Consider the following 72,089-nt stretch of genomic DNA (forward strand, 5'->3'; position numbering starts at 1 on the left):
CACGATACAGTATATCACGATACAGTATATCACGATACATGAGTCACGATACAGTATATCACGATACATGAGTCACGATACAGTATATCACGATACATGAGTCACGATACAGTATATCACGATACAGTATATCACGATATATTGCAATAGTTTGTATTTGTATGTTTGTCACATTATATTGATGATTGACTACTTGATAAAGGCAGCAGACTAATTAAATTTCCTATTTATTTTCGATCCATTCCAATTCATCAGAATTGCACAGTGCGATTGAACAGAGAGCTCACGGAAATGTATTAAGTGCATATTGTTGCTTGGAAAAACAATCACAGTCGGCCATGAAAAATCAAGCTCAGTGCATCAGTGTCTTTATCGATGGAAGTGTTGAGTTGTGTTAAATGGGAGTCAAAGTGCATCACACACCGGATGCACCACAACACGGCGCGCACATGACAGTTGGAAGTATCACACACCAGATGCGCACATTCGCATGTTATTTAAAATTAGACTATTCTGATGGCGCTCTGTGGTGTGGCAGAAATACGAACTGAGTCGTGGCTGGAAACCGCTCCAATTGGTCCACCGTTGTTATGAAAAAAGGACTGGGTGTGTTTATATCACCCCAATATGACAGTCTATACACTATTCCTACACATATGTCTGTCCAAATAGCTTGAAAAGTAGATTTTTTACCATAGGTGCCCTTTAAAAGACAAATTTAAAAACGTTTAGCATTTAACACCTTTTACATGACATATCCACATAAAGTGTTTGTTTACTAGTCTAGTTATTGATTTGTATTTCTCTTTCTTATGAACCTTTTGTTAGATTTAGCTGTGTTTGGCTTATCTGTTCACTGGTAGGGTTGGGTATCATTTGGGTTTTCATTTCGACAACGGTGCCAAATCGATACTTTTAAAAAACGATACCGGTGCCGAAACGGTGCCTGAACCGATACTTTTGAGCCACAAAATTATAGTGGATGACTCTAGAAACATCTTTTATTTGCAAAATGTTTTGAAAAATTATTTTAATGGAACAATATAATAATAGAGGTTTGAACCTATACTGGTCTCACGGTTCGGTTACGATTATCATGCCATCGATTCGGTTCAATTCGATATTTCAGTGCATTGACGATGCTTTCCATACACAGTGTTGTATTTTGGGTTGTGGCTATAACAAGCTGTCTATATAAACACATACACACATGGACACACAGCACCTCACTGTCTCTCATTCACACACATACACAAACATAGACAGCACCAAACAAACGCACACTCACACACACACCACGCGCGTTTGCATGCTCGCTCACTCGCTCGGAAGCGATATTGTGAGACCGCCCACTCCTGTTAAAATTACACCAGAGTTACCGACCGCTCCCGCGCTTTTATTCGGAAATTTATTCCCGCGCCGCATGAAATCTGGTTGGGTTCCGCGACAATGCACACATACAGCCGCGGGAATGCATACAGCCGAGAGGAAAGGAGAGGGGAGGAAAAGTCACGCCAGCAGGTGAAATGGGCCACAGTTAGAGAGAGAAATGGAGTACTTTCATTCCCTCAATTGCAGTGAAATAGGGGCTTCTGCTGTAAGTTCCAGTGAAAGACTTTCCAGAAAACACACAGTGAAATTTTTAAGTAGTTAGCGCCTGTAGTGTTGTAAATACCCGCGCTCGCCGCCCTCGCGACAGAGCACATATGAGATAAATGACGTCAGTACAAAATAACCGGTTATGATTATTACTGAACCGAGACTGAATTGTCCGCGTCTGCATCGCAGTGCACCGAAGAAACAATACATTTTTGACTCCCCTAATAATTAAATAATTAATTAAAGTTTAAAGTAAACATCAATTTATATTTTATATATTTAATTATTTATATATATATATATATTTCCTTTGATCATTTGTGGGTTAGCATGAATTTAAGATTTGCATTATGAAATTACATTAGCTCACTACTAACCTCTGGACAGGCTGTCAGCAAAATACTGTACTCCTTTTTTCTAGGGTTGTGGCTTATGACTGTGTTTACATGGTTATCAGTAATCTAATGATTTGCCTTAATCTGAACAAGACAATAATATGATTAAAGTGTATACATGAGTTGCTTTTTGAATGTTTCTTTCATGATCCCGTCTTACGTGTTGTAGTCAGCGCCACTTGTATTTTTGGGGGGCACATTTTAACATGCATCACAAAATACAAAAAAAAATTATTCAAAGTCATTTTTTTCATGCATCACTCTGCAGTCTTCATAAACAAGATAATTAAATAGCTTAAACTCAAAATAATCTTCCTTCATTTCATTTATTTGACAAGTCATTTTGTACTGGTGTAGGAGAACACATTTCTAACATTCAAGTACATCAGGGCACATTGTTGCACCGGTAAACTTTAACAGAGAGGCCTACAGTTGAAGTCAATTTATTTTGCCTTCCCATAAATGTTTCTGAAAATTTTCTCAGTGTTTCCTAAAATAATAATTATTGTGGAGTCATAATAAGTCATATTTCTTATTGTTTATTTCTTAAATAAAAGCAGCTTTTAATAAAAAAAATTAAGATCAGTATTAATAGCCTCCTTTAGAAATATTTACTGTATACGTTTTGATTTACACAACACATCAGTTACAAAATAATTTGACAAATTATTTCAACTTTCGTAGTTATCTGATTAAGTCTTTAAATTACACTTTAATCTGAATAAAAGACTATAAAATACTTAAAGGGTTAGACAACGTGTACCTATGTGTGCCTTTGGTGCACCCCTTGATGCTTCTTAGGTCCTTGTCGCAGCACCAGTTGTACCGAAATTAGGTACCGAAATTCATATGCTGATTCGGTCCGGTACAAATCGGTTACAAAAGTACCGGTGCTATAATGGCACCGGGTTTCGGTACCCAACCCTATTCACTGGTGGCTCGCCAATGTTTAGGATTACTCTGTTACATAAAATAAGTAAACTTACCAAAGTCATTATGGGGAGAAGACTTTATTAAAGACAGTGAATAGTACAGTTCCTCAGCAGCAATGTTAACCCATCGGTCTTCAAGTAACTTAACCCAAAGTGCTGTCTGTGAAACACTACTTCATAACAAAGGATATGACCCCCTCCAACCATGCTTGAGTTCCTGTAGGCCAAACAGATACTTGTTTGCTTATGAAACTATTTATACAATCTATCATTTTCATAAGGAGGTAGTCGTTTAAATAATCCTCTTACTCCTCATTCCCATTATTCTGACTTGTATTGCATTGACAAGGAGTTTTCTCAAGGTAAGACTCTTTAGTTGTGCTTGTAATATGCTGTATTTTCAAATGTCACCAGTGTTACTAGTTGAAACCTAAAGTGACGATGAGGTCTTGAAATCTATGCAAACAGTTTTAAAAAAGAATTTTGCTAATGAATTTCACTACATGATCCCTGTATATACCCTGAAAACGGCATTGTCCACTGAAAAGGAGGAACAGACAGTGAACCTTCATCCACCAGTGGACTCATTGGACCAACTGGATGGACCCTTATAAAATATATTATTATTATTATTATGTCATTTAAAAGGCAGTCTTTTTTCATTTTTATTTCAGGCCTGATGGAGGACACACACCGTCATGAGAAAATGAGTGAAAAAACTGACTCACTGAAGAGAAAAGACAAAGAATGTGTCACCTGCCCTCAGTGTGGAAAGAGTCTGGCACACAAACAGAGTCTCCAGCGTCACATGAGGGTCCACACTGGAGAGAAACCATTCACATGTTCTCGGTGTGGGAAGAGTTTCAGTCAATTATCAAACCTTAATATTCACATGAGGGTCCACACCGGAGAGAAACCATTCACATGTTCTCAGTGTGGGAAGAGTTTCGGAGTATCAACAAACCTTACTAATCACATGATGATCCACACTGGAGAGAAAACACACAAATGTGATCAGTGTGGAAAAACATTTTTGAGGGCTTCAGAGCTGAAGAGCCACCTTAGAGTTCATACAAAGGAGAAACTTTATTCATGCTCTGTGTGTGGGAAGGGTTTCACACGTCAAGAAAATGTAAGAAACCATCAGAAGATCCACACCGGTGTGGGAGAGTACAGGTGCTTTGAGTGTGAGAAGACCTTTATTACGGCTGAAAATTTGAAAAGACATGAGAGAATTCACACTGGAGAGAAACCTTACATTTGTTCACTGTGCAATAAGAGATTCAGTCGGTTTGCAGAAATGAAAATACATGCGAGGGTTCACACTGGGGAGAAACCGTACAAGTGTTCACACTGTGACAAGAGATTCAGTTATTTAGGAGATCTGAGAAGACATGAGAGGATTCACACTGGAGAGAAACCTTACAGGTGTTCACACTGCGACAGGAGATTCAGTGATTTAGGAAATCTGAGAAGACATGAGAAGATTCACTCTGGAGAGAAACCTTAAAGGGGTGGTCTACAGTGTTTTATAAAGGTTTGATTGTGTTTAAGGGGTGCAAAACAATGTGTGTTCGTGATTAATCTGTAAAAAATCATGTTATTTGTTCACATATCTTACCTTATACAGCTACTGAACTATCATGAAAATGACTACTATATTTCCTGGTTCCGTCTATAAGGCTCGCCCTCAACGAGCTCTGATTAGTCAGCTAACCTAAGTGAAGTTTATTTATAAACTAATTTCGAGAGTAACACGTGCTTATGATTGATCACTGCTGATCCCGCATAACCAGAGTTTCTTATTTTAGTTATCTTCGCCTAGAAGAATCTCCCTTTCCACTCCTACACCTCCACCTTTCCCTTTCTATGGTGGCCCAGTGGTTAGCACCAAGGGTGTCGCTAGACCTAATTTCGCCAGTGCCCCAGTCAATGCTCTGATATATGATTTACTTCATATGCAAAGTGTACTCATTAAGAGTGGTAACCCCGTAATAAAGACGTTATTCTCTATGTGCACCGAACTACCGCTGGTAAAAGCGATGTAGTTGAATCAAAAAGCAAACTGACGCATCTCTGCATGTGCGCAGAAAACTAAACCCAGGTGCGGGTGCCTCACACACCGCTCCTGCTGGACCCTGCTTGATGCGTTGCTCTTCTCCCGGTGCGAGTCCCGGTTGTTAACATGCACGACGAATAAAATACTTGCTGCTCACGCGCCACTCATGTGTTGTGAAATTGACGACCTTTAATGCGGAGGTGACGGCATGCAGTGAGTTTTGCAAATCTAATTCACCACTATAGTCGAGCTCTTATCCAGCAGCATATCTCTATATAGCAATTTATAATCTGTCATCAGCTATAAATAAAGGGGGGTGGGGGTTCTCGAGACCTACCTGAGCTCAAACTCCCCTCTCGCTCTGCAAACAGGGAGAGAGCCCCAGGCTTGAGGATCTTATGAGCTCAGGGCTCTCTCCTGGAACAGCATACCAAACAAGCTTTATAATCAAACATCAGCTAAGTGTGAACTCTTGAATGTGTTGTGATCGGCAGATCAGCTCCACGTCACCAGGAAACATCATGCCTGTCTTGCATGCTGTCAGGGCTGGCGCGTTCATAGAGGTGACGTAGGCAGCTGCCTAGGGCGGCAGAATGGTGAGGGTGGCATCCACCCCTTGGTCCTCACTATCGTCCGCGACACCCGTCACTTCTGTTTTTACTTTCAAATTGAGGGCAGCGTGATGCGTGTTGTTTGCCTACAGTGTCAGTTCAGCTTGCTCCAGCCCTGCATGCTGTCTGTCAGTCTGTAAATAATGTCAGAGAAGCCGTATCAGATCCACATACAGGTTTATTACAAGAGAATGGTCAGGCAAGCAACGGTCAACACAGGGGTAAACGGATGTATACAAGCAAATCCAGGGTCGTGGTTGTAACATATGGGTCGCAGCTGAAGAAAGGATGATCGGCTTTAAAAGACCATATTTCTCACTAGCTCGAAGTTTATGTCCTCCGGCTCCAGATAGTCTGGAGACGAAGGTCGCGGCGCATGACACCTTGATACCCCGAGATGCTTATTGGACACTGGGGACCCATTGTTGCTGCTTAATCTATATTGCAGATGGGGAGAAGGGAGAAACTTGAGTTCCTTTTGTGTGTGGGGTTCCCCCCCAACCCCCAACCCACACACACCTTTCTCGACCAGACTAGTCAATAAATCACGCTATAACCACGTGGATTGTTTTTGTTTGCCTCACAGAAAAAAATTCATTAAATGATTGATCTTGCTACAAGCTGATTGAGTTACTAATAATTTCTAAACTATTATAATGATAACACAATAATAATAATACAATAATCTACTTCACAAGAAGTAGTTATAATTCCCTTTCTAAATAAATAGGTAATTACAGAGTCTGCTCAGATGAGCGGGTGAGGTCATTGGTATATTTGAGAAGACAGGGGGGGGGGGGGGTTACAAGTTATATTTGAGAAGGGGGGGGGGGTTTACAAGTTAATTCAGAATATTAATAGTTATTAATAACTTATTATTATTGATAGTTAATATTCATAAACTGAGCTAATTTTGCTACATGGTCATATAACAGGCGGAGGGTCAAAAGGCAGGAAGCAGACAGGAATAAACAATAAAACAAGGCAAGGGTCTAAGACTGCAAGGAAAACGCATCGTTGGGGATGGATGACGTGAAACTGATGTTTCGACACCCAAAAGCACAAGTGTTTTAAAACACTGCACTGAAGCATGATCCAAAAACACCCAGGTCACGTTTTTAAGGTGATTTGAAACACCAGGTCAAGTGTATAAAGTGATTCAAAGCTTTGGTCATTGCAGACTGAAGGGTTGTCCTTTGTCACCAATTCTGTTCCTAATTTTTATGGACAGTGCAGTCTTGGGCTGGAGGGGGTCCAGTTCGGGGACCACAGGATCTCTGTTATTCGCAGATGATGTTGTTCTGTTGGCTTCGTCGAACATGGACCTTCAGCATGCACTGGGCCAGTTTTCAGTTGTGTTTGACTGACGGGGTCTGGAAAATCCTCTATATCATGTAGCCTAGTGGCCTATTGTGTGCTCAAAGTAACTACTGCAGAGTTTTGTACAAATACTCTGAAATTATGATTTGATGTATTTTAATAATGTTACTTTATGTTTTATAACCAAAATCAAGACATATTTATTCTCAAAGTGTTCATTCGGATGTCAGACCAATGTTAAAACAAATCACGTTACAAGAGCAGAGCATTTACAAACTTATATTCATAACTGTATCACCCTGGGGTCCAACCCATTATTTCTCTATGCTAGTCAGGAACTCTCACCACTCCACTAAATCACTTGTATTAAACCCCACGCTGTAGAGTTGAGGTTTCATCAATTTGCTGAACTGTTTCTTTGCTGAAGCTGTTCCAGAGCAATACACAAAATGACCACTAGGTATCACTGTAGTTTCAAAACTCTTCGCCACATTAGCTTCGGCTGTTTCAGTGTTTCATGAAGCCTCGCTTTATCTACCATTACACGTTGTAATGTCACAACAACCGTACATAACAGATAATAACAATAATAACAGATCAGGGGCCTGTTTCAGTAAGGAGGTTCAACCAACACGGAGTTTAAACTTTGAGTTTATTTACCGAGAGATTAGAGTTTTGGGTTTCAGAATAGCTGATCTGAGTTAGGTCAATCAACTTTGAGTAGACCAACTCAAACTTAAGCTCGCGCACTGCTATAAACAGGCATTATCAATGGAGTGCAGATATTATGAGTGACTTTGGCAACATCTTAAAAAAGAGATCAGCATTTCTTTCTCCTGCTGTATTTGATGTGCTCATGCAAAGTTATAGCAAATATGACCATATAGTTAAAAAAGCAACACCACTGCATCAGGGAAACAGACAGTTAGCGTGGGAAAACAGCTGCTCAAGTTAATGCTCAATTTTACATTTAAAGTATTTAAATAATGAAGTATAATATAAAAGTAGTTTTTAGAACGAGTAATAATCCCATTAATCTAACAGCACATGTCCCTGTCGAAGGACAGTGAATTTAAGCTAATTATTCATTAAAAAAGGACAAGCCATTCTCGTACGTGACTTTGTTCTTTGTGTGACTAAAATGTAAGCAGTAGCTGTTTCCATCCAAATATATTAATTAAATTTATGTGCAAAACTAGAATAATGCATAAAAGATGTACAAATAAAGCAGATTATTTGATTAAACTTCCTGATTAAACGAGCCCCAAATATCAACAGTAAAAACAGAATTTACTGCGGTAGAAGCGATGTTATCTTTTCTTTACTTAATAAATGTACTTGCACCTCAGAAGACAATGCTGACACACAATGAACGCATGGGGGCATTTGAAGCCATGAGACGCGGAGAACAGACGCTCTTGACAAGCTTCAGGCGCTCTGGAGGTCATTAATAGCACGTCTGTTTTTAAATAACCACTGTAATTATTACATATTTGGTGCTTCATTAAGTTGATCAAATCTACAATTATAGCCTGTATTGAGTTTAGAAGACACACTGGAGTCTGGAAGAGCAGATTTATCTTACTGTATGTCATTTTGCTGGATACAGAAAAGCTGGAAAAACACAAATATAATAAATCTATATTGGTGTATTGGAAAAAAGTGATTAGTTTATTTTATTATTTAATAAGTGAGTTCAATTAGCATAATTATACAAATGAAGTCAACTCAACAGTTCCAGATTACAATGGGTTTACTCACATTATCTTTGTGAAGTCAACTTGTTGCTTTTAAGTAACGAATCACTTTTTACAGTGTGGTGAATCATTTAAACTAATTAAAATGTTAAATTCAGGGAACTTAAAATATTAATTAAAGGTTTTTGCTGCCTAATGAGTAAGTTAAACACACCTGTTTAAGTTTTGATGCCAAAACTTGATTTTTTAATTAATGTCAATTATATTAACTTAATTTCTTCAGTAATGACAACAGCTGGGTTTAGCCTACAGTGTGGAGAGGGCCGGATACAAAACACATGGAGTGCGGAGCAGTAGAAATTCTTGCTGTTTCACTCCGCTCACTATTTACTATAGTATTATTTCATGTGTGGTGTCTGCTGTAAATTACATTGTTTTGTTTGTCCTATGATGAGTTAAGTTAAAACAAGAAGTTGTATTTAAAGTATTTTGTTGGTCATTTATTTATTTATTTATGTATTTATTGTCTGCTTAACATTGATTCTGAAATAATTAATTTGACTGAACCTGATTTCCTCCTGGTGCCCTGTTACCGCTGTGAGTCGCTGTTGCTGTGATTGTCCTCTAGATGGCAGTAGCACACAGCACACTGATAGCGGAGGCGCTGGAGTAAAAGCTCAGAACAAGCAACATTAAACTCGTGTTGAAGATGAGAAGAAACAAAGAGGCTACACTTCAGCTTTTATAAACTCTAGAGAGATTATTTAGCGAACACGACACAACTCCTGCCTTTATTCATTATATCCTGGCTCTTGACTGTCAATTCCTCTGTGAAAGCGATCAGGAATAGCGGACTTTTAACGTGTTCATATGTAAACAGGTAACGTTGTGTTTCTCTCCTTATTTATTAGTTCAGATTCCTACTTTCTCAATATTCAAGTGTTTTTCTCTCGGCTGTGTTCCTCTTCAGTGTCGGTTCCCGCGCTGTTTTCAGCTTTGTTTTTGCTTGGTTTTGGCCACTAACCTCTTTATTAAAGCTCTCGATGTAAAAGCTTCTCGCGGTAAAAGCACAGGTTATGATTCCTGTTTACTTTCACACATTCTTATACTTCAGGATTTGTCTGATCTTTATTAGCGGCAAATCAAATGCTGTGTTCACTAATTTCACCCTCATGGACAAATACTGGAGTCATTTATAGTAAATAGTGTAGTATAAATACAAAACACCCAACACTGGACTACATTTTCAACAACTATATTACAACACACCACAGTTTACTGTAGTAAAAACTCATGTTTACTACAGTATGCAGAGCATTTGATCATTTCACCATAGTTACTGCTACAACATTCAGTAACACAGTTGTACAATACACTTTATTATAATATGGTTCAAAACACTTTAGTATTATTTACTTTAAATTACTGTAGTATTTGTCATGTGGGTAGCCATAAAATTGTGTAAAAAAAAAGTGTAGAATTTTGGGTAACACATTAAAGTAATTGACATTAATATTGTCAAGATAAAGGTTGATTAATGCCTTTACTAACATGAACAAAAAATTAGTAATACATTAATTACGGTATTCATCCATCTTTGTTAACATTATTTAAGTTAAACAACGTTAGTTCATGTTAAATCTCTGTTCATTAACTCATGTTAAGATGCACAACTTTGGATTTTATTAAGGCATTAGTAAATGTTGAACTATGATTAATTTACAGAATTATTCAGACTTAATATTAGTAAATACATGAACTAATGGACTAAAGTTATTGTAAACTATTACTGAACTATGAAATATTAGCTTTGTGTAAAAACAATAATAGGCTGTAAAATTGATGAGCTAAAATAATTATTTATTAATGTACTGTAAAATGTATTTGCATATTAACAAGCTGTAATTCACTAAATATATAGACAGCAGCTCGTTGTGTTTTATTTTATCATCTTTTTGGGCAAGAATCAAGGTTTGATCAGTGTTTTATGCATTTTAAAGTCTTTAATTTCATTTCATTGTCCAAAATGAATATACTGTGTAGACGTTGTTTTCTAAAGTTTGCCTTAATTTAATCTGTGAATATTGGGGTGCAGTGTAGTTTATGAAATCAGTAAAATCTTGCTGGATGGATCATAATGAAAGCGCAGTTGTTGCCTCAGCCTGTGATAGAGCAGACAGAAATAGTCGGTCACATACTCATTTCATTTCATTTATTATTTGTTCATTTTTTCCTATTTTTAAAAATTCTAAATTATTCTAAAATATGTAATCGACCAATTTGCTGGGTAAAACAATCACAGTCGGCCATGAAAAATCAAGATCAGTACATCAGTGTCTTTATCAATGGATGTGTTGAGCAGGGCTGTGTATTGGCAAGAGCCTCATGATATGATACATGAGTCACGATACAGTATATCACGATACATGAGTCACGATACAGTATATCACTATACATAAGTCACGATACAGTATATCACGATACAGTATATCACGATACATGAGTCACGATACAGTATATCACGATACATGAGTCACGATACAGTATATCACGATACAATATATCACGATACATGAGTCACGATACAGTATATCACGATACATGAGTCACGATACAGTATATCACAATACATGAGTCACGATACAGTATATCACGATACATGAGTCACGATACAGTATATCACGATATATTGCAATAGTTTGTATTTGTATGTTTGTCACATTATATTGATGATTGACTACTTGATAAAGTCAGCAGACTAATTAAATTTCCAGTTTATTTTCGATTGATCATCGAAATTCATCATTGGATTGACATTCCAATTCATCAGAACTGCACAGTGCGATTGAACAGAGAGCTCACGGAAATGTATTAAGTGCATATTGTTATAAACACTTAACTAAATGAATTTGCCGCTAAAGTCATATATAAATGTAATAAACAGTTTATAAAACTAAAATAGTAAGTGGCAAAAAATGAAAGTGCATCAAGTAAACATTAAACTGGAACACAATGCTCTAATATGCGGTAAACTATTAGAAACTTCTGTACGGATTATTTATAGTTTTAACCCAAAGAATGAGCAGTCTGTCAGATGAAGAAGAGCCGGAGTCAGAGATTCAAATAAAGTTTACTGAAGATAGTTTAGTTTCATCAGCAGAAGCCAGCTTCAACACTCGCAATGAGTTCCTAGGCCGCTCACAATACAACAATGCAGCAATTATACTCTTGATACAAGTCCAGAAAAGGTGAGATCCAGGTAAACAGTTCTCATTAGTTAAAGGAAAAATAGACAATTCTAAATGTGTGCATCAATGAAGGATTGTATCTAAATCCAGATATGGATGGCGGCATGGTTCTTGGGGTCAGGCCGACCCTAAACTATTAAGAGCTGATCTCCGACCTGTAAAAAGCTGAACCATTTATGTATACACAGACGCAAGAGACAATCTGGTATGAAAACTCAAGGTTGTTTCTTATCAAACTAGTTCAAAACTGGTTTAATCAACATTCGGCTACAATATTCTCACTACACACACAGTCTATCTAGCATTAAAAAAAGAATCACTTTAAAAAGAATTAACAATTAAATTAGATAAATTACTGTAGACAGTATCATAGCAATAGAAACAGTTGTTCCCCATCCTCAAGATCAGTAATTCCACTCTAGAGAGGGAGAGAGGTCTCCATGACCTATGAGCTGGTTTGTGTGTCTCCTGGAAACAAAATTTAAATAGACAAAGAGAGGAACAAGGATGCTGAATCATCTTAAATAAAGCAGTGTGGTACTTATTCATTAGTTAAAATCATTTCAAAGTTGAATACTCATTTAAATACTCAAATACTCATATTTAATAAAAATAATGAGAAACAGGATGATGAGAATAGGATAAACGTTGATTCATGCTGAGACTGATTGGAAGGCAGAAATCCGAATCGTTCACTTCAGTGTCTAAAATATTTTAATAACTAATGAATGATTACATTAAGTATCTAATGTGAGTAAATCAGTGTTTCCCCTAGGTTTACAATGTTGGGAGGGGAGCTGAGGTGGGATTGGGGGTGTGGCACGGCTGTTCAGACTGACACCGTCACAAGGAGTCATGGTGTTAATTTGTTTCTTTTAATGACAGCAGTAAACAACTTAACAATCATTTGAACTGTACAACCGTACAAGCTAAAAATGAAAATGTATTTTTATACATTTCTTTTATCCACAAAGTGAGCAGCTTTTGTCACTGCAGTGTATCTTAATGGGCTTCTGGAAGAACTTTTCAAGTACACTTCTAGTACACTGATATTAGTATACTTACTAATTAAAGTAAACTTTTATACTTGACCTTTACTATAGTATACTTCTTTTTCTTTTCTTTGTATTTACTGAATTACCACGGTCAGTCTTGTACAGCTAGAGGAAGTATTGCTGCTCTGACAGCCAAGTTAGGTCAAAGCTAGGGATGCTCCGATCAGGATTTTTGCAGCCGATACAGAGTACTGATACTTTGTCATGGTGATCGGCTGATACCGAGTACTGATTCTAATGCTTCACGCTTTATAATGGATTAACCACATTTTCCCTACAAGTATAAACCTTAAGAAAAGATCTTGCCTTACCTAAGAGAATAAATTAAGGATGCTGCATATAATACCTTAAACAGAAGCAGCTTTACAGAAAATAATTGATCCATTAATTTTACTCTGGCTTAGTCCCTTGTTTATCAGGGGTTCCAGCCTGATCTCACGAGAAAACGTAAGTATTTTACGTTTTGTCAGTTTAGTGGCTAATTCGTATGAATTCGTACGAGTTCATTCGTACGAAATTGTACGATTTTAAAAAGGAGGCGTGGCACCTAACCCCACCCCTAAACCCAACCGTCATTGGGGGATGAGCAAATCGTACTAAATCTTACGAATTAGATCGTACGAGTTCATACGAATTAGCCACTAAATCAAAAAGTTACGAATTGCCGTGAGATTGTGTTGGGGGTTCCCACAGCGGAATGAACTACCACAGAAAATATGACACAGATATAAAAATTTGTTATGAAAAATTACAATGCAATTTGGAAACACTGCAAATGATGAAAGAAGAGTTCAACATGACTCAATCAAGGACAAGTTTGGAGCGTATATTTCATGCATAAGAAGGTAAAATCTATAAATGTAATACTTCTTTACTAAAAGGAAATATAGTAAATAAACTACTGTTTTTTACTATTGTGAACTTGCAATATTGTCAACACAGAACTTTCCGTTGTTATATGTGAAAAGGCCTAAATACATGCAGGACCATTCAAGTATTTTGCTGGCTTCAGACTAATGACTGCAGATCACTCAGAGATGGAGGGATTTGCACAAGCGATATCTTTCCTGCTCTATTAATTTAACCGAAGAAATGTAATGCTATTACAGTGCCTCTCGCGATCTGTTCATTCACTCTCGTCGCCATGATTTCCAAGTATTTTAACTTATTTTGGGGGATCACGGGGCTGGTATAAATTTGCGGGAGACTCGCAGAGCTTCCTGGAGAGGTCACACGGTTGGATGAGACGCTAGATAGGGGTGACTGCGTCACATCAGCTCAAAACAGTGGAGATACAATAGCTGCACTTGCAACAAAGAGAGCATCACTGTAAACAAGTCGTACTGCATCTGTATATCTTTTAGCTGCTGTCACTGTGACGCGAACACATTGATCGCCCCCACACATCATTTACCTGTGTTGTAGCTGCTGTAGGCTATGCATAATATACGGGAGCGCACGTGCGTCTTTGGTCCTGTCAGATGTGGCGCGCACTCTCATTCCCATACAGCTGAGAGTGGCTGTGTTAACTCCACCATGCGCGATTTAGAGAGTAGAAATATGTAATTACGCCACCATGTAGAGACAGAAATCACATGCCGTTGTATAAATAAGAAATTACATACGGCTAATTAGTTGGTTTAAATACAATTAACTTGACTTCAAGGGGGGCAGGGAAAGCCGTTACGAAGGCGGGGCGCCCCGCTAATATTATGGTAGGGGAAACACTGTAAATGTACCATTCCTGAGTGACTGTAGAATCATCTGAACTTAACAACAACAAGCAGGATACAATAGCTGGCTTACTTTAGATTTTTGCTCTGGAACAGAATTTGATCGACATGTTTTGGGCTAAGTGCACTCCTCTGTGCTGTGATCATGTCCTCTGTGGAAGAGAAAACTCTCTCTGAGGAGACACTCATGCCTGGGATACATGGGTATCATTTTGCAAGGTGTGACAAGAGTGAATACTCGCTCTGGTGCTGCTTCCTCCTGTCTAATGGATTGGCTTCAGTAAGTGACATGGGGGCTGCTTCCTTGTATTTTTTAATCTCCTCCTCTCCCAGTGCATGTGTTGTTTTTCTCAGTGAGGGTCTTACTGCACCATGTTTGTCCAAGTAGATCAGCTGGATGGGATGTTCTCTTGCACACTTCTTGTTCTTGCTTGATCCATCAAAATAATAATCACATTAGCCTACAGTTTAATCAATTATGGCCTTTGTTTCTTTTTTATATGTAGACTGAGAATGCTACTGAAAGACTATGAAGGGGGTGTGTGCATTTTACTGCAGGGGTGCATTTCTCGGCACAACACTGGGACTGCTGTCTGATCATGAAGCAGATCAATGTTGGTCTTGCTGTCGAGGTGTCAGTGCAGAAATTAACAAAATAATGTAAAAAAAACTATCTTATGGTAATTTCAGTCAATTTTCCTAACAGATAAACGGCTCTCTGTGATATTTCAGCATGCTTTCACTTTCATATTAGACACGAAACGCACATTTACCGGTAGAAATGACATCCTGCCCTACTCATCATTCTCTCTTCATATAGCCGTATATATGGCTATTACACAACCATAATACACTGATAAAGCCTGGTTCGTTTTGTTTTCTCACTACAATTGATCCGCTCTATCTAGCCGAGACTACCTCATTCAGGCGATCTCGGGCTGATTGTTTTGGCGTAGATCCGAGCTCGATTGCAGGATTCACATATTCCAGATGAACCGCGCTTACTGGGCAAACGAGACAGGTTTCGAAACAAACGTCAGGTGTGAAAAGCACCCTGTATTTGCACGCAATTGACAAAGAGTCGCAGCCAAATTACACTTTAGTGACAAGGTAGCACTGGTCCGATCGGGCCAGTATCCTTCCTGTATACTGTCCCGAGTGTCTCGGACGCATATAGCATATAGCAGATTTAATTTCTTTTATCATGGTGGACTCACTGGGGCTCTCTCGTAGATCATGGACCATCTGGGCATGGAGTGGTTCCACTAGTGATAGGGTTGCGGTGCTCTCCTCTGATATGACAAGCGTAGCTACCTTCATAGGTTTCAGAGTGCTGACAATTTCTTCTGCAGATGTTATGTTTGAATCACTGAATGTGCACAAGTCCTTATCAGTCTTTCTCAGGCTGCACAAATAGCTGGCTGCTGCTCCAGAAACCGCTGCAGCATGTCAAAAGTACTGTTCCACCTCGTAACCACGTCAGTCATAAGTTTGTGTTCGGGCAGTGGTAGTAGCTTTTGTTTTTGCTGCAGTACGTGGCTGGCTGTAGTGCTGCGTCTAAAAAAACTGGCTATGCATCTCACTCATCCAAGTAAGCGTGTGAATGATGGGAGCTTCAGTGCATGCTCAGAAGCTACATTGATGGCATTGCAGGGTCACTCTTTCTGCCGAGGCAAGCCATGTTGTCACATGTATCTTTACCTCTTCATAAATTGTGGGCACTGCTACGTCTGTTATGTGTCTGCAAGTGGGGATCAGGTTGTGCGGCTCCATAGTATTCACCTTATGCCTGACTATACGGCCACAGATCTTTACAAATAAAGTGCACAACTGATTCTGTTATCTTCTTTGCACGAGTTGAGTTGTTGAAGATGTCATTTAGTGTAGTTTGCCTTGAATTAAGAAGTTTCGGGTAAGGTCGCAGTGCTGCTAATTCATCTGCGTGGTGTCTTGTTAGGTGATAACGCAAGTTCGTAGTAAAATCCTTGCTTGTAAAATACGCTTTAGAATGCCTAGTTTAAGCAAATTTGATGAACGCGATCATGCCTGTTGATCTGAAGTATCACTCTCGCTCACCAAAAACCAGGCTGAATGCGCTGTACTGCCTGCATTGCGTGCGTTCGTTCCCTAAGCGACAATAACAATCGCGCGACATCGCCTGTCCGTATCCCACAAAGTTGTTTAAAATTAAATGTTTATAGATGGTGTGACACAACGCCTATGTGTCTTTAATGCACCCCTTTGATGCTTCTTACGTCCTTGTCGCGGCACCAATGGCACCGAAATTAGGCACCAAAATTCATATTCTCATTTGATCCGGTACATACCGGTTACAAAGGTGCCGGTGCTATAATGGCACCAGGTTTCAGTATCCAACCCTAGACATGACCCAATTGTAAACGTTTTCTATGAGGCTCGCACACTGTGGCACCGCCGCAATTCAGTGTCTTGCGTTGCTTAGTAACGTATTCAAACAATGTGAAGATCGCTTGACGTGAAGTAAAAAACCAATAGAGATGTGCTGTTGTTGATAGCGCCTGCTTATACCTGCAGTACGAGGACTTTATTATAATTTATGAGCATCAAAAGTTGTGGATCTGTTCGTCAAAATATTTGACTGTGTGTCACTGCATCTCAAACGACTAAAACTATATAACTAAAGCAATCTCCACTGTGCTGAGCGAGAGCACTTCTGTTGGAGCTCGTTGGCCTGATTCAGTGTGTAGTATTGGCGTTGGACTGGCGGCTCTGATTGTAATTTTCCTACATTTCTCAAATATTTGCAAGCAGTTTTGTTTGTGCTAGTTGTTTGGCATCGGCTTGGTATATCCTGGACCTAAACTTAAGTCTTTTAAAAGTCAAAGATTTTGATAAAAGACCCACATAAAGTGTTTGTTTACTAGTCTAGTTATTGATTTGTATTTCTCTTTCTTATTAATCTTTTGTTAGATTTGGCTGTGTTTGGCTTATCCGTTTATTGGTGACTCACCAGTGTTTTAGATTACTCTGTTACATAAAGTAAGTAAGTTCTTATGGGGAGAAGACTTTATTAAAGACCGTGTATAGTACTGTTCCTCAGCAGCAATGTTAACCCATCGGTCTTCAAGCAACTTAACCCAAAGTGCTGTCTGTGAAACACTTCTTTATAACAAAGGATATGACCCCCTCCAACCACGCTTGAGTTCCTGTAGGCCAAATAGATACTTGTTTGCTTATGAAACAAGTTACACAATCTATCACTTTGCAACACCTCCTCTACTTGGATTGGTATGACTCTGAGGGGGGTTCTACACAAATTTGGCTGACTGAATAAACACTCTTGAAACTAATTATAGCAATTGAAACTCTCTTTTTATTTTACCCCAATGTGTTGTTTTGGCATCGAGCCAAAAACATCAATCACAACAAAAAAAATTGTCTTTCTGAATAAAGTCAGTGACCACTTATCGTTACGAGCACTTGAGAGCGATGCAATTTCTTTTCGTTGTCCAGTCACTTGTTAGGAAACGACCGTTGATGCATATAGGAAAGACGTTAAGTTGCCCTCTGTTAAGTGAGATGATGTTGCTCCCCGAAAAGTTGGATAAGCTTAGTATTGCTTAAACTCCAAGTGAAAACAGCAAGCAAACAGAAGCATCAGGATGCCAAAATACAAACAGTCCTTTCTAAAACAAACAAACAAAATCGACATGTGTGGAGAAGTGAGACTTCTCCCCTCTGTCTCTGACGGCCGCATCGGCACACACCACTTACCTTCATTCCTTCCTCCTCCATCAGCGGTTATATTGATGAGTGCACGCATCATATCACAGGCATACAATCACCCCTCCACATTTCATCTCTCCCCTTTAGTCTCACACGAAGTATACACTTAGGCGCGCACACACACATTGTCTTCGTGTTTTTGTTTGTTTGTCTAGGGGGGTTCGGACTTCAGTGCGAGGCTGGCCAATTATTGCGAGGCTGGATTATTGTGGTGCTCAGGCCTCTTGCCTCATAGTGGGCCCACACTCGGTTCACAACATCGCAGTTGGTGTCAGAAGCGGTGGCCACCCGGAAGAGAATGAGGAGGAGGAGGCTGGGTCTACGATCAGTGGTGAAGGACGCAGCTTGGCTTAGACTGTCATCTGGTGGACAAGAGGCAGCTACGGAGTGTCCCAGCACCAGTGAGTCTTCTACTCAGTCCAGTGAGGGCATGGCGAGTAACAAGAGAGGAGCAGTTTATTTGTGAGCTGTGGGGACTCCGTAAGTCAATACGGCCGGCAGAGCTGAACGCGCCATCGCCCAGTAGAGTATCCACAGTGGAGAGATCACCCCCACCTACCCTACCTACCACCACCCAAATTTTTTACACCTACCTTTACACCCAAATTGTGCTATTTGTCTACCAAGCAGGGCTATGGAGGTTTAAATGACATTGAAAATATGTTTTCTGTAGTAACGCGTGCCCAAAAAAAAGCTGGTTTGCAGCCACTGCTAGACTTTAATGATAGTCTGCTGCAGGGTGCAACCAAGGGCGAAAGGAAAACGCATCAGCAGAAAAGACTGTTAAAAAGGCTAGGGTCTCCAGGTCAGAAACCTAATATGAATGGTTTAGAGGCAGAAAACTGAAAGATTCCTGATAACATTTCTAAACTACAGAAAAATTATGATTCTTTAAGAAAACTGTTTGTGAGAGCTGAAAAAACTGATAACATCAATTTGAATGATGAACAATTTGTTGTCATTGACGATGTTTTATATGTGCAAGTAGGAGATGTAATACGTTTGGTTGTACCCATGTCTGTTCATCCCCTTGTGTTACATCTTGCACACACACTTCCATGGGCAGGACATTTGGCATTCTAGAAAACATACACCCTTATCAGTACACGTTTCTATTAGCCAACCATGTACACTGACGTCTAGACACATTGCAACACATGCAACATCTGTCAGACATCCAGTGCGATTCGTCATAGAGACAAAGCACCATTACATCCACTTCCCATTATTTCAACCCCTTTCCACCGTATTGCCATGGATTTTGTGGAACCACTGGAGAGAATTAGTGCTGGACATTGCTACATTCTTGTCATTTGTGTTTACGCCACTCGTTACCTGGAGGCATTCCCACTTCGCACAGTCACCACCACTAAAATTGTTCAAGCTCTCACTGCATTGTTTTCCAGAGTAGGAATCCCGGACGAGATCATTACTGATACAACACCATACCATCCTCAGACAGACGGGCTGGTGAAGTGTTTCAACGTGACATTGAAGAACATGTTGAGGAAGTTTGTATCAGATACAGGACGAGACTGGGACAAATGGTTGCCATTTTTGTTGTTTACATACAAGGAGGTACCACAAGCATCAACAGGTTTCTCACCGTTCAAATTGATGTATGGCTGGCCAGTCCAGCGACCACTGGATATTCTGAAGAAGGCGTGGACTAGACCTTCTGGAGCAGTGGAGGACGGCAGCAGCATCAGCTTCATCCTAAAGATGAGAGACAAGCTGGAAACCTACAGGGAGTAGGCTGTGGAAAACCTTAAAGAGGCTCAAGCAAAGCAGAAGACATAGTATGACCAAAGAAGTCGTCTTTGCCAGTTCCAGCCAGGACAAAAGGTATTGCTGCTTTTACCCACGTCCACCAACAAACTTCTGCCGAAATGGCAGGGGCCATATGAAGTGACAAAGAAGATGGGGCCAGTCACTTATGAGATTCTCCATCCAGAGAAGAAGAAAAGTTGACAGGTTTACCACATCAACCTGCTGAAGGAGTGGAAAGAGGCAAAGGAAGGAGAGAAAGTATTGATGGTGAAAGAGGTGAAGGAGGATGAAGACGATCATGCTGAGGAGATTGTTACACCGAGACAAGCTGCTGAGCTAAAGCTGGATCACCTGGAGGACAAGAAACATGAGTTAAAGGAGGTACTCAATGCTTACCCATCTTTGTTCCAGGAGAGGCCAGGAAGAACGAAGGTAACCCAGCACACCATCCACCTGACAGATACAACACCATCAAGACAACGACCATATCATGCTCCTGAAAAACTGTTAAAGCCACTGAAGGAGGAACTAGAAACCACGAAGCAACTTGGAGTAATTGAACCATCGTCATCGGAGTGGAGCAGTCCCATAGTCATCGTCCCTAAAAAGGATGGATCTTTAAAGATCTGTGTTGACTTCAGAAAACTAAATGCTCAATCCAGGTTCGATGCTTACCCCATGCCGAGGATCGATGACTTGCTGGAGAGAATAGGGCAGACCCGCTACATAACCACACTAGATCTGTGCAAAGGTTACTGGCAGGTGCCCCTCCATCCTTCATCGAAACCCCTCACTGCCTTTAAAACCCCTCTTAGCCTATATCAGTTTACGGTACTTCCGTTTGGGTTACATGGGGCACTTGCAACATTCCAGCGCTTCATGGACCGAGTTCTCCAGGGCTGTGAAAGTTTTGCTCTGCTTACCTAGACGACATGGTGATATTCAGTCACACCTGGGTGGAACATCTGAAGCACGTAAAACAGGCCCTAGAGAAAATTCAAGGAGCGGGTCTGTCCTTAAATGTGACTAAGTGCAAGTGGGGACAGAAGGAAACCAACTATGTGGGGTACAGACTGGGCAATGGTGGACTCAGACCACAGGTGGACAAGGTAGAAGAGATTCGGAGAAGCCAAAAACCTAGGACCAAAAAGGAGGTACGTTCCTTCCTAGGATTGATGGATGGTACCGATGTTTTATCCCCGACTGCGCAACGACAGCAGCATCTCTAACAGACTTGCTCGCTAAACGGATGAAGAATCCAGTCGTTTGGACTGATGCCTGTGAACAGGCATGGACTACGTTGAAGGAGAGGCTATGTACACATCCTGTGTTAAAGAGCCCTGATTTCTCTCAGAGATTTATGGTGCGAGTGGATGCATCGGATAGAGGGATTGGAGCGGTACTAGCCCAAGGACCAGCTGGACAAGAGCAACCTGTGGTATTTCTGAGTAGGAAGCTGTTGCCCAGGGAGACGCAATACTCTACCATAGAGAAGGGGTGTCTTGCAATTAAATTGTCCTTGGAATCCCTCTGCTACTACCTCCTGGGGCGGGAGTTTGACTTGGAAACAGACCATCGAGCACTTACCTGGATAAACTCCATGAAAGATACTAACGCCAGAGTGACCCGGTGGTACCTGACATTACAACCTTTCCAGTTCAAGATAAGTCTTTGCCCTGGGAGGAAAAATTTGTTAGCCGACTTCTTGTCCAGGTTTCCGGACAGTACGCAGCTTGGAGAGGGGGAGGATAATGTGGAGAAGTGAGACTTCTCCCCTCCATCTCTGACGGCCGCACCGGCACACACACACACATACATACACGCCCACACCACTTACCTTCATTCCTTCCTCCTCCGTCAGCGGTTATATTGATGAGTGCACGCATCATATCACAGGCATACAATCACACCTCCACAGTTAATCTCTCCCCTTCAGTCTCACACGAAGCATACACTTACGCGCGCACACACACACAGTCTTCGTGTTTTTGTTTGTTTGTCTAGAGGGGGGTTCGGACTTCAGTGCTAGGCTGGCACGCACTTATTACATCAGAAGCCGCGCCATGGTGGTTCGCGCGCTGAACATCTGACCGTATAATTTGTGTTGTCTGTGGGTACATCCAGCATTGTTTATCCTGTTAATATGCGGAGTCTGGCGTATGAAGGTGGACACCAGACTCTAGCGCGGGGTCAGTTTACTTGGCGAGCGAGCGTGCTGTGGCAGAGCTGTGAGCAATTTTCTGAGTGAGTGGATACTTGTATACCGTGGTTACGTTTGACTTTTTTTTTTTCTTTGGTTTGTTTTTGTGTTATATATTCGTCTTTATATTTGATTTGTTGATTTGATATATATTTTGCACTGGACATTTATCCTCCATATTATTGTAAATAAATACCACCTTTTTTTACACTTCCGGGTCAGGCCATTGTGTTTGGATTTTTGCCATTGGGTTTTTTTTTGGGGGGGGGTTATTGTGGTGATCAGGCCTCCCACGCCTCATAGTGGGCCCACACTGGGTTCACAACATCGCAACATGCGTAACTGCCTAAAACAACAGATCAAATAAAGTCACATATACTTACAATTGAGCAATAACTGCAACAGTTCTCAACATTGGACAAAATGCGAAGGCCGGCAGCGAAAGTGATACATGCGGTGTACACTCTACTAAACACTCATTCTTACTCTATGGTAAGTGGCTCTTTATAAGGGTGCAAATAAACCTAGCTTCCCCCGGAGGTTGAAAGCAATATTACAACATGTCAACATACTGATTTTAACATGCCAAACAATACACAATGCAAAACAATAAACAAATCAGAAAATAATAATAGTAACATTATTTAACTGTTACAACCTTCATAGGAGGTAGTCGTTTAAATCTATTACTCCTCGTTCCCATTATTCTGACTTATATTGCATTCACAAGGAGTTTTCAAAAGCTAAGACTCTTTAGTTGTGCTTGTAATATTACAATCAGTATTTAGTAAATATACAGTACGTTCAAATGTCACCAATGTTACTAGTTGAAACCTAAAGTGACGATGAGTTATTGAAATCTATGGAAACAGTGTTAAAAAAGGTCTTAAAAGGTAATGAATTTCGCTACATGATCCCTGTATATACCCTGAAAACGGCATTGTCCACTGAAAAGGCAGAACACGCAGTGAACCTTCATCCACCAGTGGACTGGATGGACCCTTATAAAATATATTATTATTATTATGTCAGCGTGTTGTTATGTCATTTAAAAGGCAGTCTTTTTTTATTTCAGGCCTGATGGAGGACACACACCGTCATGAGAAAATGAGTGAAAAAACTGACTCACTGAAGAGAAAAGACAAAAAATGTGTCACCTGCCCTCAGTGTGGAATAAGTCTGACAAAGAAACACAGTCTCCAGCGTCACATGAGGGTCCACACTGGAGAAAAACCATTCATATGCACTCAGTGTGGGAAGAGTCTGGCACACAAACACAGTCTCAGGAAACACATGAGGATCCACACTGGAGAGAAACCATTCATATGTACTCAGTGCGGGAAGAGTTTCAGAGACTCATCAAACTTTAATAAACACATGTTGATCCACACTGGAGAGAAAACACACAAATGTGATCAGTGCTGCAAAACATTTTTGAGGGTTTCAGATCTAAAGAGCCATCTTAGAGTTCATACAAAGGAGAAGCTTTATCCATGCTCTGTGTGTGGGAAGAGTTTCAAACATCAACGTAGTTTAAGAAATCATCAGAAGATCCACACCGGTGTGGGAGAGTACAGGTGCTTTGAGTGTGAGAAGACCTTTTGTACAGCTGGAAGTTTGAAAATGCATGAGAGAATTCACACTGGAGAGAAACCTTACATTTGTTCACTGTGCAATAAGAGATTCAGTCAGTTTGAACATATGAAAATACATGCGAGGATTCACACAGGAGAGAAACCTTACAAGTGTTCACACTGTGATAAGAGATTTAGTGGTTCAGGACATCTGATACAACATGTGAGGGTTCACACTGGAGAGAAACCTTACAGTTGTTCACTGTGCAATAAGAGATTCAGTCAGTTTGCACAAATGAAAATACATGCGAGGGTTCACACTGGAGAGAAACCGTACAAGTGTTCACACTGTGATAAGAGATTTAGTGATTCAGGAAATCTGAGACAACATGAAAGGGTTCACACAGGAGAGAAACCTTACATGTGTTCACACTGCGACAGGAGATTCAGTGATTTAGGAAATCTGAGACAACATGAGAGGATTCACACTGGAGAGAAACCTTACAAGTGTTCCCACTGCGACAGGAGATTCAGACAGTTAGGAGGCCTGAAAATACATGAGAGGATTCACACCAGAGAGAAACTGTACGTTCACACCGAAAGCGGCGAGACCGTCAAAGTAGCTGGAAGTCAATGAGAGCCGGCGGCGATAAGCGGCAAGGAGCAGCGCGGCACGTCTTGGCCGGTGTGGGCGTCAAGGAGAGTTGAAATCAAGTCAACTTTATGGTAATAAGCTATGATGCGGTTCGGCGGCAACCAATCAGAATGTAGAAGTCCACCACTTGAGAAGAGTTCAGAGAACAAAGTCACTGTGAACTTTGGTTCGGACCACAGTTATTCCCAAGGGTTTGATTATTGCGGTTGTCAGATTTCCAATTATTTGCAATGTTTTCTTACAGGAACATGCATTAAAAAAAGTTACTGGGAAATTACTGATGTGCATTAATGTTATATAGATTTTTTTTTTCTTTGAAAAAGCAGGAATCTCATGTGACAATACAAAACAGTATTGCTGCTTCAGGATATTTCAGACATATGGACACATATTGGAAAAGTGGAGCAAAGCCAGACCACATGCAACTTGATCTTCCGTAGTTAAATGTATTTGATAATAAGAGCTGAAGGCAGACAGCATTGTCACCAGGGTGGCCAGAGCGACCTTTGACGCTCTCACCACTTTCGGAAACCTTAAAGGGGTGGTCCACAGTGTTTTATAAAGGTTTGATTGTTTATGAGGTGCAAAACAATGTGTGTTCGTGATTCATTTGTAAAAAATCATGTTATTTGTTCACATATCTTACCTTCATTTTATACAGCTACTGAACTAACATGAAAACGACTATCATATTTCCTGGTTCTGTCTATAAGGCCCGCCCTCAACGAGCTCTGATTAGTCAGCTAACCTAAGTGAAGTTTATCTAAATCAGCATTATAGTCGAGCTCTTAACCAGCTATATATCTCTATATAGCAATTTATAATCTGTCATCAGCTCTAAATGAGGGGGTTGGGGTGGCGTTGGGGTTCTCGAGAACCACCTGAGCTCAAACTACCCTCTTGCCCTGCAAACGGGAGGGACCCTGTGCTCGAGGATCTTATGAGCTCAGGCCTCTCTCCTCAGATAGCATGCCAAACAAGCTTTATAATCAATCATCAGCTAAGTGTGAACTCTTGAATATGTTGTGATTGGCAGATCAGCTCTACGTCACCAGGAAACATCATGCCTCTCTCTTGCATGCTCTCTGTAAATAATGTCAGTGAAGCCGTATCAGTTTGAGCCTGAGTCAGACACAGAAACGAAGCCCACTCAGTACAATGTATTTACTATTGTATGCCATTTTATATAATGTGGTTTAACCTTGTCAGTGACAGTAGTAAACAAATTAAACAAGAAACATTCAAATACTTTGTGTTACAAATATTCCTTTATTTCATTTCCAGGTCATTGCAGATCCACATACAGGTTTATTACAAGAGAATGGTCAGGCAAGCAACGGTCAACACAGGGGAAACGGATGTATACAGGCAAATCCAGGGTCGTGGTCATACAACAGGCGGAGGGTAAAAAGGCAGGCAGCAGACAGGAATAAACAATAAAACAAGGCAAGGGTCTAATACGGCAAGGAAAACATTAGGGATGGATGATGTGAAACTGGTGTTTCGACACACTGTCGAGATCCCAAAGCACAAGTGTTTTGAAACACTGCACTGAAGCATGATCCGAAACAGTCAGGTCACAAGATTAAGGTGATTTGAAACAACAGGTCAAGTGAATAAAGCGTCGATCATTTCAGAAGTGTTTCGAGACTTCCCTCATCTGTGTAGGGACGGTTTACTGTTTAACCCAAAGAATGAGCAGTCTGTCAGATGAAGAAGAGCCGGAGTCAGAGATTCAAATAAAGTTTACTGAAGATAGTTTGCAGTTTCATCAGCAGAAACCAGCTTCAACACTCGCAATGAGTTCCTAGGCCGCTCTGCTTACAATCAATAATCAATAACAATTATACTCTCACATAAGGTCAATACTGCGTCATACATATTGGTGTTCTAACCTGATTGGTTAAAACACAGATAGACGAGGAAAATTTCCACATGGGGTGCATGCGTACAATTCTGAACAATATCTTAAGCATATAAACGTCAGACATCCATTAGACTGTTTAGAGCTGACTCCAGACCTGTGAAACGGATCCACAATCAAATAGAGCGCACACACTTAAAGTATAATCTGTGTCTAATCTGTGTACTCTTAGCCATCTTTATAAAACCCGGTATAATCTACATTCAGCAGTTATAATTTCCTTACTACACGAAGTTTATCTTGAATAAAATTGTAGAATCACTTTAAAAGAATTAACCGTAAAATAGCAAAATCACTTTTAAATAGTATTAACTCGTAGAAATAACAATAGAGACAGATGCTTCCGGTCCTCAGCCCTCAGTTCCACTCAAGGTCTCCGTGACCTCTGACCTAGTTTGGGGGCTCCAGAAAGAGTTAAATAGAGACAGGCAAGCGCACTGAACATTCTTACATAGAGCATTGTGTTACTTATTCATTAGTTAAAATCCTTTCAAAGTTGAATACTCATTCAAATAATCAAATAATTATATTTAATAAAAAAAAATAATGAGAAACAGGATGATGAGAAAAGGATAAACGTTGATTCATGATGAGACGGATTGGAAGGCAGAAATCCGAATCCTTCATCTGCATTTGACTGACAATCTCATGTAGCCTAGTGGGCTATTGTGTGCACAAAGTAGTTTGAATCCTGACATGTACAAATACTCTGAAATTATGATTTGATGTATTTTAATAATGTTACTTTATGTTTTATGACCAAAATCAAGACATATTTATTCACAAAGTGTTCATTCGGATGTCAGACCAATGTTAAAACAAATCACGTTACAAGAGCAGAGCATTTACAAACTAATATTCATAACTGCATCACCGTTGATTCAAACCTATTACCTCTGAATGCTAGTCAGGAACTCTCACCGCTCCACTAAATCACTTGAAACCTCAACTCTACAGCGTGGCGTTTAAAGGGTCATGAAACCCCCTTGTTTCAGCAGGGTTTTTTCACACCTCTACTTTGGAAAAGGTCAGGAAAGTGGGCGTGTCCAACTCTGTTGAGGGGGGAGTGTCGGAGGAGCAAAAGAAGGATGGCCTGTAAAAATTTGCATAAAAATGGCAGTGTCGGTTTGGGCACGCGCTGATTTTCACAGAGGCAAAACAAACACACACGGGAGAAAGACAGTGACCGTGTTTACATGGACATCAGTAATTGAATTATTTGCCAAATTATTAAATGGTGGACTTGAACTACAGTTTGGCTCTTTTATTCAGGAATTTCATTCATGCCCCTCGTGACAAACGAGATATTTGATTTGAGGAATTGCTGTAAGAGTGTATTTTTCATGCAAAAAAACTCTGCATTTCCTGGAAACTTAGATGCACTCGGCAGGTAGCGTCAGAAAGCCGTGTGTGTTATTCATGTCACAAAATGCGGTGAAAATCCTACACGACGGAAATAGTTTGATTGTGGTGCTAACATGTTTACACTTGGTGTAATAGTTAGTTCGATACGAACGCCATCTGAATAAACAAAGACCACTGGTCGTTCACTTACCAAATCTGTAGAGACTGGACAATCAACAGCAACTAGAGCCGCGTCTTTATTAAGAGGAGACGAGCAGCAAATCCGGATCTCACCATTTCCAGATGAGAAAAGCTCTTGGGTAAAAAAATGTTCCTTGCGCATAGTTTCTCGACTCATGTTGTCGAGCGTCGCGTGCACTGTAATCCACACGTGAGTCCAGCCGCGCTCTCATAGAGAGAAAATAAAAACAAAACCTTCACTGCAGCAAATTATAAACACAACACTGCACACTTGTTTTAGCAACACAACGTGTCGTCTCTCTGCCGTCTGAACACTGTAACAGGTAAAAACAGTCTTCGAAGCTATCATGCATATTAATAAAGTTGCACCGCATACACAATAGAGCGCGCTGATTGGTTTGAACCAAGTCTTACTCATGAATGAATACAGCACACTCAGAGACGTCATAAGGTACTCCCAGGTACAGACGTCCAGTCTACACTCTGGAACACACGCTAAGATCTCATGGCCGTGACGCAGCTTCAAAAATTAGTTTCAAACCGGAAGAACGAATTTACTCGAAATAACGCAAAAACAACCAATTTTTTTTTTTCAAATTTTTTAAGTGAAATATCTGTGTCATAATAGTGTTTTAGCAGTGTGGGACACATATACGACTGTCAACAGCTCAAAAATGTGTTTTGGTGTTTCGAGACCCTTTAATACATCAATTTGCTGAACTGTTTTTTTGCTGAAGCTGTTCCAGAGCAATACAGAAAATGACCACTAGGTGTCACTGTAGAGACATGTTTCAAAACGCTTCAACACATTTGCTTCAGCTGTTTCAGTGTTTCATGAAGCCTCGCAGTTTCATGAAGCCTCACAACAACAGATAATAAGACTCAGCACTGAAGTGTGTGTTTGTTTTGTGTATATAGTCTTTCTAATCCGTTCCTGAGCAGCACCCAACCGTGTTTGTATGAGTAATGAACCGAATGAGGAACAGGCGTGTGTGAGCGATGCATGACTGGACATGTAGTTCTTTAAAGTGGCAGATTTGTAGTTCTTCAGTAATCTGCACAGGTGGTGACCGTGACATAAAGGCTGTAAAGTCTCTGTTTCTAATAGAGAGCAGGTAAAACAGTCTACTTTGGTTTTTCCTTTACTTTCTGAGGTTTAACCATGTCGTAAAAATACAGTCGTAGTGACATTGTACTATAGTCAGGCTAGGTCAGGTATTTATAAAGAGTATGTTTATGCTGAATAAATAAAAGAAAATACAAAAATGAAAGCAGGGACAAACCTATAGTGAAAACAACACACATTAGTAAATGAATAAATAATGAAACATGATATGATGTGGTATTTTCTTTATTCTGAGTAAATCTGCTCATTTCTAATACTGATTTACCATTTCTCTTTTATCAGATGGGTTCAGGTAGTTCTTCAGTCCTGCTGTGTATCAGCAAAATTCAGCATCAGTTCAATTAGCATAATTATACAAATGAAGTCAACTGAACAGTTCCAGATTACAATGGGTTTACTCACATTATCTTTGTGAAGTCAACTTGTTGCTTTTAAGGCAATTGGTTTACTCAGTTTAAGTAACGAATCACTTTTTACAGCACATGTCTCTGTTTAACAGGATTGGTTGCGCTTGAAATTCTGCCCTGACACCCACGCTGATTGGTTGATATGTGTTATATGATGACACAAGGTGCTCATTGTGCTTGTGATGCTGAAATGTTTAAGTAATTAATCACTTTTTACAGTGTGGTGAATCGTTTGAACAAATTAAAATATTAAATTCAGAGAACTTAAAATATTAATTAAAGGTTTTTGCTGCCTAATGAGTAAGTTAAACACACCTGTTTAAGTTTTGATGCCAAAACTTGATATTTTAAGTAACGTCAATTATATTAACTTAATTTCTTTAGTAATGACAACAGCAGGGTTTAGCCTACAGTGTGGAGAGGGCCGGATACAAAACACATGGAGTGCGGAGCAGTAGAAATTCTTGCTGCTTCACTCCGCTCACTATTTACTATAGTATTATTTCAGGTGTGGTGTCTGCTGTAAATTACATTGTTTTGTTTGTCCTATGATGAGTTGAGTTAAAACAAGAAGTTGTATTAAATGTTTTTGGTGGTCATTTATTTATTTATTTATTTATTTATTTATTTATTTATTTATTGTCTGCTTAACATTGATTCTGAAATGATTAATTTGACTGAACCTGATTTCCTCCTGGAGCCCGGTTACCGCTGTGAGTCGCTGTTGCTGTGGTTGTCCTCTAGATGGCAGTAGCACACAGCACACTGATAGCGGAGGCGCTGGAGTAAAAGCTCAGAACAAGCAACATTAAACTCGTGTTGAAGATGAGAAGAAACAAAAAGGCTACACTTCAGCTTTTATAAACTCTAGAGAGATTATTTAGCGAACACGACACAACTCCTGCCTTTATTCATTATATCCTGGCTCTTGACTGTCAATTCCTCTGTGAAAGCGATCAGGAATAGCGGACTTTTAACGTGTTCATATGTAAACAGGTAACGTTGTGTTTCTCTCCTTATTTATTAGTTCAGATTCCTACTTTCTCAATATTCAAGTGTTTTTCTCTCGGCTGTGTTCCTCTTCAGTGTCGGTTCCCGCGCTGTTTTCAGCTTTGTTTTTGCTTGGTTTTGGCCACTAACCTCTTTATTAAAGCTCTCGATGTAAAAGCTTCTCGCGGTAAAAGCACAGGTTATGATTCCTGTTTACTTTCACACATTCTTATACTTCAGGATTTGTCTGATCTTTATTAGCGGCAAATCAAATGCTGTGTTCACTAATTTCACCCTTATGGACAAATACTGGAGTCATTTATAGTAAATAGTGTAGTATAAATACAAAACACCCAACACTCTACTACATTTTCAACAACTATATTACAACACACCACAGTTTACTGTAGTAAAAACTCATGTTTACTACAGTATGCAGAGCATTTGATCATTTCACCATAGTTACTGCTTCAACATTCAGTAACACAGTTGTACAATACACTTTATTATAATATGGTTCAAAACACTATAGTATTTACTATAAATTACTGTAGTATTTGTCATGTGGGTAGCCATAAAATTGTGCAGAAAAGTGTAGAATTTTGGGTAACACATTAAAGTAATTGACATTATAATATTGTAAGGATAAAGGTTGTTTATTGCCTTTACTAACATGAACAAACAATTAGTAATACATTCATTACGGTATTCATCCATCTTTGTTAACATTATTTAAGTTAAACAACGTTAGTTCATGTTAAATCTCTGTTCATTAACTCATGTTAAGAAGCACAACTTTGGATTTTATTAAGGCATTAGTAAATGTTGAACTATGATTAATTTACAGAATTATTCATACTTAATATTAGTAAATACATGAACTAATGGACTAAAGTTATTGTAAACTATTACTGACCTATGAAATGTTAGCTTTGTGTAAAAACAATAATAGGCTGTAAAATTGATGAGCTGAAATAATAATTTATTAATGTACTGTAACATTTATTTGCATATTAACAAGCTGTAATTGACTAAATATATAGACAGCAGCTCGTTGTGTTTTTCTGGTTTATTTTTATATTTTATTATATCTTTTGAGCAAGAATCAACATTAGTTTGAACAGTGTGAGTGCTCTGAATCTGGGCCCAGGCGCAGTTCAGTTGGCTAGCCCTGGCCCGTTTGGAAGAGGTATATATAATAACCAACTAATACAGCACAAAATAATATTAAAAACAAACAATAGTCCATTTCTCTCTTTGTGCTTAAAAATAAGTTACATTTTTGACATTGAAAATAATTTTTACACTGAAAATAAATGACAGAACAATGAACAAATAAATAAAACAAATGGTATTTGTCTAATATGGTGCTTGAAATGAACTTTTTGTGAAGTTGCTCCCAACTTCATAAATTTTAGGAGCACCAAAACAAGTTAGGAGCACCCACCAAAAATGAATGAGCACCACAGCAAATTGTATATTAACAGATTTATTGTATGTGAAAACAACATCAATCAGGACTAACAAAAACCAGAAACATATTATTCTGTTATGACTTAATGATATTTGTGCAATAATTCCAAAATTAGTGTCTAATAATGATCAAATATTAATGAAGTCGATGACGACAATAATACTAACAGTGAATAACATTATGATGCTGCTTTGAATGTGCTTTAATGTGAGTTATCTGCTGTAAACAGTCCTCCTGTTACTTTTTGAAAATTAAATCTATGGTTTGCATCAAACAAAAATGAAGCATTGCAGTAAGAAATATTTATTTTGCACTGTTGTTTTTATACGCATGTCAATATAAAAACCAGAAAGATCGGACAAAAGAAAGGAAGAAGTGTCACTTCTACTACTCTTTAAAGGTTTTGGTTTGGGTTTTTGTGATTGTAAATGCTCAGTCTCGTTATGCACTGATTTACATTTTTCTGTGTTTGTGGAAGAAAGCAGGCGAGTCAGCCGACCCAATATATGAGCGGCGCAGAGCAGGATTCTCGCGATGACCACCTGCACAGTACCTTTCTTTGTCATGAACCGAATTTTAGTTTACAAGTAGTAAATAAGTAAAGTTGAGCTTCTTTAGCAAAGATCTATACACTGTTAGATTTTACATTTAGCATCCATTTGCGTTGAACACGCGAGAATGCAACGCATCGAGATTCGGGCCATTAAACAGCTGATCCACCGAGTCTTTCTGCACTCTCTCCGAAAACACTGGATTAATCTCGGCTGGCGGATCAAGTTTCACCACATGATCCCTCTCATCGGCACCAATATTTCTAACTTTAAGTGGGTTTGCCAACATGTTTTTTTTTATTGCTTCTTCCTCAAATTTCAGCTGTTTGCAGTTCCTGCGGTCACAAAAGCCCACATCTCAACTAGTGCACATCTAAAGCGTGAGAGCGTTGCGTCGCGTGCGTGTCCCTCCATTTGAAATAATGAACTTGCACAAGCTTGCCTTAGTTAATAGCCTCAGTCATAGTTAATCTAGTGTGCGTGGTTATTAGTCTCGGTGTACAAACTAGTGCACAGTTCCTAGTAACCACAATTCCTAGTAAGCACGGCACGATAACCGTTTTAAAGGTATACCGAGGTTTGGAAAAGTCAAGGTTTTAAAACTGTCAAAATTTTTTGTAATACTGTTCCTATGGTATGTGTATGATTTTTAAAAACTTTTTTTTGTTGTTGTTTAGTTGTTTACAACTGTATCTCCAACAGAAAATATATCCAAAGTTGCCGTTTTAAATTGTAAATAAATCTGTTTCTGAAACTAATGAAGACAGCAGAATTCAATAATTAATTTCAATTATTCAGCTTGACTAGTTACTGCTCCAAAATATTTTAAGTGTTTCTTAAAATGTCTTTTTTTTTAACTAGACATTTTAAAAAAAAACTATATTTTACTAGTGATCACAATACCATGATACCGTGATATTTTTATCCAAGGTTATCATACCGTCAGAATCTTATACCGGCCCATGCCTAGTACCTAGTGTGAGCACGCCCTAAGGATCTAAAACTAAGCTAGTTTGGTTGTCAAACTAAGCTAGTTTGGTTGTTGGTTTGGTTATCAGACATATGAGCAGGAGCGAATTTCTCTGTGGTTATTGATAATTACTGTGATAATGGTACTAAATGCTGCTCTCTTTACTCTTTGTCTACACGCCAGAATTTCCTTTTATCTCTGTGGAACGAGAAAACAGATGCTGCCCTCTACTGGTGCTGAAAAACACGAACTCTTGCACAGGCTCAGAATGCGGCTCTTGTTTCAGTCAGCTTTCGTCTGTTTGGTGTGTTCACGCGCAGCTTTTTGGTCCAGACGGGTTTTGTTGGTGATGGTTGTTTTGCGTCGGCTTGGTGTGTCCTAGGTAGAGTTGCAGCAGCTGTTCGTAAGTTTATTTTTAAACTGAAACGTAAAGTCCACTCTAGGGCCTTCTGTCCTATGAAAATGAAGTTATAAATCACATTTTTATAGCATATTAAATTACAGTCAGTCAATAATAACATACAACGCACACATCTGCAGTGCACTGGGGCGATTTGCTGCCGAGTGTGACGCGGCTGGGATGAGAATCAGCACCTCCAAGTCCGAGGCCAAGGTGCTCCACCGGAAAAAGGTGGTTTGCCATCTCCAGGTTGGAGGAAAGGCCTTACCCCAGGTAAAGGAGTTCAAGTATCTTGGGGTTTTGTTCATGAGCGAGGGAAGGATGGAGCGTGAGATTGACAGGTGGACCGGTGCAGTGGCAGCAGTAATGCAGTTGATGTACCGGTCCATTGTGGTAAAGGAGGAGCTAAGCTGAAAGGCAAAGCTCTCGATTTACCGGTCAATCTACGTTCCTACTCTCATTTATGGTCATGAGCTTTGGGTCATGACCGAAAGGACAAGATCTTGGATACAAGCGGCTGAAATGAGTTTCCTTCGTAGGATAGCAGGGCGCACCCTAATAGACAGGGTGAGGAGCTCTGTCGAAGTAGAGCTGCTGCTCCACATCGAGAGAAGTCAGCTGAGGTGGCTCAGGTGTCTGTTTAGGATGCCTCCAGGACGCCTACCTAATGAGGTGTTCCAGGCATGTCCCACCAGGAGGAGGCCTCGGGGAAGACCCAGGACATGCTGGATGGACTATGTCTCCCGGCTGGCCTGGAAACGCCTCTGGATCCCCCCGGACTAGCGAGAGGAAATGTCTGGGGAGAGGGAAGTCCGGAGTTCTCTCCTAAGAGTGCTGCCCCCGCGACCCAGCCCCGGATAAGCAGATGAAAATGATGATGATGATGATGAACACGAAACATGCCCTCTCTTTTGCTGAATATCAGTAACTTGCGCACTGCTAGTGCAACTGGCACCTGTACCTAAACTTTAATTCACTCTTTTAAAAGTGAGAGATTTTGATTAAAAACCCACATAAAGTGTTTGTTCACTAGTCTAGTTATTGATTTGGATTTCTCTTTCATGTGAACCTTTTGTTAGATTCAGCTGTGTTTGGCTTAACCGTTCACGGGTGGCTCGCCAATGTTTTAGATTACTCTGTTACATAAAATAAGTACGATTACCAAAGTCATTATGGGGAGAAGACTTTATTAAAGACAGTGAATAGTACAGTTCCTCAGCAGCAATGTTAACCCATCGGTCTTCAAGTAACTTAACCCAAAGTGCTGTCTGTGAAACACTACTTCATAACAAAGGATATAACCCTCAACCTTCATCCACCAGTGGACTCCGTCATTGGATCAACTGGATGGATCCTTATAAAATATATTATTATTATGTCAGCGTGTTGTTATGTCATTTAAAAGGCAGTCTTTTTTCATTTTATTTCAGGCCTGATGGAGGAGAGACAGCGTCATGAGAAAATGAGTGAAAAAACTCACTCACTGAAGAGAAAAGACAAAGAATGTGTCACCTGCACTCAGTGTGGGAAGAGTCTGGCAAACAAACAGAGTCTCAGATATCACATGAGGATCCACACTGGAGAGAAACCATTCACATGTTCTCAGTGTGGGATGAGTTTCAGAAACTCATCAAACCTTACTAAACACATGAAGATCCACACTGGAGAGAAAACACACAAATGTGATCAATGCAGCAAAACATTTTTAAGGGCTTCACACCTGAAGAGCCACCTTAGAGTTCATACAAAGGAGATGCTATATTCATGCTCTGTGTGTGGGAAGAGTTTCACACGGCAAGAAAGTTTAAGAAGTCATCAGAAGATCCACACTGGTGTGGGAGAGTACAGGTGCTTTGAGTGTGAGAAGACCTTTTGTAGGGCTGAAAATTTGAAAATACATGAGAGAATTCACACTGGAGAGAAACCTTACATTTGTTCACTGTGCAATAAGAGATTCAGTCAGTTTGCACATATGAAAACACATGCAAGGGTTCACACAGGGGAGAAACCTTACAAGTGTTCAGACTGTGACAAGAGATTCAGTGATTCAGGAGATCTGAGAAAACATGAGAGGGTTCACACTGGAGAGAAACCTTATAAGTGTTCAGACTGTGACAAGAGATTCAGTGATTTAGGAAATTTGAGAAAACATGCGAGGGTTCATACTGGAGAGAAACCTTACATTTGTTCACATTGTGATAAGAGATTTAGTGATTCAGGAAATCTGAGAAAACATGTGAGGGTTCATACTGGAGAGAAACCTTACAAGTGTTCACACTGTGATAAGAGATTTAATGATTCAGGACATTTGAGACAACATGAAAGGATTCACACTGGAGAGAAACCTTACAAGTGTTCACACTGCCACACAAGATTCAGACAGTTAGGAGGCCTGAAAACGCATGAGAGGATTCACACCAGAGAGAAACCTTAAAGGGGTGATCCACAGTGTTTTTTAAAGGTTTGATTGTTTATGGAGTGCAAAACAATGTGTGTTTTCATGATTCATTTGTAAAAAAATCATGTTATTTGTTCACATATCTTACCTTTATTTTATACAGCTACTGAACTATCATGAAAATGACCATCATATTTCCTGGTTCTGTCTATAAGGCCCGCCCTCAACGGGCTCTGATTAGTCAGCTAACCTAAGTGAAGTTTATTTATAAACTAATATCGAGAGGAGCGCGTGCTTATGATTGATGATGGCTGGTCCCACATTAACGCATGATTCCTAACTCACTATAAATAACCTGAGTTTCTTACTTTAGTTATCTTTGCCTAGATCAGGGATACTCAAATATAAATTTGAAAGGTCCACTCACCAAATTTTTATTCAGGCCGAGGTCCGGAAAAGTAACGCTCAAATTCCAAATACAGAACTCCAACAGAAAAAGGCAATCGCCAAATTTTCCAACTATACACAAAAAATATCATCATAGAACCTTTAGTGTGAAAGGTGACACCTTCTTCGTGCCACCAGTTGTTTAAATTTGGGCATAAAAGGTCAGGGCCAGGCGGAGGCACTGATGTAGGGGTTCATTGGTGAGTGTGCTGCGGAAGTTTTTCACCATGTTCATGTTTGAAAAGGCAGATTCACAGCAATACGTTGAGGGAAACATTGTGAGAATTTGAAGGGCCATCTTCTGCAGGAGAGGAATACCTGCTGCAGTAATTTTTGTCCAGAAGGTGACAGGATCACAGAGAGATTCCTGCAGTGCTAGGGTTTCTTGGAGCTCAATTAGCTCAGTTTGTAAAACAGCAGCATTTGCCTATGGGAAGACTTTCATGGCTTCAGTTGAGAATTTTGCAATACTTTTGACTAGAAATGGATTTTCTATGCTCAAGATTTATTTTCCCAGAGGGAAATCTTTAAATTGAGTTTGGACATTTTGAATCAGTTTTTCAGGATTTCAATATAATTGTGATGTAGATGTTTTCCTGCAGTCTGATCCAAAAGTCTTGAGAAGTGAAGCAAGTTCTGCTGTAAGTCACATTTGAACACCTCCAGCTTCCTCTGGAAAGCACGGACAGCTGACATGAGGTCTGTTTTTGCCCTGGAGCTTCATATTAAGGTCATAAGGTGCGAAGTAATGTCAGCTAGAACAGCAACAACTTCCATTTCTTTTTCATTCTTCATGAAATCCACAAATGGTTAGGCTTTTGCACTCTTTTGATCCAAAAGAAATGTCTCAAGCTCTTTCCGCAGTGCCTAAAATCTCTCCAGTACCTTGCCTTAACTAAGCCACAACATTGTGGTGAAGAAACGTTGCATTTACTTCTATTAGAAATGAGCGCAACAAACGATGTTGCAGAGCAGAGGATGCTCTCAGATCGTTGACAAGTTTCATCACTTTTGTCATTACATCTGAGTACCTTTCTCCAAGACTGGCACACAAAACCATCTGGTGAATTATGCAGTGGTATGCCATGAGGTCAGGATGGTGAGTTGTCGAGCGTGACACTAATCCCCTCTCTCATAAAAATGACAGCCTGGAGTGCGCAAGATAGTGAGCATGTGAGCGAGCGAGTGACCTAGCTGCTATAGCAATGCTGGCTGTTACAACTGCTGTGATTGGACATAGTTGAAGCAGCCAAACGGAGTAGAATCCTCAAGGATATATCGCGGATCCACAATTGCGCACTCCATTGAAAACTCATTTGGATTATGATTAAATTGGCATGCTGGTTTTGGCGTCGGTCCAGATTTTTTCGTGTCCAGGTGCGGGCCGGAGTCCACCTATTGAGTACCCCTTACCTAGAAGAATCCCCCCCTTCCACCCCTACGCCTCCTGTGCGGAGTTTACATGTTCTGCCCGTGCTAGGGTCGGTTTTCTCCCACAGTCCAAAAACTTGAGTCATATTTGAATTGATCAATCTAAATAAGCACTAAAGTCGAGCTCTTGACCAGCAGCATATCTCTATATAGCAATTTATAATCTGTCATAGACTCTAAATAAGATGGGTGGGGTTGGTTTGGTTCTTGAGACCTACCTGAGCTCAAACTCCCCTTTTGTCCTGCAAACAGAAGGGAGCCCCGTGCTCGAGGAACTTATGAGCTCAGGGCTCTCTCCTCGGACAGCATGCCAAATATGCTTTTATAATCAAACATCAGCTAAGGGTGAACTCTTGAATATGTTGTGATTGGCAGATCAGCTCCACGTCACCAGGAAACATCATGCCTGTCTTGCATGCTGTCAGGGCTGGCGCATTCATAGAGGTGACCTAGGCAGCTGCCTAGGGCAGCAGAATAGTGAGGGTGGCGTCCAGCTCCTGGTCCTCACTATCGTCTGCGACACCAGTCACTTCTGTTTTTACTTTCAAATTGAGGGCAGCGTGATGCGTGTTGTTTGCCTACAGTGTCAGTTCAGCTTGCTCCAGCCCCGCATGCTGTCTGTCAGTCTGTAAACAATGTCAGTGAAGCAGTATCAGTTTGAGCCTGAGTCAGACACAGAAAATGAAGAGGACACAGCTGAAGCCATGCAAACGTGACTCTTGCAAGATGTTTCAGAATGGTGTGTTTTTGTTTTGTTCGTTGGTAAGAGGAGGAATGTGGTCAAGCCATCAGCATTTGATATAAATAGTTAAAGCAGATCAAACAGACAGAATAACTCTTTCTAAATAACAGATTTGCTCAATTATTTGTCCTAGCCCACTCAGTACAATGTGTTTACTATCGCATGCCATTTTAAATAATGTGGTTTAACCTTGTGAGCGACAGTAGTAAACAAATTAATTCAAATATTCCTTTATTTCATTTCCAGGTCATTGCAGATCCACATACAGGTTTATTACAAGAGAATGGTCAGGCAAGCAACGGTCGACACAGGGGCAAACGGATGTATACAGGCAAATCCAGGGTCGTGGTCATACAACAGGCGGAGGGTCAAAAGGCAGGCAGTAGACAGGAATAAACAATAAAACAAGGCAAGGGTCTAAGACGGCGAGGAAAACGCATTGTTAGGGATGGATGACGTGAAGCTGATGTTTTGACACAGTGTGGAGATCTTAAAGCGCAAATGATTAAGATGATTTGAAACACCCAGGTCACGTGATTGTGTTTTGAAACACCAGGGGCCTCATGTGTTAGCGCTGTGTACGCACAAAATCTTTGCGTACGCCAGGTTTCACGCTCACATTTGGATTTACTAATGATGAAATGAACGTGAGAGTGTGCGTTGGTCTGCGCCAACTTCATGTCTGGCGTATGTGTATTTCTTGTGTGTTTGTTTTATTTCCATTGGTGACTCCTAGAGACAATTATGTTAAATTGCACACAAAGTATCACACCAACACATGTGAAAAACATTGCTATTCATTTATAATTGATAAAATGGGTTATTTGACTATCTTTTAACGAACTATGTTATTTAGAACCTATAAAAGCATTTGCAACTATATACAACCCTTAGTCTATGGTAATGGCAGTGTTGGCCTTATTAAAGGACATTGTCAATGGTCGAATCCCATGGGAACGCATTTTTAGGAATCACAGTGATTTTCTGGCACACGATGATGACTGGCTTATTAGCCATTCAGATTTCCTAGAGCTATACTCCTGGAGCTTTGTGCTGAGTTGAGACTAAATTTGTAAAGAGAGACAGCGAGGAGGCTCCAAGGTGGCAGGGTGCGCGATGGGTGGCTTCTTGGTGAGTGATGTATTTAAAGATTTTATTCCAGCTAAGTTTTTTTTTTGAGCATTATTATTAACTGCGTATCAGGAGACTGTGGTTATCCATTAAAGACGGGGCTGTTAACCCCCCTCAACAACCCACAAACTGACCAAGTGCACAAATGCAATGATTGGGCAGCTGAAATGCCGGTGGTGCTGCCTTGATAAGAGCAGAGGGGTGCTTCTATACCACCCTCACAAAGTGTTCCTCTAATACATCTGTGTCTCCCACAGACACGGATACTACTCCAGACAGTAAAGTGTCACCCACAATTGAGGCAACTCTCTCCTCAAAGGGTGTTGGTTCAGCATCCCCTGTTCCCACACCTGTTTGGTCCACACTTTGACAGTGCGCCACTGTTCTCCTCTTAAACTGCACCTTTACATGGGACCGTTTCTTTATTTAATTCACTCACAGTGCGATGTTCAGACCCCACTGCATTAACCACGTCAGCTAAACTCGCCCACTCTATTTTTTTTCTTTTGTTATTAAATCCGGAGGACAAACTTGCAAATAACACAGTTTTCTCCAGTCTACCTCTGACAGAAGCACCTCCAATTCACATTGCTTTTTCATTTGGTTTTGCCAAAGTAGAGTCATCACCATATTTATGCGGGGGAGGAGGCAGGGAGGGGTTTTGCGCTTGTGCACGTGCGCTCAGTTTCACGTTAATTCTGATGTACAAAGAGAATATGCGTAGGATTCTGCATATGCAGTGTTTCATACATCTGAATTTTTTACTGCGTACGCACATTTACAGCTTCATTCGGATGCAATGTTTTAGTATCAATTCAACGCAAGTCTTTGTACATGAGGCCCCTGGTTACGTGAATAAAGTGATTCAAAGCTTTGGTCATTTCAGAAGCGTTTCGAGACCTGATGAATCTGCATTTCACTGACAGGGTATCTCATGTAGTCTAGTGGGGTATTGTGTAACTGCTGCTAATGGCCTGAGTTTAAATCCTGACTTGTATAAATGCTCAGAAATTATAATTTGATGTATTTTAATACTGTTACTTTATGTTTTATAACCAAAAATAAGACATATTTATTCACAAAGTGTTTATTCAGATGTCAGACCAATGTTAAAACAGAACACGTTACAAGAACAGAGCATTTACAAACTAATATTTATGACTGCCTTAAAAGCAACAAGTTGACTTCACAAAGATAATGTGAGTAAACCCATTGTAATCTGGAACTGTTCAGTTGACTTCATTTGTATAATTATGCTAATTGAACTCACTTATTAAATAATAAAGTAAACTAATCACTTTTTTCCAATACACCAATATAGATTTATTATATTTGTGTTTTTCCAGCTTTTCTGTGTCCAGCAAAATGACATACAGTAAGATAAATCTGCTCTTCCAGACTCCAGTGTGTCTTCTAAACTCAATACAGGCTATAATTGCGACTTCCTGACTTGTCCTTAAGTTGCTAGTGAGGCAGTGAGGGTCCTTTGAATTTGTGACGTGCTGATGGCTGAGACAGACACGCTGAGCCCAAGATGTTATTAGCAAAATGTTATATATATATATATATATATATATATATATATATATATATATATATATAAATACCTGTTGTCTATGGAGCTGATTATTGCAATGTATAGGGTTGTTGCGTGTGGCGTTGTTGCGTGTGCTGTGGCGGTCAACAAAAAAGTACAGCTACCCCACTCTCATTCTCTCCTCCTAACAGCTGTGTGATTGTGCACGCGCTATATTTGCTCTAGCAGGTGCGAAGTAGGCTCACGTGACTAAAAACATTAAACGTCACTGTGAATCCCAAACTAATCAGTATACAAATAAACATTATAATTAAATGAAAAGTAATATGGCTCCTATACTATAATTGTAGACTTGATCAACTTAATGAAGCACCAAATATGTAATATTGTAATAATTACAGTGGTTATTTAAAAACAGACGTGCTAAAATAGTCTGACACTGTAAAAAGAGATTAGTTGATGTTAAAAAGTGAGTTCAATTAGCATAATTATACAAATGAAGTCAACTGAACAGTTCCAGATTACAATGGGTTTACTCACATTATCTTTGTGAAGTCAACTTGTTGCTTTTAAGGCAATTGATTTACTCTGTTTAAGTAACGAATCACTTTTTACAGTGTGGTGAATCGTTTAAACAAATTAAAATGTTAAATTCAGAGAACTTAAAATATTAATTAAAGGTTTTTGCTGCCTAATGAGTAAGTTAAACACACCTGTTTAAGTTTTGATGCCAAAACTTGATATTTTAAGTAATGTCAATTATATTAACTTAATTTCTTTAGTAATGACAACAGCTGGGTTTAGTCTACGGTGCAATAGTATCTGGATGCAGCCTTTATGATGCAAGCTGGGATTGCATCACTCAGCGATGCAATGTCAGACACAATGCACTCAATGGAGTGAGTGACCGTCCCTGTGACAAGTAGGGTTAGGTGAGCGCATCAAAAAGCATTGGATGCAGCTCAGATTGCACTGCACCAGGTCTGCATCAAGACCCCTCTCCTACAGTGTGGAGTGAGCGGATACAAAACACATGGAGTGTGGAGCAGTAGAAATTCTTGCTGTTTCACTCCGCTCACTATTTACTATAGTATTATTTCATGTGTGGTGTCTGCTGTAAATTACATTGGTTTTGTTTGTCCTATAATGAGGGGAACTAAAACAAGAAGTTCTATTGAATGTGTTTGGTGGTTATTTATGTATTTATTGTCTGCTTAACATTGATTCTGAAATGATTAATTTGACTGAACCTGATTTCCTCCTGGAGCCCGGTTACCGCTGTAAGTCGCTGTTGCTGTGGTTGTCCTCTAGATGGCAGTAGCACACAGCACACTGATAGCGGAGGCGCTGGAGTAAAAGCTCAGAACAAGCAACATTAAACTCGTGTTGAAGATGAGAAGAAACAAAGAGGCTACACTTCAGCTTTTATAAACTCTAGAGAGATTATTTAGCGAACACGACACAACTCCTGCCTTTATTCATTATATCCTGGCTCTTGACTGTCAATTCCTCTGTGAAAGCGATCAGGAATAGCGGACTTTTAACGTGTTCATATGTAAACAGGTAACGTTGTGTTTCTCTCCTTATTTATTAGTTCAGATTCCTACTTTCTCAATATTCAAGTGTTTTTCTCTCGGCTGTGTTCCTCTTCAGTGTCGGTTCCCGCGCTGTTTTCAGCTTTGTTTTTGCTTGGTTTTGGCCACTAACCTCTTTATTAAAGCTCTCGATGTAAAAGCTTCTCGCGGTAAAAGCACAGGTTATGATTCCTGTTTACTTTCACACATTCTTATACTTCAGGATTTGTCTGATCTTTATTAGCGGCAAATCAAATGCTGTGTTCACTAATTTCACCCTCATGGACAAATACTGGAGTCATTTATAGTAAATAGTGTAGTATAAATACAAAACACCCAACACTGGACTACATTTTCAACAACTATATTACAACACACCACAGTTTACTGTAGTAAAAACTCATGTTTACTACAGTATGCAGAGCATTTGATCATTTCACCATAGTAGAATTATGGGTAACACTTTAAAATAATTGATATTATCATTTTTTTTTTGTCAAGATAAAGGTTGATTAATGTATTTACTAACATGAACAAGCAATTAAGTGTAATACATTCATTATGGTATTCATCTTTGTTCACATTATTTAACTTAATGTTCATGTTAAATCACTGCATTAATGTTAACAAGCACAACTTTGGATTTTATTAAGGCATTAGTAAATGTTGAACTATGATTAATAGTTGATTTATAAATTTATTCATACTTAATATTAGTAAATACATTAACTGATGGGCTAAAATTACTCTAAAGTATTACCGAACTATGAAATGTTAGTTTTGTGTAAAAACAATAAAAGGCTGTAAAATTGATGAGCTAAAAATTACTATTAATGTACTATAAAAGTTATTTGTACAATAACAAGCCATAATTCACTAAATATATAGACAGCAGCTTGTTGTGTTTTCCTAGTTTATTTTGTTATCATTTTGAGCAAGAGTCAAGGTTTGGTCAGTGTTTTATGCATTTCACAGCATTATTTTCTCTAGGTTACTCCATAATGCTTTTTTATTTCTTTTCTTTTTTTAATCTGGAATGGGATGGAAGTAACTTATTTCTCAATGAATATTCAAAACAATCTCCTATTAAAATAAGAGTCTGGTATGATTTTATTAGAAACTACAATTGGTGTCTGCGGGGTCTTAAAGTATTAAAACTTAATAAATCAATTTAGTGAAATTTAAGATCATTATGGCCCGTTTCCATTGAGTGGTTCGGTTCAGTACGCTTTTAAGGACGTTTTCACTTCCAAGGGTACATAAAAGCGAACCGCACCATACTACTTTTTGGTCACATAGGGTACCATAAGGTGGAGCTAGACGCACAGTTTAACGTTATTGGTTTACAGAGAAGCATCATTCGCAGAAGCAGGAGAATTAAAACGAAGCACCATGTTTAAATACACAGCCGAGACATTACACCGTAATAATATATACATATAAAAACAAGCCATGGTCGACCCGAGCTCAAACTAACCTTGTTGTTGTCTTGATGAACAGCCACAAAGCCAGGAAGGACAAAATCTGCTGTGTCCTGTTGTTGTTTTACGAGCCCATCTAAAAGTGCGAGCGGTTTCACTTTGTCCAGAGAGCTCGCGATCGCGTCTATATTTGAAATAACAAACATTTTGAGCTCATATTAATAACGTGCTCGTAGGGCTGGGCGATTCTTTCGATTAACTGTAATTTGCGTTTTAATACGATTTAATTTTTTTATTAAATTGAGGCATCGCTATTTTTAAAATAAAAATATTAGATGCATTATAATTGCACCAATGCGCTTTGGTCCACTCTCTGCTTTACACTGCCTGACTGGGTTTCAATCATGGTGGTAACGGACTGAACGCACAGATACACTGCCTGACAAGGGGATTTACATTCAGACTAATGCAACAAGTAAAATCCTACAGGACTTTACACTAAGTCACATCGGTGTGGATTGTCAAGACATATTTCCTTATCAAGTCGATAAACTCGATCTCTTAACATGAATGAAAGACGTAAAAACCTGCCATGTGAAAAACCGCACCGATCTGGGTTTACTTGTGTTGTGGCTGCTTGTAGGCCTAATATATGGGAGTGCACATGCATCTTCGGTCCTGTCAGATGTGGCGAGCACTCTCATTCCCATTCAGCAGAAAGGGTCTGTGTGAAACTCCACCATGCGCAATTCGGAGAGCAGAAATGTGTAATTGCGCGACCATGTAGAGACAGAAATCACATGCCGTTGTGTAAATAAGATATTAGCTTGTTTATTAAAAGAAGTTGTGATCTGGCGCTCTGTATAAAATATAATTAACTTGACTTTAAGGGGGGTGGGAAAGCCGTTTTGGAGGGCAGGGTGCCCCCCTTATATAGATGGTAGGGGAAACACTGATGTAATAAAGCATACTGAAGCAGTGTATCTTGCTTATGAAGTGGAATTTATAAAAATACAGCAAAAGTGATCAGGGTTTCATGTTGGGGTGGTCAACTTTCAATATTTAAAATGCAGTATTTTGTCGGTGCCAATGGCGTAGTGGAAAAGTGCACCGACACATGCACTCCGGTGTTCGCGGCGACCCGGGTTCGATTCCCGCCTCGTGGTCCTATGCCGATCCTTCCCCTCTCTCTGCTCCCCACACTTTCCTGTCAATTCTCTCTACTGTCCTGTCCAAATAAAGGTGAAAACCCCTAAAAAATAATTATAAAAAAAAATAAATAAATAAAAAAATAAATAAAATAAAATGCAGTATTTTTATTTTTATTTCAGGCTTGATGGAGGAGACACACCGTCATGAGAAAATGAGAGAGAAAAATAAATCCCTAAAGAGAAAAGGCAAGAAAAAATTCACCTGCTCTCAGTGTGGAAAGAGTCTGGCAAGCAAACAGAGTCTCGGATATCACATGAGGGTCCACACCGGAGAGAAACCAATCACGTGTTCTCAGTGTGGGAAGAGTTTCAGGGAATCATCAAAACTTATTAAACACATGAGGATCCACACTGGAAAGAAACCATTCACATGTTCTCAGTGTGGGAAGAGTTTCACCGACTCCTCAAACTTTGGGAGACACATGTTGGTCCACACTGGAGAGAAAACACACCAGTGTGATCAATGTGGGAAAACATTTTTGATTGATTCATACCTGAAGAGACACCTTCGAATTCATACAAAGGAGAAGCCTTTCTCATGCTCTGTGTGTGGAAATAGTTTCACACGTCAAGATAGTTTAATAAATCATCAGAAGATCCACGCCATTGTGGGAGAGTATATGTGCTTTGAGTGTGAGAAGACCTTTCGTACGGCTGTACATCTGAGAACACATGCGAGGACTCACACTGGAGAGAAACCGTACAAGTGTTCACACTGTGACAAGAGATTCAGTCAGTCGCCACATCTGAAATCACATGAGAGGATTCACACTGGAGAGAAACCGTACAAGTGTCCACACTGTCACAAGAGATTTAGACGTTCAGGACATCTGAAAACACATGAGAAGATTCATACTGGAGAGAAACCGTACAAGTGTTCACACTGCGACAAGAGATTCAGTCATTTACCACATCTGAAAAGACATGAGAGGATTCACACTGGAGAGTAACCTTACAAGGGTTCACACTGTGATGAGATTCAGTGATTTAGGACAGCTGAAAAGAGATGAGAGGATTCACACTGGAGAGAAACCTTGTATCCTTGGGGGATGAAAAGTAACCACATACAGTAGGCCCTGTTTACACCAATACATTTGTTTTAAAACGGGAGTTTTAGAATAAAAACAATCCGCGTCCACACTGGCGTTTCACCTAGAGTTTCTGAACAGCTCTCTGTCCACACTACACCGCTGAAAACGCACATCACGTGACCACACACACTCTGGCAAAAAGAAAAATCCTCAACAATACACTCTGGGCAAACCTTTACTACCCTTTTGTTATGTTGGAGATGAAAACATCCACTGAATTAAACTGCAGTAAAAATGCATCAGATTAATATATATATATATATATATATATATATGCGCATAAATCTGTTAATCAACCTCAGTCCTGATCAAACCTTCTAAATTGCTTAGGAAATTACAGGATTTTAACTCTTAAATTGCCAAATTCATAAATGATGTCTCTGATTTGGTGGGAAAAAAACACAAAATGATGTATTTTCAATATAAAAAGTCACTGTGGACTGGATATTTTTTTTACATTAAAGGGCACCTAGGTTACCCCTTTTTTCAGATCTAATATGAGTGTTTTGCGTCTCCAGAATGTGTCTGTAAAGTTTCAGCTCAAAACACCCATCAGATTATTCATTATACCTTTTATAAGATTCTATTTTATACATTTTTGCACCAGGAGGCGGTTTTGGTGTACTGCACCTTTAAGGCTAGTCCTCCCCGCCCACCGTTTCTAGGTGCCTTTCTGCATGCCTTAATCTCCTCCCTCGGCTGCGTCAGACAACAGACAGACTTAAAGGAAGCTGTTCTCACATAGCGTTTGTGAGAAATACTACAGTAAGAACTTTACCAATTAGTATTTGATGCATTTGTTGTGTTGAGTCAACTTAACGATGAGTCGCACACAATGTCGTTACAAAGTTCACACGCATACACACAGAGACACACACACACACACACAGACAGACAGAGCACGCGTTTAGCTTTGCACTCTGTTTGCACGCATATGTGACAGGATACAGGTTAATCTCCACTGCTGTATGGATATCTGTTATATTAATGTACAAAATAAACCTGATTTAACGTCCACAAACCGGGATTGAAGCGTCTTCCTTTATAATTGTTCTGACACGCTGCTGTGCTGATGAAGTAAAGCTGAAGTGAATCGCTGTAATTCATTACACACATGCTCTGTTTTAAAACATTTTAAACATGTGAAACTCACTCTTGATCACATTTGATGATGATTGATGATCCTAGCAAACTGAACAGACCTTTTATTCCCGGTTGCTTTGCGCTCGTCCTCTCTTGTTGATATGATTACACACGACTACCGGGACATGCTAATACGCAGCTGTCAATCAATTCAGTGGGCGAAGGGACCGCACTCCTATGTCAAGTTGCGGTCGATCTGAAAACCGCTCCAATTGGTCCACCGTTTTTTATGTTGTTAAATTAAAAAAAAAAGCACTGGGTGTGTTTATTTCACCCCAATATGACGGTCTATACACTATATCTACACATATGTCTGTCCAAACAGCTTGAAAAGTAGATTTTTCACCATAGGTGCCATTTAAAGTCTTGGACATGTGAAACAACACTGCCTTTGGTGGATTGTTTTAGATTAATTTTCATTTTTTTCTCCCTAATTTTCTGTTGGTGGCCCCATTGGCTTCCATTATAACCACATAGAACAGAACATGAAATTAGGTTTTTTTTGTAAATAGGGTGTGCGAGATATAGAGGTAAAGTTGGTTTTATATTCGGATATTCAGACATTCCCCTTAATAATATAATTTCTGTAAAGAATTCTTTGTAAATTCTAAATAGTGTAATCATATTAGCAGCAAATGACTATCAAAGTACAACATTGTTCACAGTCAAACAGTGTTAATGTTGTGTAGAAGTCTGCATGCTTATTCCGATCGAATATTCAAAATAACATGGTAAACCATATAGAGACTGCTCAATGAACGAATGTACGAATATAAAACCAACTTTACCTCTATGTGCGAGATCAGTGGCGCCCCCAGAAAATTTTCTTAGGGGTGGCCAAGTAAGGCCACACTAAATCTTGGGGTTGCACACAAAAAAATAGTGAATTGTGTATGTATTTTGAATAATGAGTAATGTTGTATTTTTGCTTCTGGTAAATGAAATAATGAAGTTTTAATTAATTCCATTAATTACTCTTGAAATATTGTAATTTATTCCATAAAATAACTCAGCAAGTACATGTGCAAACCAAATAAACGCCTTTCAGGGAAGTTATATTTCACATACTTTGATTGGACAACATACAGTGTATGGCATATCTAAAATTAATGAAGAATTAAAACAAGCTGAACAAACATACACTCCAGGCCCATAGCCAGCCTGGTATAAGGGGTGGTTCTTTTTCTCAAAAGGTGTACCTTTTTGCAGTTATTCACCTCATTTAAAATGTATGAGATTTAATTACTGTATTTTAGTGACATTTTTAGCACCATTTTTAGCTGTTAGATCGTCATCATAATGACACATTTAATGTACCTAAATACTTCCTAAAGATTTAGAATAAATAAAAATCAATAAATACTTATTTTTAAAATGCACATTTATTACATCATAAATCATTAGAAAAAATAGGAGTCTGTTAAAGTTAATAATTAAAAACTGTAGCCTGTAGCCTACAAACTGGCCAGAACTTTCAACTGTCCTAATTAAAAAATAAAACACAATAGTAATAAAAGAGCTTCACAATTTTTCTAGCCTCTCGTGTAACAAAGTACATTTGATTTGATTGAAAATACATGAATAACAAAAATAGCCAAATTAGTTTTCAAATTCATTTTGATATGGGATTTTGCTTGGTTTTTAAAGCCTTTTTCAGTGGGCTCATTTCACTATTTATGATGGCATAGCAGTCAAAATAAGACAAATGAGCTCATGTATGGGACAAATTCTGGACCTTTGTCATTGAAGGGTGGGTCTTTCGAACCACCCGAACCACCCGAACCCCCCTTGGCTACGGGTCTGCACACACACTTACTATACAGACTAGGGGTGGGCGGTACACCGGTGTCATAGTCATCACCGGTGTGACATTGCACCACGACATGGATTTTCTAATACCGTCAATACCGTAATAAATCAATTATGCGCCTTGAACGGCTGCATTTACATCAATAATAGCTAATTCTAAATAATAAGGCATTCAATTTTCTTCAAACGTTCAGTTGTGGTCTGAATACATGTCCTTATACTACAGGGCTCGAAATTGCAACCATTTTGGTCGCATGAGCGCCCGAAATGTAATCTATGCGCCCTCATAATATATTTGGGAGCATTTGTGTGTCTGAATATAATGGTTGTAGTGCAATCTGATTTGATTTTCTCTAAAAACTTGCTGAATCGCTCTACCCTGCTGCTGTATTGGTTCATATTAGCTGTCAATCACTCAACGCTTCCCGCTGTCAGATAACAGGGAGCTTTTGTTACTGCAGGAAATGCAAACGGCTGAAGAGTGAAAAGTGCACAGGTTTGCAAACCTCACCTAAAGTTATAATAATAATAATGGCGCAGATGATAGCGATCATAACATGAGGTAAATGTTGATCCACCAGCTGAGATCAATCGAGTGTTTTCGGAGAAGGTGCCCGAATCTCGATGCGTTGCATTCACCGCGTGTTCAGCGCAAATGTCCGCTAAATATAAAGTCCAATACTGTAGACATCATCGCCAAAGAAACTCACCTTTACTAAGTTTACACTGAAACTACGGCTCATAACAAAGAGCAGAATTGCGAGGTCATCGCGAGAATCCTGCTCTGTCTGCTCATAAATTGGTGCGGCTGACTCGCCTGCTTTATTCCAGAAACACAGAGAAATGAAAATCAGCTCATAACGACACTGAGCATTTACAATGACCCAAACCAAAACTTTTAAAGAGTGATAGAAGTGAGACTTTCTTTTGTCTGTTCTTCCTTGAGATGTATATTATTTTGCTATTGAAAGTAATACCATGATATTATACCGTCACCGTTCAAAAGATGAAAAATACCGTGATATTAATTTTAGGTCATATCGCCCACCCCTAATACAGACCCTAATAATCTAATTTATCCATGTTCCTTTTTGAGCCACAATATATTAATACATATTCTTCTGTTGATGTACCTTTTTGCAAAATACACTCACAAAATCAGAGATTTTTGTCCATTTTAGATCAACCAGCAAAATAATGGAGTTCCCCAATAGATTCTGAGAAGCTGATTTCAAAATGCATCTGTTTATTTATTTTGGATTTGGGGTTTTCAATCAGATAAATCACAACTTTCATTTCAAAGATAATTTCTTAATAGAAAGTGTGCACTCTCAGCTATGCCAGTGGCGCTGATCAATCCACAATTATTTAATGCCGGATTTTATTAATTCATTAATGTATTTATTGAAATATTGTGAATTTACGTTAGCACATTTAAGTTAATAACATCAACAACTAAATCATATTGGGGTGGCCACAGGGGTGCCCTTGGGGGCGAGATGTGTGCATGTGGACATGTATTGAAGAAATGTTTGACAGTAATTGTGTTTGGTTGTGGTTAAATGTTGCGTTTGGTTTAATGGGTGTTAGAGGAAATGCTTTTCTCTATTTAGGCTCCATGATGCTGGAAATGCAAGCAGACGAGCTTCATCTTCAATTTATTGGTGGTTGACAAACAACAAAAATGGTATATTTAGTTTCGCCACCAACTGGTATGCTGCTGGTATTATGACTTAACACAACCCCCTCCTCCCCTCTTGAATTGAACTCTTATCTCCTCTAAATTCTCACTAAGATCCCTCCTTTCATCTTCATACTTCATGCAGTGTAATATAACATGTTCCACCGTCTCTACTTGTGCACAAAACTCACATTCTCCTGCACCATGTTTACTCATTTTAAGTGTACTATTTAATTTTGTGTGTCCAAATCTCATCCTAGATATTATTATCTCCTCTCTCCTGTTTTTTCCTACACTTTAAAAAATGTTGAGTTATTTCTTTAACCCAATGGTTGAGTTAAACATATTTGGTGCTTTGTTGGGTTATTTTTAACCTTTATTTGGTTATTTAATAATAACTCAACCAGTTGGGTTAAATATTTGATGCTTTTGTTGGGTTATTTTTAACCTTTATTTGGTTATTTATTTAATAACTCAACCAGTTGGGTTAAAATTTTGAATTTCAACAGTCAACTGATTTAACTGACAGAACAGCTGTATTCATATGCGTGTGTAATGTTGTTTTTGCGTTGTAAAGTTTATTTAAGCTATAACGTAATAATATTGTTATTTTTTTTATCAAATTACCTCTCGTGTGGTGTTTTTTTACTGTTCGTTTCACCAGCACTGTCCTAATTATTGATGATACAAACGCACACTTCATAGCCGATAATACGCTTTCTCTACCGTGTTCATCTCTACAGTTTTTTTGGGGAGAAAATGATACATCAATTTGGGATATTCGGCTGTCACTCTCGCCTTTAGTACCCCGCGGAGACATTCATTAATTTACACAGCCCTAATTCGAAAATAATAGTAGTACTTCAATAGTAATACCACAATTGAAAAAATAACATTTAATCAAAATAACCCAATGCATTGGGTTTAATAACCTATATAATATAATAATAATATATAATATAAACCTATAATAACCTATAGTTGGGTTATATGTTGGGGTAGTTTTAACCCAACTATTTTAACAGAGTACACTTCTCATTTCTCCTACTTTCTGTTGAATTCTGTAAAACCACCTGCCCTTTTTCTCATTATCCCTTTGTTTTTGCCACCTTTCCTTCATTATTTTCTTAATAATACTCTTGATTTCACGCTTATACTTACATTTAGACTGAAGTCATTATTTTTAACAACTTGTTTTGCTTCCTTATCTGCTATTTCCTTTCTCTGAACACCGATATGTGCAGGTACCCATAACAATATTACTGTTATAACCATCATTTAAATTCTAGATAATGTTAGCATTATTGCTAATAAAATGTCTGGTCTACTACTTTCTGATTTACTGTATTGTAAACTGGCCAGTGAAGAACTTGAGTCTGAGCAGATGACTGATTTCACAGGTCTTATCTCCTCTACCCATTGTCTTGCTAATAAAAGTGTAATCATTTCTCCTGTATATACCGAGACCTCATCACTAATCCTTTTCCCTACAGATACTTGAAATTCAGGAACTGTAAAGGCCACACCTACTCTATTTAAACTCTTAGAGGCATCTGTAAATATTTTACCATCACTGTAAAATTCATTCATATATTTCTGTACATAAAACAAATGACATTCTTCATCCTTTTCTCTCTTTTCTAATAGTGTAAAATCTACTCATGCGTCTGGTAGTTACCATGGTTTAACTACTGGTAAGCAGAGGAGCTGATTGGGTTACCTTCTTTAATAGGAAGAAGAGACTCTGAAAGAGGAAATGTTTCTGATCTGAGTCACCAGCAGAGGGCAGTAATGCACTGAAACGCGCGGTAAGAGCTGAGCAGCAGCACTCATGTTGAATGAACACATCAAGAGGCTTCACTTGAGTCAGATTTCAGCTCCGCGGTGTTTATTTAATGAGCACAACAACTTACTGGCTTTGCTATTCTCCTGTGAAGCGATTGGAAAACACTGGATTTTTCAGCTGCAACTTCATACATATTCAGGTATGTTTCTTTCCTTGTTTATTTGTTTATATTCGTCTCAATGTTCAAACGTGTTTCAATTGACAGTGCGAAACAGCCTACTGTAACGTCTGTAATTATATTAAATAACTAAGTAAATGAACATATATAAACACATACAGCCCCTTACAGTCTCTGATATGTTACCAACTACAGAAGAACTACACACAACAGACATTTCGTCCGTATTTAGGTTCAGAAATATAGCCCACAGTCAGTGCAAACCTCTCATATGTGTCTTTAATCCTAACCAGCACGTGTAGCCTCTTGTTAAGAGAGTAATTCCGTCATTCCCGAGTTCATAGTAGTCCAAAGTGTGATGATAATAGTTAAACATGGCAGTTTGTTTATGTTTTAGGTTGCTGAACGAATCATTTCCTCCTTTGTTTTTTCCTGCTTCACTCTTGGGTTTGTCCGTTTCTGAAAGGATCGGATGTCAGAAACACTTCAATATTCACGCACGCTATTATCATCAGCTCAAGAAGTTCGTTGTCAGTGAGGGGTGGGTCTTTCGAACCCCCCTGGCTACATAAGGGCAGTGTAATATTGAAGAACAGTTTATATGCAAGCTAAATATTGCAAAATTCTACATGCAATACAAAATTTAAATACAGGCAACATATTTTCATATTAATTCAGGCCAGAGAAAATAAATCATCATGACAACGTATGAAAGTGAACAGCATTATACAAATCAGATATTAAATCATGTCAATATATATACAGGGTATAAAGGAACTTTTATTATGTAATCACTATATAATCTGCCACTATTAAAATATAGATTACTATTAAAATACACGGTTAAAACTTATAGAAATACCAATATTCAAGTGATGCAGAAGAAACATACAAACAGGGCCTTATAATTGAGGGCCTTACAATTGAAGCACAGCAGGTCATGCGCCAAAGTAAGAACATTATGACAGAGCGTATGCAATACATTTAGACAATGTATATATTGAACAAGACAAAAACAACCCTCTCCAAAATAGCATACATAAGGAGAATCATTTAGAAAATATGGAAACAACATGATCATATGCAAACACATGATTGTAAGCACATGCTATATGACCTTTAAGATATGGGAAAACATACAGCCATTAATTAAAAAGCTAGGATGCTATTGGAGCCAGGAATACGGTGATGTTACATCATATCTCATGATAACTATGGATAAGAAACTGTATATAAACTGTGGGTTTTTGGACATTGAGTGGGAGAGAGCTCGATCGACCATCTCTGCTGTAAGAATAAACTGCTTCAACTTGAGAACTTCGAAGACCTCAGCCTCTTTTTTGAAACCTAGAAGATGTTTGTCGAGATCCAGCGCAACTTTCCACTACAAGGGTGGGCCATTTATATGGATACACCTTAAAGAGCCCATATTATGGGTTTTTGAAAATGCCCTTCCATGTAGTGTGTACCACAGCTCTAAGTGAAGTGAAATATCCAGCTAAGGCTTAAATCTGTAAGTGTACAGTGTTTAAAACTATTGATTCATCTATAAAAGAGTCGACTCATAGTGCTTCAAACGAGTCGTCTTGATAACGAGTCATTAGGTGTTTCGCGATGACGCAGCCCTGAAACACAAGCCTCGCCAGTAGTTACGCGCGCAAACCAGGGAGATTTGAAACCTGCGGCCCCGCCCACTAACACAGAAAAAACACTAGACACACACACACAGACGCCGCCGGTCGAATGAAGTCACGCTGTGCTCAGATGGATAATATTGACAGTCTCTACCCAAAGATGAGTTGTGAACTGTGAAGAATCAGTTGTTGAGGTTTATTCACTAGTGTAAGTAAGTGCGATTAAAATTGTTGCCTCGTTTAACTTGCAAATTATGTATTTATTGTGTTTTGTTACTTGTTAACCTGGTACAGTACACGCGGTTACTCTTTATAATCTCTTATCGCATGTAAGCCACAATAAAAATGCGACGCGTGCCGCTTTGTTTACGGATTTAACGTTAAAGGCTTTTGTGAGCTCGCGTTCCACTGCCGTTTGTCGTTGCTATGGCGATCGTAAGCTAGGAGACAGGAGACTCGCGTCGCTTTCCCTAGTTCTTCTGAGGAGCGTTGTGTGTGTGTGTGTGTGTGTGTGTGTGTGTGTGTGTGTGTGTGTGTGTGTGAGAGAGAGAGAGAGAGAGAGAGACTCGCGTCGCTTTCCCTAGTTCTTCTGAGGAGCGTTGTGTGTGTGTGTGTGTGTGTGTGTGTGTGTGTGTGAGAGAGAGAGAGAGAGAGAGACTCGCGTCGCTTTCCCTAGTTCTTCTGAGGAGCGTTGTGTGTGTGTGTGTGTGTGTGTGTGTGTGTGTGTGTGAGAGAGAGAGAGACTCGCGTCGCTTTCCCTAGTTTTTCTGAGGAGCGTTGTGTGTGTGTGTGAGAGAGAGAGAGAGACTCGCGTCGCTTTCCCTAGTTCTTCTGAGGAGCGTTGTGTGTGTGTGAGAGAGAGAGAGGGAGAGGGAGAGGCTAGGAGACTCGCGTCGATCCCAGTTCTTCTGAGGAGGGTTGTGTGTGTGTGTGAAAAAAGCCTTACACTATGAAGCGTGTGTGCACTGTGACTACTTTTATATAGTTGATTAGCAGCTGGGCATTTCACTCTGTCTCGCGCTGAAGGCTGTCACTGTCGACCAATCGCAGCAGGCTGTCATCGGTCCAATCAGCGCAGATTAGCTTCGCGCTGAGGAGGGGTTTGGGAACAAATGAATCGCTGAACGATTCATATGGGAGTCGCTGGGATAATCAGGTAAAACTAAATGCAGATTATAAGACCATAAAAGTGTTTTATGACCTTGCATGCATATTAGACTGTTGTTGGAGACCCTTACAACCTAAATATGACCCTATTTCATGTATAATAGGGGCTCTTTACATAAAATGGGAATGGTTGGTGATATTAACGTCCTGTTTGTGGCGCATTAGTATATGTGAGGGGGATTGTAAATAACTCATGAAAGAATAAAGTTACGTTAAAACCAAGCACACTTGTTTTTCTTGTGAAATCCCCAATAAGTTTATCAAGGTGTATCTATATAAATGCCCACCCTGTATATGCAGGGCTTAACAATAAGGACTGCCCGATGGCCCGACGACAGCGTGAGAGACGCTCGGGACAGTAGACAGGATCGTTACTGCCTCGATTGGGCCAGTGCTGCCTTGCCACTATTAATTAATCATTTTTAATTAATGCGACTATTTCCTGTGCAAGTACAGTTTTAGAATTGAGAAAGTTTGTGCTTTTAAGCGTTGAAATGCAACCTCCTCTGTGCTGTCGTAAACACCATATTGCTTTTTGGTTCCTCTTATCTGATGATGTGAGTACGTTATTATTTTTTCCGTAACCTGGTAACAACCAGTTCAGCAAGGAGACGGCATCATAGTGGAAACATCAAACTATGAGGCTAAAAGAAAATATCTGATTCAAAATCTTGGAAGTAGACATTTACAGGGGTACAACATGAGAAAAAAAGGAAGTGATGTTTTGCAGTTTGCCGTCTTTGAATTTTGCTGATTTTACATTTATTAACTTTTTAAAAATATTCAAAATCTAGATGCACAGATCTTATTTTTGTGACATTATTTAAAATATGTGGCTAAGAAATAACTTTTTTTTTTTTTTGCTGGGGCCAGTGAAAATTTTGGCAGGGCAAGTAAAAATCTGAACCAATGGTCTGATTGGGCCAGTGGAAAAAGTTCTTGCCGTTGAACCCTGATATATATATATATATATATATATATATATATATATATATATATATATATATATGTATATATATATATATATATATATATATATATATATATATATGTATATATATATATATATATATATATATATATATATATATATATATATATATATATATATATATATAGACATTTATCAGTGTCTGTGTGGCCTTTATATAAACCTCAGGATTGAGTAATTTGCTTAGGGTTGTATCACAACAACAGCAATAAAAAGATTACTACTGCTGATTTATGTACTTTACTATAGTATGATTAAAACACTTTAGTATTTAATACAGTATTTTTTCATATGGGGTGTCTGCTATAGATTTAACTTTCTTGATTAAATGATTCATTTGACTGAACCTGATTTCCTCCTGATGCCCGGTTACCGCTGTAAGTCGCTGTTGCTGTATTGTCCTCTAGATGGCAGTAGTACACAGCACACTGATAGCGGAGGCGCTGGAGTAAAAGCTCAGAACAAGCAACATCAAACTCGTGTTGAAGATGAGAAGAAACAAAGAGGCTACATTTCAGCTTTTATAAACTCTAGAGAGATTATTTAGCGAACACGACACAACTCCTGCCTTTATTCATTATATCCTGGCTCTTGACTGTCAATTCCTCTGTGAAAGCGATCAGGAATAGCGGACTTTTAACGTGTTCATATGTAAACAGGTAACGTTGTGTTTCTCTCCTTATTTATTAGTTCAGATTCCTACTTTCTCAATATTCAAGTGTTTTTCTCTCGGCTGTGTTCCTCTTCAGTGTCGGTTCCCGCGCTGTTTTCAGCTTTGTTTTTGCTTGGTTTTGGCCACTAACCTCTTTATTAAAGCTCTCGATGTAAAAGCTTCTCGCGGTAAAAGCACAGGTTATGATTCCTGTTTACTTTCACACATTCTTATACTTCAGGATTTGTCTGATCTTTATTAGCGGCAAATCAAATGCTGTGTTCACTAATTTCACCCTCATGGACAAATACTGTAGTCATTTATAGTAAATAGTGTAGTATAAATACAAAACACCCAACACTGAACTACATTTTCAACAACTATATCATATGGAATTTTGACATGGCATTTTCCAGGCTTGGAAAAGTTTTGGAAAAACCCACAAAGTTTTATAAATGTCATGGAAATTAGTTAGAAAATTATATAACAAAAAAAATTACAAGCTTTCCCAGTGATGGGTTGCGGCTGGAAGGGCATCTGCTGCGTAAAACATGCTGGATGAGTTGGCAGTTCATTCCGCTGTGGCGACCCTGGATTAATAAAGAGTCGAAGCCGAAAAGAAAATGAATGAATAAATTACAAGCATTGATAAATAAAATATAGTAAAAATAAAAGTGAATTCTAGTTTTCAGGTATTCACTATTCAGGTACTGATATTGAATAATCAACACTGCATAGTCTTCATTGTATATTATTTAATCTTTTTATTAAAGTTATAAAACATTTCTTGTGGCCGGATGTTTTAAACTCTAAAATATTGAAATGTTCACACAGACACCGGCCTTAAAAGGACAGTTCACTCAAAGATCAAAATGTTCTCACTATTTACTCACATTTCACTTGTTTCAATACTATAGGCATTATTAAATTATATTCTCTTTGTGTTCATTTAAAAAAAGCATGTTTGAAACGAGTGAAGAGTGCAATGAAAATAGCGAACTATCTCTTTAAAAATGCATGCAGATGATAAACTTTTACTCCTTCATGATTAAACTCTATTGTAAACTATAATCCCAACATTGCATATCCTGAGATGTGACTATTGCGGATGCACACATTGCGATATCGATGCTGAAACGATATATTGTGCAGCCCTAACTTGAATATAGGTTGATTGTCTTTACTACTTTTCTGTTCTTGGCCAAAAACTTGCTTTCACATTGTTAGTGCTGTTTAAGCATTATCAATATCAATTCTACATAGATATAAAAACATATTTTAACAAAATAGATTGTTGCGTGTTTTATGATATGCTGTAATAAACTTGAACGCTTTGTTTTTCTTATTATTTACCATGTATATGTAGACATTACATTAATCAATAGGTCAAGAAAATTTACTCGAAAGTCTTGGAAAAGTCATGGAGTTTTAGTAGTAAAAGTGTGTTTGAACACTGTTGGTATTATATTCATTGTCAAGATAAAGGTTGATTAATGCCTTTACTAACATGAACAAACAATTAGTAATACATTCATTATGGTATTCATCCATCTTTGTTAACATTATTTAAGTTAAACAACGTTAGTTCATGTTAAATCTCTGTTCATTAACTCATGTTAAGAAGCACAACTTTGGATTTTATTAAGGCATTAGTAAATGTTGAACTATGATTAATTTACAGAATTATTCAGACTTAATATTAGTAAATACATGAATTAATGGACTAAAGTTATTGTAAAGTATTACTGAACTATGAAATGTTAGCTTTGTGTAAAAACAATAATAGGCTGTAAAATTGATGAGCTAAAAATGACTAGTAATGTACTGTAAATATGATGTGTATAATAACAAGCTGTAATTCACTAAATATATAGACAGCAGCAGCTTATGTTTTTCTGGTTTATTTTATTGTCTTTTTGAGCAAGAATCAAGGTTTGATCAGTGTTTTATGTATTTAAAGTCTTAAATTTTATTCCATTTTCCAAAATAAATATACTGTGTAGACATGGGACGATAACTGTTTTAAAGGTATACTGTGGTTTGGAAAAGTCAAGGTTTTAAAACCACCAAAATTTTTCTGCTACCTTTCCTATGGAATGTGTGTAAGATTTTTGTTTGTTTGTTTGTTTGTTTTTAAGTACAACAGTATCTCCAGCAGAAAAGGTACCCAAAGATGCCATTTTAAATTGTAAATAAATCTGTGTTTCTGAAACTATCGAAGACAGCAGAAGTCAATGATTAATTTGAATTATTCAGCCTGACATGTTTACTCAGGGTATCTGCGGGGTCTTAAAACGTGTTAAATTTCAAAAAAAAAAAATTTAGGCCTTAAAAAGTCCACTGAAATATAGTCTTGAAGGTTTTAAATCGTCTAAATCGGGTCTTATTTTTCCATACAAAGCTATACCCAATTGGGCCAACACTCATCCAATCATTAACAATATATTTCAATTTTAAGAAACATTTATTTATTAACTGTGTTTGCTTATTAATATGGTTTAACAACACACTTTACATGCCAATTTGCACATAACAGCTGCACATATAACGTTGTATATAGTAATAAACATGTACATACACTTGTCAATCTGTATATTTGCATTCACTACTTCTATTTTTTAAAATATATTTATTATCTGTTTTTTGTCCTGTCTCTGTAATCCTGTTGCACTGTAGAAGCTCTGTCACCAAAACAAATTCCTCGTATGTGTGAACATACCTGGCAATAAAGCTCTTTCTGATTCTGATTCTGATTAAATTATCTTCCTTACAATAATAATTGTTTTGTAGGATTTTTTTAAGGTTTTAACTTGGCCATTAAAAAAAAGGGCTTAGCTTTGTGTAAGTCTGAAATGTCATTCATTATGGTCTTAAATTTGACTTGATGAAACCTGTAGAAACCCTGTTTCTGCTCCAGAATATTTTAAATGTTTCTCAAAATAAACTATATTGTGTTCAAATAGGGAAATTAGTAGTTTTTACCTAGACATATAAAAAGAATATATTTTAGAGTAGTAATCACAATACCGTGAAACCTTGATATTTTTATCAAATCAAATCACTTTTATTGTCACATCATCAGCAGCACGTGTGCTATGATGAGGAAAAAGCTTAGGTGCTGGCTCCAGACATTGCAAAATACAGATAATGCAAATACAACGACAGAGCAAAATACAGACAGTGCAAATACTACAACATACAACAACATACTCAAAACAGGACAATGTAAAATTGTCAGTGTTGACAGTTATCTAAGCTTATCATGCCGTCAGAATCCTATACTGGCCCATGCCTAGCTGTATGTCAGATCCTAACACTAAACAAGTGATAGACATTCCTGAAATACATTACCTATCTTATACAAAGTGAGGACATATAATAAAGCATTACATTGGTAGCATACACTGAGTGAGCAAAAGGCTCAAGCCAGTGTGCAAGGGATTGCGCAATCTGACGTGAGGCACAGTTTGGGCTGCCTAACCTCGCTTCCTACGCTGTAATTAAACAGGAAACACGCAAAATCATTAACATGATTTCAGTGTCCAGTCACTGCTCAGATGGTGAACCGTTAGACTCGTATAAGGAGTCATATCGACTAGGGTTGTACCATTACTTCATCTTACGATACTATGCCAGCTGAAGTATCACGATACCAAGTAGTATTGAGATGCTGTAATTCATAACTCAAATTATAAAGGAAATTGTCAGAAATACTATATTTCACATGTAATAATAGGTCTTGAATTTAATTAATAATTCCCTTATTATTGAAATATGGATTATTTGGACGTCAATTCACCTATGTATTCATTTTTTGTTTATTTTGTAGATATTTGACCAACCAAAAATACATTAAAATAAAGATGCAAACTACACCAAATGGAATTAGTTTCAAAAAGAGCATTTTTCCAACAAAATTAGGTTATGAAGAGCTCAAAAATGGTTCCCTGTTGCTATTTGGGGTTTTTCATCTATAGTTTTTTAATTCTTATCAGGTAACAATCCAACGTAATTCAAAATTGCAAAAAGATTGTCACGGTTGTTATAGCTACTAAATCATATTGAGAGGAGCAGAAATGAATCGATTCAGATGTGCGTTTGAAACGTCAGAAAACATCAGAAAACTTGCAACCTTAAAGGGCTCCACAGACTATTAAAATGAAAGGATCTATTGTTGCACAAACGTGTGAGTAATTTAGTGACTTTTCCACATGCAACATTATCTATTGTGGACAGACCGTTAATGACGATACTACCGATTACAAACTACAGCGGCACTGCCAGTATTTTAAAGCCATAGTATTGCGATACTACCATAGTACCGGTAAACCGTGCAACCCTAATATTGACACTTGACCACATATCAGTTGTTGCTGAGAGGTTGTCAATAATCCTAAAGCCTAGTTCACACTACATGACTTTAAACATCAGCAGATCGCTGTGCTGTTCACACTACATGACTTGATTTTGTCTTTTAGTTTAACAACTTTTTTTTTTGTTTAAAGGGCACCTATGGTAAAAAATCTACTTGTCAAGCTGTTTGGACAGACATATGTGCATGTATGGTGTATAGACTGTCATATTGGGGTGATATAAGCACACCCAGTGCTTTATTTTCAATTTAACAACATAAAAATCGGTGGACCAATTGAAGTGGTTTTCAAACCGACCGCAACTTTACGTAGGAGTGCGGTCCCCCCCGCCCACCAATATTGATTGACAGGCGCGTCATCATATCCTCAGTTTGTTGATTCACGTCCGCCATTTTCAGCGTGAGTCGAAGCGATATCACTAAAGGAACACGCTAGCTCTATTTTTAGATGCAAGGCTCATTGGGCTCAACACAAGATCAATATTCTCCACATTATCGCTCTAATCAGAATTATTGGTTGTATGTTTAGGTAGGTTTGCAAACATGTGTACTTCTCATTGAGTCTACCTTTAACTTCAGCCGTTTGCATTTCTTGCGATCCCAGAAGCTCCCTGTGATCTTAACTAGCATGCGTTTTAGAATTCTAAACATAGGTTTCTATCAGGGTACACTCAAGTCGACGGCTGGGCGCCGCGGACCGCTGCAGAAACCTGTTTAGAATTCAAAAATGCATGGTGTGACAATTCGGGACACTTCATGTCTCTGCCGCGCCACAGAGAGTGTCTGGTGTGCCGTGTCGCGGCTTCGAGCGGCGCATCCGGTGCCTCAGTCAAAGTTAATTCAGTGTGCGTGGTTATTAGTCTCTGTGTACAAGCTCGGCACTTGAAACTAGCACACAGTTGGATGTAAAACTGTACAAAGACACAAATGATTTTGTACTCTCTGCTTGGTCTGTGTTCGAGCTGTATATGTACGACTGAATGCTGAACCTCTCACTCAAGCTCCTTCTCGCAGTCTGCCTGTCAGACTCTGTTGCAAACGCAGAGCGGGTGAGCTCATGGCCCCGCCCCCTTGTTACGTTGGGCGGGAAGCCGAAACTAATCTACATGTGAAGCAACACACCCATAAATCAGCGAGCTGTGGACACGCCCCCAACATGACACTTTTTAACACATTATAATAAACAAATCTGAATTGTGTTTTAAACTGAACCTAAACTGGCACACTCAGAAGAACCATAATATTAATATTAAATCATAAAAAAGAGGTAAACTATGTGCCCTTTAACAACTTACTTTTTAGTTTAACAACTTTATTTAGTTTAACAATTTTATTTTATTTTTTTTTAGTTTAACAACATTATTAATCCCACCAGGGGCAATGGGGTATATGCCGAAGCATGCTAATAGGACTTTTAATTTGCCAGTAACCTGGGTTAATAGTTTCCAGTGAAGTGTATGCCAATGCAAAATCGGCGCGTTTAAGGTCTGTTTTCTTTAAAAATCAGCGATATCCACTGGCTGAGTGATATCTGATATAAAGTGGGTCTCAGATTGTACAAGAAGCACTGCATTAAATTACATTTTCCCTGCCATGTCTTTATAATATAAGCATTTATTTTACCCCAGTATATTCAATGGAGCTTCTGCGCTAGCCTGCCGATTCTGACGGGTGAGTGGGGGTAAGCGGCTTTTTGTCTCGTTTTAAGCTTAAGCAACTGAATAAATGCCAAGGTCTGTTTAACTGATTGTATTTGAATTACATTACAACATCGATGCTGTATAAGGAATCGTATAAAATGGAAAAAAACTCACAATAACCGGTCACCGGAAGTTTATCAGTATGGCAAACACACTAGCTCGGCATGTACTCTATTAGAGTTGTAGCACTTCATGATACAACAAACACATAAAGTGACAAATCACTTACAAACAGTATTAAAAAACACAATCCAGCATGCTTCATAACAACTTCATAAATAGTACTAAAAAACAAAGGAAAGACACATGTATTAAAATGAAAATTTAAAACTTGCTAAAATGTAAGGTTGTAAAGCCTTATTGCCTCAGGAACAAAGGTAAATATATATATATATGTATATGTGTGTGTGTGTAAGAAGAGCATTTGATGCTTCTAAACCTTCTTCCAGAGGGCAACAGAACTGAAGAGGCTTCAGGGGATGGGAGTCATCTCCTATCACACTTTGAGTTTTCCATTGCATTTGCTGTTCGTGTAACTCTGCTAGACTCCGTAGAGGTAAACCAATAATCTTGGAGCAAGTCTTGATTAAGTTTTGAAGGCGATTTTTGTCTCTAACAGAAAGTGAGGAGAACCAGTATAAAAAGGAAAAGCTTAATAAACTCTCGATATAGGTGGTATAAAAAATTCTCCGTATATGTTTTCTACACAGAAAGAGTTCAGGGAACATACATTCTCTGATCCGCTTTCTTAGCAACAGCTTCTGAGTTCTGCTGGAACTTTAATGTACTCGTGTAAGAAGGCCACATTCCCTTGCAGCTCGTCCATCTTATGTCTAAGTAAGCGCACGCTGGATAGTATAATATTGGGCAATGTCTGTAATGCGCTTTCAACCTGCGCTTGACACCTCCACGCTTGCCTCTTCTCCTTTTAGCGTGAATTCTCGACTTGACTTGACTTGACTTTGAGTTTATTAATCCCCAAAGGGAAATTCATGTTGTTTAAATATACACAAACATACAATGTTCTCCTCACCGATGGCTGAATTCCACAATAGTTCCATACACTCTCAGAAGTGTTCCTCCATAATTCCACAGGAATGCCGCACATTGGATGTGTGGACCCAGGAGCTGAGCGAAGGTTCAGGATGAATTCACGTGTGAGCTCTTCATTGTTGATTTGTCCCAAAAGAAAAAAGCAAGGCTCCAGTCAGAAGAGTAAACAGCTGATACGGAAATCGCTGTGAACTCGACATCTTCGCTCAATCACAATCACAATCGCTCAATTAATCTCTGTGGTGTTCCCACTATGTAAAGGATCTACAACAGGCATGTCCAAGCTCGGTCCTGGAGGGCCGGTGTCCTGCAAAGTTTAGTTCCAACCCCAATCAGACACACCTGGGCTAGCTAATCAAGCACTTACTAGGCTTTCTAGAAACATCCGTGCAGGTGTGTTGAGGCAAGTTGGAGCTAAAATCTGCAGGACACCGGCCCTCCAGGACCGAGTTTGGACATCCATGATCTACAAGAACTTGTTCGCCAACAGCTCAGTCAAGCTACCAAACCACAGCCAGGACTATTGAGGGAGGAGACATCTGAAAAAGCTGAACACTATTGGCAAGAGGGGTCTGGATGCAGACCTGGTGCAGTGCAATCTGAGCTGCATCTGATGCTTTTTAATGCACTCACCTAACCCTACCCGTAACAGTGACGTCACTCACTCCATTGAGTGCATTGTGTCTGGCATTGCATCGCTGAGTGATGCAATCTCAGCTTGCATCATAAAGGCTGCATCCAGATACTATTGCTATTGGCTGCTGGTGTGCTGATGACATCACTGACAGCGCTTCAAGCGTTCAAGGGAGCATTTAAAAACATCAGTCAGCTGATGCGTCAGCGGATTAATCGCTCCTCTGCAAGGTTCAAGTGGATAGATGTGGCTTTAACACTAGTACTACAGAGGCAGTCAGAGAGTGTTTAATTTTTATCATTTAATAACTCTTTGAAACAGTGATGTGCGGTGAGACGCTCGCTCTTTCAGGGTCAGATTTACAAATATATGCACTCAATTTATTTGCCAACGTCTTGAATGTCTTATTTACATTCAAAGCTTCTATTGAGATATTAAAATTAAGCTTTGAATGTCTGTCATCATGGTGGCGGAGTAGGTAGTCGCCTCACAGCAAAAAGGTCACTGGTTTGAGCCTCGGCTGGGTCAGTTGGCGTTTCTGTGTGGAGTTTGCATGTTCTCCCTGTGTTTGTGTGGGTTTCCTCCGGGTGCTCCGGTTTCCCCCACAGTCCAAAGACATGCGGTACAGGTGAATTGGGTTGGCTAAATTGTCCGTAGTTTATGAGTGTGAATGAGTGTGTGTGGATGTTTCCCAGAGATGGGTTGCAGCTGGAAGGGCATCCGCTGTGTAAAAACGTGCTGGATAAATTGGCGGTTCATTCTGCTGTGGCGACCCCAGACTAATAAAGTGACTGAGCCGAAAAGAAAATGAATGAATGAATGTCTGTCATCATATTTTATGACACCATTACCCTACAAATATTATCTTTTGGTAATACAGCCTATAAATATGTAGTTAAGATACTAGAACATGTTGGCGGCCATAGCCTAGTGGTTAGAGTGTTAACATATAGCACCCAGGTGCTCGCGGCGACCCGAGTTTGATTCCCGGCTTGAGGTCCATTGCCGATCCTTCCCATTTATTTGCTGCCTATACTTACCTGTCTGTAAATCTCCACTGTCCTATCAATAAATGTGAAAACCCCTATAAAAAAAAGATACTAGAACATGCAAAGGTCTGGGTCTCACTTTCATTTTCACTTTCAAACAGGAGCTATACAGCAGCACAGAATATGCCGTTTTGAAAGATGTATCTAAAGTAAATTTATGTTTTTGCTATCAGAAAGTTATGTTAGCAGGAATTTGCTCTGCAAAAATTCACGCTTATTTAAAGTCACAGCAAAAAGTAGCAGACATGCATGCAGTCATTTTGAGCAATATGGTAATTAAAGGTAAAAATGCTCAGTTCGTTATGGTTTTGTAATGTAAACAAAAAAACAATGTTAGAAATACACATATATTTAGGAAACATCAGGGTGTTATAGATATGTTAGTTTTATTTCAAAGTAGCGGTGGTCAACTTTCACTTTCTTCACCTTTTTTAAAACCTTTTGAAGCAGTCTGTTTATTTTTATTTCAGGCCTGATGGAGGAGACACACCGTCATGAGAAAATGAGTGAAAAAACTGACTCACTGAAGAGAAAAGACAAGAAAAAGTTCACCTGCACTCAGTGTGGAATAAGTCTGGCAAAGAAACATGGTCTCGAGTATCACATGAGGATTCACAATGGAGAGAGACCATTCACATGTACTCAGTGTGGGATGACTTTCAGACACTCATCAAACCTTAGTAGACACATGATGATCCACACTGGAGAGAAACCATACACATGTTCTCAGTGTGGGGAGATTTTCAGACACTCATCATCCCTTAGTAAACACATGTTGATCCACACTGGAGAGAAAAGACACAAATGTGATCAGTGCTGCAAAACATTTTTGATGGCATCAGGGCTGAGGAGACACCTTGGGGTTCATACAAAGGAGAAGCCTTATTCATGCACTGTGTGTGGAAAGAGCTTCACACGTCAAAATCATTTAGGAATTCATCAGAAGATCCACACCGGTGTGAGGGAGTACATGTGCTTTAAGTGTGTGAAAACCTTTCGTACGGCTGAACAATTGAAAGCACATGAGAGAACTCACACTGGAGAGAAACCTTACATTTGTTCACACTGCAACAAGAGATTTGCTTATTCAGGAGCTCTGAAAAGACATGAGAGGATGCACGCTGCAGAGAAACCGTACAAGTGTTCACACTGTGACAAAAGATTCAGCTTTTCAGAAAATCTGAAAAGACATGAGAGGGTTCACACAGGAGAGAAACCTTATAAGTGTTCACACTGTGACAAGAGATTCGGTGGTTTCGGAAACCTGAAAAGCCATGAAAGGGTTCACACTGGAGAAAAACCTTACAAGTGTTCACACTGCGACAAGAGATTCAGTTTTTCAGAAAATCTGAAAAGACACGTGAAGATTCACACTAGAGAGAAACCTTGTAACCTTGGGGGTGAAAAAGTCACCACATAAACAGCATATCTGCTTTGTTGCTGTTTAGATGATTAATTCACACACAGGTGATAATTGTATGAAGAACACAACGACCCACTCAACATCCAAGTTAACTCCAGAACAAATGGACAAACACAAACTTTCTTCCAGACAGAAATAAATCCTTTCTGAATTTCATATATTACAAATCAACAGATCATCATCAAAACGATAATAGCAAACTTTTAATTTTGACACACTTGAGATTTTAAGAACCGAGTTGGGGCACCACTGGTTTAGATCATAGGTCTCAAACTTCTGGAGGGCTGCAGCTCTGCACAGTTTTGCTCCAACCTTAATCATACAGAGCTGATCCAACTAATCGAGGTGTTCAAGAGTCATGAAAACCTTCATTAGTTTTATCAGCTGTGTTTGATCAGGGTTACAGCTAAACTGTGCAGAGCTACGGCCCTCCATGAACTGAATTTGAGACCTATGGTTTAGATGATGACACTATGCTATCTGAACCGTCCCCAGGCCTGTTTCCCGGATCAATTGAGAAGTGTGAGTGCTCTGAATCAAGCTCAGGCGTGGTTTAGTTGGCCGGCCCTGGCTCCGTTGGAAGAGGTGTGCCAGAGTGCAGTTCACTTGTTCTCAGGTGCCTGAGCCCGAGCCTAAAGACGAGATGTGACTTTTAAGGGACTATTTCATATGGATTTATTAATCGTTCTTACTGTTCAGTGAACACGAACTGTCATACGTTATTAAAGACGCAAACCCCTCACTGCATGACAGCTGCACCTTTAGCAAACCTCCTAATTCCTGCAGCACGAGGAGTTTATGATTGTTTATGAGCATCAAAATGGCTGATCTGTTTGGCGAAATATGTGACTGCGTGTCACTGCATCCCAAACGACTAAAACGATATGACTAAAGAAATCTCCACTGTGCTGAGCGGGAGCGCTTCTTACTGAACTGCGCATAATCGATGACGTAAGCATGCTCGGGCTCAAATGCAATGTGAGTGCGAGCCGTCGACGGAGATGGGAGGGGGGAGGGGGGACGAGCGTGCTTCAGCCCGGTTCAAGGCAACTGTACATAGTGTGAGTACACCTTTAATGTATCTGTTACCGAGACTAAGTTTGATACTTGCGTTCTCTTGCTGTTTGAAAAGAGTGCTGATATAGTTCACTGAGGCTCCAGTTAATCTTTGCTGAAGTTGGTTGACGAGAGAGAACCAGTTTGCATCCGAGAATCTTTGATGAATGTAAAGACAAAGCCAGCGCCTGGCACAGCTTGGGGTGTGGTTGGAGAAGACTTGGGTCTACATCTTCCCCTGTGATCCCTGGTTGATCGGAAGAACTCTCTGGGTGGTGGCCTTGGTCACTACCTTTTATAAGGATGGTGTTGTACCACCCTAAGGAGCTGAGGCGACCAATAAGAAGATTTCCTTCCCATGAAAACTTTTACGCTTCTTTGTTCCTAAGTTTGGTGATTTGCATATGCATTCTGGGTTAAATTAGCTCTGCATGGGCATCAAACACAAACTATTTATGATCTTGTTTAACTGTGGTAGTGTAAATTATTAATTCCAGTAGTAATATAACACAGAAGATTAATACATGAGCAAGATTCTTGTTGCAAACACTTGATTACACATAGAGAGGGAATAAAGAGTTACGTTAAAAGAAGCGTAAGTATTAAGTTGGGTTATATACGAGCATGACCATGTCCTTGTCCAACAGAGCACACAGCATGTTCCTTTCCCTGTTGTGAATACCTTTGGAATCGGAATACACACAGACAATTTCTTTTGCTGCATGGGAGAAGTTGATTGTGCATTATTTGTTAAATAAAGCAAAATAGAAAAGTGTCTAATCTGCCACATTCATTACAAACATTTTACATTTATGCTCTACACCAGGGGTGGGCAAACTCGGTCCTGGAGGGCCGGTGTCCTGCACAGTTTAGCTCCAACACTAATCAAACACACCTGAACAAGCTAATCAGTATCTGCAAGATCACAAGAAATCTATAAGCAGGTGTGTTTGATTAGAGTTGGTGCTAAACTGTGCAGGACACGGCCCTCCAGGACCGAGTTTGCCCACCCCTGCTCTACACCATTAAGTGCCATAGTGTGATGAGTTGTACCCCCACACTCCAAGCACAATACCTTATTAGTCCAGCTCCATTAAGGGGTCCGTCACACCAAATGACCCACCAAAATCCCCCAGGTGACCCAGTAGCAGTAGAGTGCAGTCCGTTCCAGTTCAGTACAGCTCAAGATCTTCAGGTTCAGTGAGCAGATGTTGACTCTGACTAAGATGAGATAACAAGACAGCCAAACTTCCACATCTGTTACTTTTCTTTCCGTTGAGAGTCTAGTTAAGTTTAGTGTGCCGCGAAGCTAGAAGTCAACATGACTGCAGTCTTTTGTCGTCTTAATCGTGAACCTCCACATTTCACTCTAAGGTTCACATGAACAATGGACCAGCTCCACAAGTCCCAAACCAAGCACGACAGTGGCAAGAAACAACTTCACCAATTGACGAAAGAGATGGAAAAAACAGGCTCACCTGGGCACGACCAGTTCTCCTCTGGCTAAACATCATGTGCAGAGCTGCAGTCTAGGTGCCGGAGGCTGGAGAAAGTTGGACTTCCATTGTGCAGAAGCTACCGGTCTGAGTAGGTCACTGGAGGGTGTTCAGGCAAGCCCAGGTGATCAATGCAGAGACTCATCTGTCAAAGGGGTTTTTCAGGAATCAGTCTCATGCTCTCCACTTGTCCATGACCACCAGAGCATCTGCTCAGGATATGGGCCGAGTCCAGGATTATGGAGACCTCGGGATAAGGAGAAACAGACTAACATAAGCATAGATGCCGTTCAAATTATGAATTCTTTATATGAAGAGTTTCTGGCTATGGTTGACCAAATTAATTCAGCCTATCAATCAGAAGGATTTCAAAAGTTATGCGTTTGGGATTTATGTGCATGCTAATGAAAAGAGATGTGTCTTTAGTCTAGGTTTAAACTGACAAGAGTGTGTCTGTCACAAAAATGCTAGAGAGGTTGTTCCAGAAATCTGAAACATTATATATACAGTGGAAACGGTCAGTATTCAGACCCTCTCAAATTTTTCACTCTTTGTTATATTTCAGCCATTTGCTAAAATAATTTAAGGTATTTTTTCCTCATTAAACTACACACAGCAGCCCATATTGACAGAAAAATGACTGAATTGGTGACAGTTTTGCAGATTTATTAATTCAAGAAATATCACATGGTCGTAAATATTCAGACCCTTTGCTCAGTATTTAGTAGAAGCACTCATTTGATCTGATACAGCCATGAGTCTTTTTGGGAAAGATGTAACAAGTTTTTTACACCTGGATTTGGGGATCCTCTCCAGTTCTGTCAGGTTGGATGGTAAATGTTGGTGGACAGCCATTTTTATGTTTCTTCAGTGATGCTCAATTGGGTTTAAGTCAGGGCAGTCAAGAACAGTCACTCAGTTGTTGTGAAGCCACTCCTTTATTTTTAAGCTGTTTGCTGGATTTGCTCTTCAGTATTTGGACTCTCAGTAGTGATTATTAAACCACACTGAACTGAGCTAAACTGAACTGAACTTAAACACTACAAATTGAACTACACTGTTCCTATTTACTATGACCTTTTATGTGAAGCTGCTTTGACACAATCTACATTGTATAAGCGCTATACAAATAAAGGGGAATTGAAAATTGAATTGAATTGAAATGACACCTTTATTCTCTGAAAACATATTTCTAAAGGTGTTGTTGACTTGATATTTACACTGGATGTTGGTTGTAACCAAAGAAATTCATACATGCAAAGAAAACAAAACTAATTAGTTT

The 72,089-nt window shown here is 39.1% G+C and overlaps 4 protein-coding genes across 5 annotated transcripts in view; all 4 read left to right on the top strand.

Annotated features, from left to right (window-relative positions):
• The window catches only part of LOC130216659 (zinc finger protein 271-like), a 20,712-nt gene extending 15,519 nt beyond the window's left edge, over window positions 1–5,193 (top strand). The window contains exon 3 of the mRNA XM_056448547.1: window positions 3,601–5,193. Within this exon, the coding sequence (XP_056304522.1) occupies window positions 3,601–4,436 (836 nt within the window). The 3' untranslated portion in view covers window positions 4,437–5,193. The remainder of the gene's footprint in view (window positions 1–3,600) is intronic.
• A 4,123-nt stretch (window positions 5,194–9,316) lies between these two features.
• On the top strand, window positions 9,317–41,365 carry LOC130220661 (zinc finger protein 239-like). Of its 2 annotated transcripts, none has more exons than XM_056452880.1 (2): window positions 9,317–9,493; window positions 23,460–25,842. In XM_056452880.1, the coding sequence occupies exon 2, from the start codon at window positions 23,465–23,467 to the stop codon at window positions 24,593–24,595; it is 1,131 nt and encodes a 376-aa protein (XP_056308855.1). In that variant the 5' UTR covers window positions 9,317–9,493; window positions 23,460–23,464; the 3' UTR covers window positions 24,596–25,842. The 2 variants fall into 2 exon arrangements, 1 of the variants encoding a protein (XP_056308855.1); XR_008836215.1 differs by lacking the exons at window positions 9,317–9,493; window positions 23,460–25,842 and adding exons at window positions 35,434–39,015; window positions 39,265–41,365.
• Window positions 41,366–43,040: 1,675 nt separating this feature from the next.
• Window positions 43,041–48,004, top strand: LOC130220667 (gastrula zinc finger protein XlCGF49.1-like). The gene is made up of 2 exons (XM_056452885.1): window positions 43,041–43,249; window positions 46,013–48,004. The coding sequence occupies exon 2, from the start codon at window positions 46,018–46,020 to the stop codon at window positions 46,840–46,842; it is 825 nt and encodes a 274-aa protein (XP_056308860.1). The 5' UTR covers window positions 43,041–43,249; window positions 46,013–46,017; the 3' UTR covers window positions 46,843–48,004.
• A 9,889-nt stretch (window positions 48,005–57,893) lies between these two features.
• LOC130220665 (zinc finger protein 501-like) lies at window positions 57,894–68,427 on the top strand. Its single transcript, XM_056452883.1, has 2 exons — window positions 57,894–58,031; window positions 67,303–68,427. Exon 2 carries the CDS (start codon window positions 67,308–67,310, stop codon window positions 68,250–68,252), a length of 945 nt encoding a protein of 314 aa, XP_056308858.1. The 5' UTR covers window positions 57,894–58,031; window positions 67,303–67,307; the 3' UTR covers window positions 68,253–68,427.
• The last annotated feature ends 3,662 nt before the right edge of the window (window positions 68,428–72,089 follow it).

Source organism: Danio aesculapii, chromosome 3 (assembly GCF_903798145.1).
Source record: "Danio aesculapii chromosome 3, fDanAes4.1, whole genome shotgun sequence".
Taxonomy (NCBI): domain Eukaryota; kingdom Metazoa; phylum Chordata; class Actinopteri; order Cypriniformes; family Danionidae; genus Danio; species Danio aesculapii.

Excerpts from the sequence above, each read along its gene's own strand:
- LOC130220661 (XM_056452880.1), top strand. The coding sequence starts at position 23,465 with ATGGAGGACACACACCGTCATGAGAAAATGAGTGAAAAAACTGACTCA.
- LOC130220667 (XM_056452885.1), top strand. The coding sequence starts at position 46,018 with ATGGAGGAGACACACCGTCATGAGAAAATGAGAGAGAAAAATAAATCC.
- LOC130220665 (XM_056452883.1), top strand. The coding sequence starts at position 67,308 with ATGGAGGAGACACACCGTCATGAGAAAATGAGTGAAAAAACTGACTCA.